The sequence below is a fragment of the Lactuca serriola genome, chromosome 3 (assembly GCF_051521515.1).
Source record: "Lactuca serriola cultivar US96UC23 chromosome 3, Lser_US96UC23_V15, whole genome shotgun sequence".
Classification (NCBI taxonomy): Eukaryota; Viridiplantae; Streptophyta; class Magnoliopsida; order Asterales; family Asteraceae; genus Lactuca; species Lactuca serriola.
In genome coordinates this window covers 10354312-10426400 of record NC_136410.1, presented here as the reverse complement: position 1 = coordinate 10426400, position 72089 = coordinate 10354312, and the positions used below count along the sequence as shown (strand labels likewise).

At 35.4% G+C, this 72089-nt stretch overlaps 4 protein-coding genes across 5 annotated transcripts; 3 read left to right on the top strand and 1 right to left on the bottom strand.

The window, feature by feature from the left end:
- Positions 1 to 13551: 13551 nt before the first annotated feature.
- On the top strand, positions 13552 to 16626 carry LOC145095018 (uncharacterized). Its single transcript, XM_079032962.1, has 6 exons — positions 13552 to 14452; positions 14630 to 14835; positions 14917 to 15015; positions 15197 to 16057; positions 16176 to 16232; positions 16366 to 16626. The coding sequence occupies exons 1-6, from the start codon at positions 13552 to 13554 to the stop codon at positions 16624 to 16626; spliced, it is 2385 nt and encodes a 794-aa protein (XP_078889088.1).
- Positions 16627 to 39242: 22616 nt separating this feature from the next.
- Positions 39243 to 51648, top strand: ATR (Ataxia telangiectasia-mutated and RAD3-like protein). The gene is made up of 15 exons (XM_079029191.1): positions 39243 to 39430; positions 40388 to 40532; positions 40744 to 40856; positions 41306 to 41634; positions 41755 to 41879; positions 42501 to 42645; positions 42995 to 43528; positions 43600 to 43675; positions 43901 to 44213; positions 44628 to 45857; positions 45998 to 49310; positions 49398 to 49940; positions 50008 to 50634; positions 50715 to 50909; positions 51105 to 51648. Exons 1-15 carry the CDS (start codon positions 39274 to 39276, stop codon positions 51270 to 51272), a joined length of 8013 nt encoding a protein of 2670 aa, XP_078885317.1. The 5' UTR covers positions 39243 to 39273; the 3' UTR covers positions 51273 to 51648.
- Positions 51649 to 53453: 1805 nt separating this feature from the next.
- On the top strand, positions 53454 to 55997 carry LOC145091458 (GMP synthase (glutamine-hydrolyzing), putative / glutamine amidotransferase). Its single transcript, XM_079029190.1, has 6 exons — positions 53454 to 54164; positions 54326 to 54576; positions 54662 to 55037; positions 55175 to 55306; positions 55398 to 55573; positions 55708 to 55997. The coding sequence occupies exons 1-6, from the start codon at positions 53616 to 53618 to the stop codon at positions 55829 to 55831; spliced, it is 1608 nt and encodes a 535-aa protein (XP_078885316.1). The 5' UTR covers positions 53454 to 53615; the 3' UTR covers positions 55832 to 55997.
- A 275-nt stretch (positions 55998 to 56272) lies between these two features.
- EGL3 (basic helix-loop-helix (bHLH) DNA-binding superfamily protein) lies at positions 56273 to 61011 on the bottom strand. Of its 2 annotated transcripts, none has more exons than XM_079029189.1 (8): positions 60559 to 61011; positions 60021 to 60306; positions 59819 to 59915; positions 57925 to 57939; positions 57780 to 57836; positions 57073 to 57699; positions 56562 to 56966; positions 56273 to 56465 (listed from the first exon to the last, which is right to left on the bottom strand). In XM_079029189.1, exons 2-8 carry the CDS (start codon positions 60221 to 60223, stop codon positions 56382 to 56384), a joined length of 1488 nt encoding a protein of 495 aa, XP_078885315.1. In that variant the 5' UTR covers positions 60224 to 60306; positions 60559 to 61011; the 3' UTR covers positions 56273 to 56381. The 2 variants fall into 2 exon arrangements, with proteins under 2 accessions (XP_078885315.1, XP_078885314.1); XM_079029188.1 differs by having other exon boundaries at positions 60021 to 60293.
- Between the last annotated feature and the right edge of the window lie 11078 nt (positions 61012 to 72089).

Below are 72089 nucleotides of genomic sequence, written 5' to 3'. Positions count from 1 at the left end.
AGATGTATCTTGTATTTTGAATTCTATTATAAGTATTGTAATAATGATATAGACTCACGAATGAACTGACTCCTTTGGAATTCTCCGTACTGGAAAGAGTAAATAGAATCTCCTAACTATTCCTATAATAGTTACTAATGTTTCAGGTATATGATTGATGAATGGAAGGATGCCCTTATTACCCAAGGGAAAATGAACTGGTCGATGGAAACCTTTATGTATATACTTGTATACATGATATATAACTAATATTTAAACGACCTTCGGACAAATAACCGATACCCACCAGACCACATCCCAACGAGGAAAAGGAAATAGGGCGAACTAGTTGTTCTAAGTCCTTTAAATATTATTTATATAACTATACAAATATATGCATGCATTTAATGAAATAAAAGCATAACAAAAACTTGGGTAAAACTTTTGGAAAACTTTATAAGCAAGAATTTATGACACGATATCAGTTTATAAAACAAGCTTTTGAAAACGATTTGACAAAATAGTTTAAGTGAAGAAAACCTTTGGAAAACCTTTAACAAGGAATTACGACTTGATGTCTCTTTCGTAAACAAGCTTTGAAAAAAACTTTGGATAAAATTTTAATAATCTAAAAAAAGGATATTCATGCTTCAACAAGATTCGAAAACATGATTTGGAAATCTTGTGCTGGATAAAGCAGTTTAATATGCAAAAATCTATTTTGCTATATAGTTATTAATCACATGTGATTTATCTAATAACTGTACAGTTCAACTTGTATTCCCCCTATAAAAGCAGTTAAAATCATTTAAAAGGTTGTTTCAAGGGTACGAACTCACCTGACGTGGTGACTCGGATGGACGGACGAGATAGGATGCTATGTGTCAATTGAGGTCTTGAACACACACCTGGATCCTATTTAGCAAGTAATGATACATTTAAGTATACAATTAGTCATTTAATAACTAATTAAGCAAGTAAAGATCCTCTAATGCATGAAAACACCTTGATTCAAGTGCTAGGAGTGTTAAGGGTTGCTTCTAAGGAGAGTGTAGTCTCACTTTGGAGTTTACTCCTCAGATGGTAGTGCCTAGGGGTGTTTACGGTTTTGGAACCATATCCCACACAAGTTTACAGCCGTAAACTCATGGGAATGGTGCATTTGTGTGCTTTTAGGCTGCATGCATCACAAATGAAGGTTCTAGAGATGATTCAAGGGCTATGGAAGTGATTAGGGCTCAAAAATGGACACTTTATGGAGTTTACGATTTCTGAACCACTCCTTGGGGAGTTTACAGCCGTAAACACATGAGTTTACGGTCGTAAAATCATGTTAGTCCATTTTTTTTTGTGCTTTGGTGGTTCTAGGCTATGTAGGCAAGGTTCTAGTCACTTAAACAAGCATTGGAAGGTGTTAAGGGCACTTAAAACCCCTTTAGAAGGTGTTTACGGTTTTGGGAGATCCCCAAACCGTAAACTCATGTTTACCCTCTTAAATTCATGTTTTGGGGTTCTTAGATCATTCATGCAAGCCCCTAGGCCATTAGCTAAGCATTGGAAAGGTTTTTTGAGGGTTTTTGGGCATCAAAACCCTCTTTCAAGGTGTTTACGGTTTTGGGATGTTCCCAAACCGTAAACTCTTGTTCTTGGGGTTTTTGGATGATTAAGACACGAATTTGCAAGTGTGATAAGCTAAACAACAAGCTAAGAAGGTTAACTTACCGTTTTGAAGCTTGAAGGGACGATTTTTGACCAAAACCCGATTTGTAGAGAGAGAAAGTAGAGAGAGAAGGTTCCTAAAGTGTGAAAAGGTTGGGATGAAACGCACTCAACCCTTATATAGGGTCGAGTTTATGACCTGGTTGGGGGTCCACCCAACACCAACCGCAAACGGGGTTTTTCGCGACTTCCATTAAACACGACAAGTTTTAAATTATACCTCCTTATTTTTGTTTCGCTTGACAAATATTATTTAAAATATTCTCACAGGCTTAAATCCGGCCAAAAATATTTTGGGATAAATTTGGCTAATTTTTGAAGTGCTTAAATACGGAGATAAAACAAACGAAAATTTTGGGTTGTCACAATATTGGGTATACATGATCATAATAATGTAGATGTTCACGGCTTGCAATCATTGCAGGGGTCGCGTTTGGTTCCCAGAATCTTTTGACAGGGAGAGCATTTAGTATGGGATCTAGCCATCACATTATATCTCAATACTCATTTTAAGGCAATTAGTACAATAGTAGTCACTTTATACAAATACTACAATAGTTACACTTTACAGACGACAAATACAAAAGGATACAATTCCAGTTATTATATTATTTTCCTTATTACCTTTAATTTGTGTCACATTCACATAATCAATGAGGTAGATTAGATTCGAATAATAATAGTTGTACAAGGAAAAACCTTCACTTATGTAGAGGTTCAAACTTTCAAAACAATCGGGTCTTGGTAGAAGGCTACTTTCAAAACAGTCGGGTCTTGGTAGAAGGCTACTTTCAAAACAGTCGGGTCTTGGTAGAAGGCTACTTTCAAAATAGTCGGGTCTTGGTAGAAGGCTACTTTCAAAACAATTGGGTCTTGGTAGAAGGCTACTTTCAAAACAGTCGGGTCTTGGTAGAAGACTACTTTCAAAACAGTCGAGTCTTGGTAGAAGACTACTTTTTATACTAGTAGGAAATATGGGATTTTCAAGGCTTTTCAAACATTTACAATTACTTACAAACATTTTCATACTTATACAAACTTTTCTTCAAACAATTACAAGTCTTTTCTTTACAGTTTTACAAATCAAAGACACATAAATACTTATGAATTCACCAACTTTATCGCTGATACTCGCCTTCAAAATAACTTGTATTCTCAGGTCACAAATAGACAGGTACGACGACCAGGTTTTGTGAAGACGGAGCAGTCAAGACTTGTCTTTTATTTTGATTATTCATTATGTTGTTTTATACTATGAAAGAACATATTTGTAATTAAAATTATACTATTAATGCAATGGATGATGGTGTTGCTTGTTTACTACTTTGCATTGTTGTGATAGTTTACATGACGTCCTCCACCCCAGAACGTTTCCGCTGTTCTCGGTTTTGGGGTGTGACAGATTGGTATCAAAGCATTGTTTATAGTGAATTAAGTATATCAACCCATAAAAGATATACTAACTATAAATATAACGGGATTAAAAATACTCTGACCAAGAGTTTATACTTTTAAATAATAAAATATTTAACTAAGTATACATACCTGCATTCATACTAAAATCCGTGTCACAATGACAAGAACAAAAGTATTACGATTGTTGAATATCACAAGTAAGCTCGGGGATGTATGGTCAGTCTTGGGAGTGGCATAGCTTGATCAACTATGCTGGTCCGAGGAGTGATTAGCATATGCCCAAGAATGGTTGTGATGTGGCAACAAGTCTAAAAACTTACCAACACTACCACAATGAGAATTCTATAACAGAACATAAGTCTAAAAATACTATATGAGTATTTTGTGTTACTATAATTACTTATTTGAGAACTAAAAATATATTAATTACTAGTTCGATAGTTGTTAAGTGGATACGCTAAGGTTATATGTAACTAGGATGTCATAAGACTTAGAATTTGTGAATTTTTGCTTTACCCCTGTTCCTTGTGAATTTGGAGTTAAGGTCACTTATTCAAAGGCCTATCCTGTTTTGATTACATATAATTGGTATGCACTTTACAAATAGTGATGTAACTAATGAAGATTATCTTATAATTATCTAGTTAGTTCGTCTAAATAATTATTTCTTTACCCCAATTATCGCGTAGATAACATGGCTGGATTCCATCCCCATGACAACCCGTACCTTCCGAACGAAGGAAATGTTGGATGGTTTGGAGAAGAACCATAGGATGATCATCCAATCCCTTTGAATGATCACCATGCTGAAGACCTTTTGGATGATGCTAACTTCGAGCCCGAAGTTGAGAACCTACCCTCGGTAGCTCCCATCCCGAGCTCTTCCCTCCACTACCTGAAGTACCTGAAACCAAAACTGAAAACTGTAAGCACGAAGCTTAGTGAGTTCCCCAATCTACCTCATGCCATACATAACCACATACCGCAAACATTGGGCCTAATTCACTGCATCGGGCCTTGCCCGACATCGGAAGAATCTGGCATCAGGCCCCGCCTAACATTAAGCCTCGCTCGGTATACAGATCTGTTTCTACTAGGCCCCGCCTGTCTCTGGGCCTCGCCTGCTATACACATACAAACATATAACATACCAGCACATAAAGAAATCATACTCCACTGTACTCCTGCTCTAAGGCTTCACCTAACTTGGGCCCCACCCATGGTCTACTATTGATGAGCTATGGAACCCCGTCCACACTCCTACCGTCAGTGAGATACATGCCCCCGCCCACACTCACTACTCTCGGGCCTCGCCCATACTCTGCTAATATTGAGATATGGAACCCCATCCATACTCAGCTAACGATGAGATATAGGACCTTTCCCACACTCACTTCCCTACCAAACACATACAAGCATCACAAATACAACAAGTATAATCTAATCATGCACATATAAATCTTCCCCGGGCTTGCCCCGACATCAAACCTTGGTCCGGAACCTATCCTACCGACACATGCGAGAATCACAAAGACCTCTAGCATACTAACTTTCCTCAGGCCTCGCCCGGCATCGAATCGTGATCCGGAACATATAACATACAGTGCCTAGGGCTAACCCCCGGGTCTTCCTACCATACACAAACATAATGGGCGGGACATTGTGGCCTTAGACCCATGCACAAAGTGAGGAAACTCACCTCGCATTGTTGAAATCCCGCAGATAATCCTCTGGCTACTAACTGGCAGTTCCCCGAAATGTTGCTCCTCCGGCTCCCCTAGCTATCAGTACCAAGATAACACTTAGTCCAAAAACCATTAATCCTCATTAGGGTAAAATGACAATTTTACGCCTGATCTAATTTGGTCCATGACCTAGGCCCAAATCCATCACATGAAGGGCCCAATTCCATATAGACTTTCCAAACCCATGTTTTGAAAACCGGACCGGACCGGCCGGTTCGACCGGTTCAACCGGGAACCGGTCGCGGATCCGGTTCTTTAATGCTAAAAAACCGGTATTCATGTGAACCAGTGAAAACCGGTAAAAACCGGTCCGGTTGAACCGGTAAAACCGGTCAAAACCGAAAATTTTAAAAAATATTTATTTTTTTTCATTTTTTTATTTTTTATATAATTAAATATAATTATGACATCATCCGGTTTTTCCGGTTTTTGAGACCGGTCCGACCGGTTGAACCACCTGAACCATCGAACCGGTAAGACGACCGGTTCGGTCTCCGGTCCGGTTTTCAAAACCTTGTTCCAAACCCACTTATGGCCCAATTTTCTAAATTAGGCCCAACTTCTCAAATGGGCCTTCCATCAAGCTCAACATATAAAATAATCCATTAACAATCCAATAGGATAGTCCATTAAGGCCCATAATCAACTAATCCAAGGAAATGGCCCATGTCACACCTCGAACCAGACGGCGTAAACGTCCAGGGGCTCGTGTGACTTTGAATTGAAATATCATCACAATGAATATATATGAAACATAACATCATCATTATCACACATGTAATATAACAACATTCATTGTTTACATCGAGTATTGTATTCGAATATTACATGCCAAATTAGTCAGGGTATGATAAAACAAAATATAACTAAGTATCCATTAGTTTGTTTCGCTCAGCCTGCTTCAACGGTTTACTGAGAATACAAGTTAATTTAAAAATGTCAACATAAAAATGTTAGTGAGTTCATAAGTATATTTGAGAAAATGATTTGTATAACTTAGGCCTATCAAAAAAACCCGAAACCCGTTCTACCCACCGACCCATTCCGAATTCGGCTAGAATGGGTCGGGTATAACGGGTAACTGGTATGAACATTCGGGTAATAGGTTAACCCGATAATAATATAGGTCGGGTTTTAGGTATGAATATTTATTTTCGGGTATACCCGAATTCGTTTTTTAAATAATACCAAATATACAATGCAATCACGTATGCACACTTCAAATAAAACAAAACTCTTCGTTTCCTTCTTATGAACGATGGATCGACAGTCAACGCAAACTTGCAAAGGGAATACGACGTTGAAGCTGAAGTCCTGAACCGTCATAACAATTCTCAGTTTCTCTCTATCGCACATAATGGAATTAAAAAAGTACATAACATATTATAATGATTTGTATTGTTATTATAGATGTACTTGTTAATTGTATTGAGTATTTTCCTACCCAATTCTTTATTAAACCAACCAACATGTAAAAAAAATATCAATAAATGTCATTTAAGAAATTTTCGGGTATACCCGATAATTATCCGACCCGAACTCAAACTCGAATACCCGAAACCCGAATTACAATAAAGGTCGGGTATCGGGTATTATTTTCTTAAGGAAATACCCGTTCTACCCGAAACCTGAAAAATTTACCCGTTCGACACCCCTAGTATAACTTTGTAATCACAAAAAAATCTTATATTTTTCTTAAAATAGTTTGGTATGTTTATGTCCGATCTTGTATTAATGCATGTGTGTTATTGTTTAATAGAATGCCAAAAGTGATTTAAGAGAATGTAAATAGAATGCCCCCAGACAACCCGATGTTGCCCGTAAAAGAAGAATAGAGAATGTTGTCGTACCAACACCGAGGTTGAGTACCAGTGTGAGTAAGTTTCCGAGTAATCCAACATAAAAGAAATAGTCTTCCGTAAACTTCATAACGTTAATTCCTCTAAGTGAACCATCGTAACCATACTAAATAATGACAATTTCGCTTGTCTTGGCATTTGTGAATGCCGACTGAAAAATAGAATAAGGTTATAGTCACCCTAGACCGATGTAGTCTAACTGTAGCGAACAGCTCAGGTGTGGGGTGTCATCCCCATATAGATCTATACACAAAACCCCGCTCTCCTTCCAAGAGACTCTGATTATATCTACAGGCTACGATCGAGCACTTAATAGGTGTCAACCGACAAATCTCACTAGATCCTTAATCGAATTTGGGACGAAGCATCGATGGCTAAAAGACATGCATTGGAGGTGGTTGACCGTACAATGAAAGATATCACTGGGGTGATGCTCCCATTTGGTGGAAAGATAATGGTTTTGGGAGGTGATTTCAGACAAGTGTTGACGGTCGTTAGACGTGGAACACGAGCACAGACTGTGGATTCTAGCATACGAATGTCGCCTCTTTGGTCTTCGATTATCAAGTTGCGGTTAACTATAAATATGAGAGCACTAACCGATCCATGGTTCTCATAATTTCTATTACGTGTCGGTGATGGAGTTGAAGAAACGGTGCACGGAAACTTTATTCGCATCCCTGCTGATATGGTAATTCCCTTCGCTAAAAAAGAAAAGTCATTGCATGCTTCGATTGATGCAATCTTTCCATCATTTGAAATTAATAGATCTGAACCAGATTATATTATTTTGCGTGCAATATTATCCACAAGAAATGATAATGTCGATGAGATTGATGATTATTTGATCGGCCGATTCCATGGAGAAGAGAGAATTTACTACAATTTTGATGAAGCCGTGGACGATATAAATAACTTTTATCCTGTGGAATTCTTGAACACGCTTAGTTTTAGTGGTTTGCCCCCTCATTACTTAAGATTGAAAGTTGGATGCCCGATAATACTGTTACGCAATCTCGACCCGTCAAATGGAGTATGTAACGGCACCCGATTGATATGTAAAAGTTTTTAGCACTATGTCATCGATGTCGAAATAGTTGTTGGTCAACATGTTGGAAAGATGGTATTTTTGCCAAGGATTCCTCTAAGTCAGTCTGAAGATGACATGTTCCCGTTCAAGCTGAAGAGAAAGCAATTTCCAATTCGATTATGTTTAGCAATGACAATAAATAAAGCTCAAGGACAAACAATTCCAAATGTATGAATTTATCTTCTAAAATCGGTTTTCTCTCATGGCCAACTTTATGTGGCATTATCCAGAGGGATATCACGTACCACTACAAAAGTATTGGTGAAACCCGATGAACAGTTCAACGGCTGTGAAGTCTATACGTCAAATGGCGTACATAAATAAGTGTTGCATGATCAATAACGACCAACCAATCATGTGTTCATATTCATTTTTAAAGAATCCCAACTTTTCATTTTTAATTATTTATGATTTCGTTCTGGTAGCATGACTCTTATTGATAATTGTTTGTGTAGTAAACTATTTGCGCAAAAACACTAATCCTATATACAAACTAATTTCTGAAATAAAGAAAAATTGCACCCGACGCTTGTCGCAGGTAGACGGCTAGTATATATAATGAAAGTACAACGATTAAAACAAAAAATGGGTGTTATAATAATCAACCAACACAAAGTACATTACTATTATTTAAATTTAAATCTTCATATTGATGCCACAATAAACAACCTTATCTATGGTTCTAATTTATATTAGATAACTAGGGTGTAAAGGTCTTCATCTATTTTTTTTGTATTCACCCAAGAGTAAGTCATTGGTGTCGACTATCATCCTTTGGCCATAAGTAATCCACCAATTATGTTGTTCATTCATAACTTTATCATTTGAATGAATAATATCTTCTTGTTCCAATGGTAAGGGTAATTTTGGAATTTTTGTATGCATGACCACACTAAATTTGCACTCTTCACATAACCAATCTTGTTTGGGTACTTTATCTATAATGTTCTTCATACAATATGTGTATTCAACACCATCCTTACATCTGCTACATATAACAAGTAAACGCTCATAACCTACATCTCCACATATATCACACAGTCACATCACACAACTGGTCATCAACAACCTCAACATCCATTATAATGTTGATCTAACCTGCAAAAAAACAAAAAATTTGTACCTAGAAAATACATGGTGTTTTAAAAATACAAATGAAAGTATTATATATCGTCTTTTGACTTACGTTATATTACATAAACAAAAATCACACACACACACACCATTATATTAAATATAGCTTTTTGTATTATATTATATTAGATAAAGTTCTATACAATATTATGTTATATTAAGATTTTTTTATTTACCTGATTGGACCTGAAATTTATTATTTTATGCAGGAATATAAGCTGGATTGCTAGTTTCTGCGAGATCTGTAAACACAAAACACATACAACATTATATTACACTACAAGAAAAATACCCTTTTACGACGCTCATTGATTTATGTTATGCAAGAGAGAGTGACGTTAAAAAAGTGTCATCTCTTCAAAAAATTTAAGTATATATGTCGCGCTTTATTGAGTGCCCTTAGAGTTAGTGTCTAATGTAAAAAACTTAAAAACACGGAGGGCACTTAATGTAAAATGTGCGCCGTCTCAATGAATGTCGCATTATAATTTTAGTGAAAGGCGTGCGTCTCTTCACAATAATCGAGGTTACTAATAAAATATCTAACACTCACTATTCATCAGTCACTTCACTCTTTACGATTCGATCGACTTGAGACCTCGACTCGCCTCCCCTTGCAGACAACGTCTCCTCCTCCGATCGTTACGTTACTTCTCCTCTGGCTGATTTCGCCTCACCGACGACCGTGGGATCAACTGACATAATTGGAGACTGCTCAAATTTACGTGCCCTAGGTCCGATTAAGGTTTTCCTGTTGAACCGATTTAGGCCAAGTGAACTTCCCGGTTGGCCAGAGAACCCTGTAACAGAAGAGAAAGAGCAGAAGAAAGTCGACACAAGGGGAAGAAGCGCCTGGTAGCCATGAATCTGATGCTAAGTTGAACACATTCAAGGGTTTCTCACCTACTAAAGCTTCTCAAGTCGAACACAAGGTAAAATCTCAAGCTTCTCGAGTTATATGTAATGTTTTTATCCCCTTCTTTCATCTTGCGAACATTTTCTCTGCTTTTTATCCCAAACTTTCACCTTGTCCTCAAGGTGAAGAAAGGATTGGCTAACCGTGTATGTATAATGTCAGTGGCCTAAGAAAAGAGACGAAAAATCCCTCAAAATTCTCTTTATCAAACTCCCCTGTGAGATGTTTCTCTTCAGGTTCTTCGAACCCTGGTCTGGTAGAACATAATTTGTTTGTTTTCTGATTGTACATATGAAATTATGAAATCGTGTGGTATCTTTCATTTCGATTGGGGGTATGTATGGACGATTTGTAATAGGGATTGAGATTATGAAATCATGGGTGAAGCATTCATTAAACCCTAAATGTAGATGTCTGAGTCGAGATTTATTTTTGAATTGTTGAGAAATTCTACAATGACACTTGATCTTCTCAAGAATTATTGGATACAGTTAGAAAAAAGTTATAAGTTGTTTGACTTAATTAGTCAAAAAGCATCTTATTCTGGAGCCAAAAGACTTGTAAAGCATATTAAACATTGAAAGTGTATGTATTTATGAAATCAGACACTGATTCATTTTGCATTTTGATCGTCACACAACCTCTTCATTTGTAACGCACTAAATTACTACTTCCTTTATCATATAAAATTCAAACACTTACTTCCTTTATCATAGAAACTACCCTTCATATACGCTACTTCCAAACATACATACATACATAATACATAGCCACACACATGTTCAATTCTTTTGGTCTCTCACACCTTTCTAAAACCAAAATATATACAGCAACTTATCTTACTATCTTGTTTTATGAATATTAGAATATACACCACTTTACAATGTTTATTTACAGCCAAGGGTCAGATTCAAAAACCACATTAAAACATGGGTTCTTAAATAATTATAATTTGTATAAACATGAGCATGCCTAACAAGTCAAGCCTATCTTCAAGTTCTTTTTTGTACACTTGTATCAAACCACTGCCATCTGTAACTTGAAGCTTCTCATTTAACATTGTCTTGTATTCATCATCTCTATCTTCTAAAGCACGCATTAGTTCAACCTGTTCAATACAAACACCACATCATTTGTTGGTAATCACCATAAATTTATGATGTTGTGTCTTTTCCTAATGGGGCCCACATCATTAGAGCATATTAAATATTGAAAGTGTATGTATTTATGCTTCTAACTATTTTTGCTCGTAGGACTATTGGCAAGAGGATTAAAAGTGCATTGATCTGGGTGGTAACTACAACTATTGTATGTGGCTTGGTGTTGTGCATCTTATACGGTTAGTATTTCCTCCGCTTATTAATTTATTCCTACAAGAAACATTTTCACTTATGATCAAATGCAATTAGGAGTAGAAGCTACTTTTAGTCATTTAGAAGGTTGATCTCCCTGGTTTCCCATGCAAGTAGGTATGATGGGCACTGCCAAAAAAATTAGCTTACATGGCAAAAATTACTATTTTAGCTTTGCATTTTGTATACTTATAATAGGATTGATGAATGAGATGTTTCTAGGCTTTGACATAATCTAACTGTGGTTAGTTTCATGGTCACACTAAAGCATAAATGGGCATGATTTATGAGTTCACAACATTGCTTGCTTTATGAAAACGTGATTTTTAGTTACTTTAATGAAGTCTTTTCAAGAAACTTACAACATTCGAGTTTTAGAAAGCTCTTAGGCGATTTTAACAACTAAAAAGTCTTTTTAATTGGATTTATGAGTGATTTAATGTGAATTTTTGAAGATCGGGTACTTTTATCTCGTATATAGAAAGAGCAGCTGAGAGCAAAAAGCTATTTTTTACAGTAACATCAATGTATGCATCAGTTATCACAGTACCATGATTTTTTACCCCTATATTAGAATGAATACGATTCCATTTGGCTGTTTCTCTTGAATATATATGCATGCCAGTCTCTTGTCCCACCAATGTTCAAATCCTTAGAGCCAGAAGCAACAAACGCATGCTTCAAAGTATAATATCCAAGCTTGCATTATGTGAACCTTCCTTCACACATAACTTGCTGAATGCTAATGTTCGTTAATTTTTTTCATAATTGTGCATTGCAATATGCATATAGTTACAATGAGTTACAATTTTTTTGTTACTTGCTGCAGGCTCAAAGGGTGATAAAGCAACAATTTCTGCTATAAATTACACCGATATTCCACATACTCAGGTAAGAAAAGGTATTTATTTTTAATCTATCTATTTTTTAGGGTACATAAGTTTTTTATTTTTCATTTTCTAAGATAGATTCTATTATATTATTTTGATTAAAAATTCATTTTTGTGAATATTCGTTTAAAATATCCAAGCCTTTTTAACTTAACATTAAAAATAATCAAAAGCCTAACATATATTGTACATACTCTACAAGCAATACATATAACATATAGCTCAACAAAATGAGATTAAAAAGAATGTCATCCAAAAAGCTTCTTGCTACTCTACAAGCAATACATATAACAATTGTACCTCTTCTTTTCTAACAAATCCATCATGTTCACCCTTTAACAGGATTCATACACATCAATTCAATCATATTATAACAAAAACAGTAATTAATCTATAACTAAAGTTATTATAGATAATAAAAACAACCTTGAGAAACAGAGAGTTTACCTGTGACTATGAGTTACCTTGATTAGGTTGCAGTTGTGCTCCTTCTTTTCTAGCAGATCTTTTATAGATCTTAGGTACTCACTCTTTCACAGGATTCATACAAATCAATTCAATCATCTCTATATAATAATAAAATGATAATTAATCGATGTGTGATGAAAATTTTACTAACCTCAATCTGCCACATTAAATCAGGAATGGAAACAAGTAGAAACATCAACTCATTAACCAACAAAGACAGAAGAGAAAGAAAGAAAGAAAAAAGAACAAATAACAACCATACCTTTAGAAAGTTCTTATGCGGTATTAATCACAATTAACATCAAACATAAATATTTATACATTTTTAGAATGTAACTGTCAACTGACAGTTAATACCTAATTATGGCAGTTACTTTCTATCTAACTAACACAACTTTCACTAATTCCCATTCTTAAAAATACGTGAAACCAAATATCAAATGCATGTATTTATATTTGTAAGATTGGGCTTGGAGCAATCTATATTTATTAAAGAAAATATTACAGTTAGATAAATACATATTGAAAAATAAAGCTAATTTTAAACAGATTGACCACCCAAGGGTAAAAAGGTCACACATAAATTATGAAGTAACGGGTTTGCATGTGGTTTTGTGTTGGACACCTGTTTAGCCCATTTCTAACTTTCAAATTTCTGCAAAAGATCATATTCAAGATTTTAAAAGTATTTCTAATTTTCAAATTTCTGTAAAAGTTCATAAAATTTTATAACAAACACATGAAAATATTCAAACAAGCTGAAAAAGTAACTGGATGCTGAAAAAGTAATTGATAACCTATACAGTTTTGGTCCCTGCTTCAGTTTTGTCACTGTACAGTTTTGGCCCCTGCACAATTTTTTTGTCCCTGTATAGTTTTGGCCCCTGTACAGTTTTGTTTTTGCATAGTTTTTGTCCCTAAACATGTGTAATCATTATTGCTTTAAATGGTAAATAATTATGTAAGTTGGCAACAAATGTTTAATGGATAAATCATGGATTTCCTCTAGTAGATTATCAAATGCATATGATGAAGGTGTGAATGCTTTTCCAGAGTTTGCACAAACTAATAATCCAAAGTTAGATGTTATTCCATGCCCTTGTGTAAATTGCATCAATTTGTGTCACCACTCAATTGACAATGTCCGTTATCATTTGTTTGCCCACGGCTTCGATGAGAATTATAACATTTGGTCTTTCCATGGAGAAAAACAACCCAATAGTGATTCTAGATGCCCTAACAATTCCATTCCTCCTTATGCTATTTATACAAAGGATATGCTACATGATGCCTTCAAATATGTAGACGATGAACCTGATTCGTTGAAATCACTTCTTGAAGAGTGTGATAAGCCACTTTATGTAGGGTCAAAGTATAATGCACTTAGTGGATTATTGAAATTCCAACATTTGAAGGGTCAATTTGGATGGTTTGATGCTAGTTTTGATGCTTTGTTGTCTGTCCTAAAAGATATCTTACCATCAAACAATACCATCCCTAGCTCGATATATGAGTCCAAGAAGTTGCTAAAAGGAGTAGGTCTACAATATGAGAAGATTCATGCATGTGAAAATGATTGTGTTCTATTCTGGAAAGCACATAAAGATGCTTCTCAATGTCCAACTTGTGGCATTTCTCGTTGGAAGAAGAATTCCAAAAACGTACCTTCAAAAGTTTTGTGGTATTTTCCTATCATCCCTAGATTTAGAAGAATGTTTTCAATACCACAAATTGCACATGACTTAACTTGGCATGCACAAGGTCGGGTCAATAAGGGGAAGCTTACTCATCCTCGCGATACCCCTTCTTGGAAGCTTGATGATTACACGTGGAAAGAATTCGGACAAGAAAAACGAAATCTTAGATTAGCCTTGTCTGCTGATGGTATCAATCCACACAAGTCATTAAGTTCCAAGCATAGTTGTTGGCCGGTTATCCTAATAACATATAATCTACCCCCTTATTTGTGTATGTCAAGAAAATTCATGATGTTGACTTTGTTGATATCCGGGCCAAACCAACCTGGTAACAATATTGATGTCTAATTGGCACCATTGATAGAAGATCTAAAGCTCTTGTGGGAAACTGGCGTTGAGACTTTTGATTCTCATAAGAAAGAATACTTCAATTTAAGAGCAATATTACTTTGGACTATAAGTGATTTTCCCGCATATGGTAATCTTTCGGGGTGTGTTACCAAAGGTTATTATGCTTGTCCAATATTTTCAAAGAATACTTGTTCACAATGGTTGCCAAAGTCCAAAAAAGTATGCTTCCTTGGGCATAGAATATTCCTACCACTTGAACATCCTTTTCACAAAAGAAAAAAACATCTCAACAATCAACAGGAGCACGGTTTTATGCCACAACCATCATCAGGTGAAGATATTTATGACTATCTGGCGGGATTTGAGACTACATGGGGTAAGAAGATAAAGCCAAAGAAGGTAGTATCAAAGAAGGTAGGATCAAAGAAGATAAAGTTAAAGAAGATAAAGTCAAGGAAGGGAGCGTCAAAGAAGGAAACGCCAAATAAGGAAAAGACAAAGAAGAAAAAAGAAAGTATCGACGAGAGATCTAAATTTTGGCATAAAAATTCAATTTTTTAAACTTGAATATTGGAAGAAGTTGCCTGTTTGCCATCAGTTAGATCTCATGCACATAGAAAAAAATGTGACCGAGAGTGTTTATGGGACAGCGTTGAATTTGCCTCACAAGACAAATGATGGATTAAAAGCACGACAAGATCTTGAAGCGTTGGGCATCAAGACTGAATTACGACCTGAACCAAAAGGGGATCGACGTTGGCTTCCGCCTGCCAAGTACACATTGAATTCCGCAGAGAAACATCTATTTTATGAAACCCTATCTAACATAAAAGTTCCTTATGGGTATTGCTCTAATTTCAAGAATCTCGTGTCGGATGATGTTTCAAAGATGAATGGTTTGAAGTCTAATGATTGTCATGTACTAATGCAACAACTTCTCCCTTTTGCAATCAAAGGGGTGTTAGATGTGAAGGTGCGGAGAACAATCCTAAGCCTGTGTCATTTTTTCAATGAGTTGTGTAGTAAAGTTGTTAATGTTAGTAAGCTAGGCAAGTTGCAAAGTGACATCGTATTAACATTATGTTTGTTAGAGAAGTACTTTCCTCCTTCATTTTTCAATGTCATGACTCACTTGATGGTGCATTTAGTTAAAGAGGTGAGGTTGTGTGGCCCGGTTCATTTTAGGTGGATGTATCCATTTGAGAGATACATGAAAACACTTAAAGGGTATGTAAGAAATCATCATCGACCCGGGGGTTGCATTGCAGAGTGTTATGTGGCAGAGGAGGCCTTAGAATTTTGTTCAGACTACTTAAAAAACAAGAAATCAATTGGCAATCCTCATGAACGTGTTAATGAAAGAATCCGCAGTGGCAAGCCTTTATCAAAGGCTACAATTGATGTTGTAGATGCTCAGTTACTTGATCAAGCTCATCTTTATGTATTATGAAACACTGCTGTTGTGGAGCCGTATATAGAGTAAGAATTACATGAAACTGTATACTCTTATACCATTATCTGTCATATAAAACATTCTTCTAACTTGTAATACACTTCAGGCAACATATGTTGGAATTGAAGGATCTGAACCCCCGTCATGCTCGCAAGAGTACATGGTTGCAGAGCCAACATAGTCGGACATTTATTAGTTGGTTTAATAAAGAGGTTTGTTTTTAAAATAAGATTGTTAGAATTACAATATTTTTAATTATTTTTTTGAATTACATTAATTAGATATTTTTCTATTAGGTTGGAAAACGTTTGGCTAACGGGGAAGATATTTGTGATGATGTTCGTTGGTTGGCCAAAGGGCCTAATTTTGCTGTTACTAAATATATCGGTTTTGCTATAAATGAGTATCATTTTCATACAACATCTCGAGATGAGTATAGAACAACTCAATGCAGTGGAGTATCTTTAGTTGCACATACTATGCAGATTGCTAGTGCAAAAGACTCCAATCCTGTGTATGGTGTTGTTACTTACTTCGGCCGTATAAAGGAGATATGAGATCTTAATTATCGCATGTTTAGTATTCCTGTATTCATGTGTGATTGGGTTGATAGTCGTGGAGTAAAAAAAGATGATTTAGGATTCACGGTAGTTAACTTTGATAGGCTTGGTCAGAAGTCTGAACCCTTCGTATTAGCTAGTCAGGTCAAACAGGTTTTTTATGTTCAAGATCAACAAGATGAGAATTTGCATGTTGTTGGATTCACACCTCATAGGATGTACAAGTATGGATCAAATGGTGAAACTGATGATATGTTGGAATTTGATGTTACTTTTGATTTAACACAAGACTCCGCTTTATTATACCTTGATGATGATTTTTTGTGTACGCGTTCGGATGCGCGAGGGCATATTAGTTTAAATATTTTTTTTGCAGAATAATAAAGTTTTTGGTATGTTTTTATTTCAGATTTTGAATGTGATTAATTTTTTTCCAACTGCAACAAATAACAACGTACTTAATTTAATTTGAATCTTGTTGAAACAGGTTGTGTTTTTGTGACATGGAATCAGATTCAGCTTCTGATCACGATGAGGACTCCAAACAAAGAGGTCCGACAACAAATACAAAAGCTAATAAAGTGAAGCTTGTAATAACTTACAATAAAAAAGGTGTCCCTGTTGGAAAGGAAGCCACAAAACTATCAACTTTTGAGGGTTTGGTTGCAAGAACAATGGTTCCCATAACCTATGACTCGTGGCTAGAAGTTAGTGAGGAAGTAAGGGAAGGGTTATGGCAATATGTTTTGGTAAGTCTCTGTTTTCTTCCTTTTATTACCTTTGTTCATATCTGTTTTTGTCCATGTTTTTGTCCCTGTTCATATTTGTTTTTGAACCAACCTTTTTTTATGTTTCAGGAAAAGTTTATAGTTGACCCAAAGAGCCGGAAGCAAACTCTCCAATCGATCAGGAAGAAGTGGAGAAACTTCAAACATTATCTATATGCCAAGTTCGTTAAGAACCGAAGTAAAGATCCCAAGGCAAATCTATTCAAACCTCCGAAAGATTATCCGTTTATAAAGAAAGAAGATTGGAAAGTTTTTGTATCCCATAGAGTTACAAAGAAGTGGGAGGTTTGTTAAACTTTTCTTATATGCATTTGTAGTTGCAATTTTAATGTTTGTAGTTACAATTTTAATGTTTCTAATGCAGGAGAAAAGTATGAAAGCTAAAAATACCCGTGCACATCATAAATACAATCATCGTTTGAGCAGAAAAGGATATGATGGACTCATTAATGACATTGTATGATTCCCACTGAATATTGATTATTTTATTTGTATATATTTATGTTAATTGATTTTGTTATTCTTGATAATTTAGATGCAAGAAACCGGCAAGACGGAAGAGGAGATTGATAGGACAGTGTTGTGGAAAAAAGCAAGAGAGTTGAAGACAGGAGGATACGATACAGATGTGAAGATGATTGTTGATAAAATTGTAAGTTTCATTAATTCCCAAATATATAAAAAAAATAACATTTGTCCCATTTTATTTTTCTAACATTTGTCCCATTTTATTTTACAGGATGAGCTTCAGAAATCGGGAAGCTTTGGAGAGGTTACATGTGGAACACATGATGTGCTTACAGAGGCCTTGGGTACTCAAGAACAATGTGGGCGTGTACGAGGGATGGGTAAATTTATAACGCCACAACAATACTTTTATTTACCCAAGAATGTCAAGTATTACTTGGAGATTGAGAACGAGAGGGTGGATAAACGAATCAACAAACTTGAAGATGACTTGGAGAAACTAAAAAGAGGTGTACTTAATGTTTCTGAAGTTGCAAGTTGCCAAATAGGGGGCGTCATTGAAGATTTTGAAAAACAACCACATGATGAATCACTTGTAAGTCCTTGAAGACAATTATGAAAAATATATTTAAAGAATTTTCTTTTTTTTCATGTATTCTTGCGGTTGAATTTGCTGCAAATGTAGTTGCTAAAGGAATCATAATGAAGTATAGTGCATCGGGTATTTTGAAATATATTTGCATTATTATTATTTATATATTTTCATTTTTTAGAAGATTGGATCTTAATTACTTTTTATGTTTATGCAACAGATGAAAACATTGAAGTTATGATTGAAACAATTTTGCAAGGAGAAGCTTTAATACCCTTTCCACTTGAAGAGGAGTTCATTGTGAAGGTCAAAGATGCATTCGGACACCTACTAAGCTGGCCAAGACACTTAGTTATTCGATGCTCTGACCTGGTAATACTATTTGAACATATTTGCCCTTGGTTATCTTAATTTTTCTGATATTTGAGTGAGTTCTTTTTCAGCTTAAATTCAGTAAATGATTCCTGTTTCATTCTGTATTTTTGATTGCATTTGTAGGGAAAAGTGGTGGCGAAATCTGTGAAAAAGCATGCAACACCAGTGAAGAAAGCTGCAACACCAGTGAATGAAGATGTAACAACAGTGAAGGAAGATGCAACACCTCCAAAAGAAGAAATAGGAAGTAATAAGAAAGAAAAGCGGACAGGAAAAATGGTTGATGGAGAAAAACAACCATGTGATATGGAAGAAGGGAGTGATGTGGAATAAGTGATTGGAATAGAAAAGAAGATTAAAAAGGAGAAACAAAGTGTGACCGTGCAAAGAAGGTGGACCAGAGCACAGATGAAGACAAGGATAAGGATTGAGAACAATAGTATTTTGAAAATGACTGCAATGATGGTTGATGGACAAGTTACAAAGGTTGATTCTATAAGAGTGTAGAGTGAGAACGATCTTTTTGGGTACGATAGTTACACGTACTTAACTTGGGATGATTTTGAAGCAGTTCTTACAATGGATGAGCTGACCGGTGCTGTTATTGTGTCTTATATGATGTAAGTGCAAGAAATTTAATTTAAATAACAATGTGTCTTAAAACAAAATTTGTTTAATGAATTTAGTGTTTGTATGATAACAGGGTGTTGTTTAACAAATTGAAGTATGGCTCCCCAGAAAGAGACCATGGAATTTGCTTTGTGAACCCAACAGTAATCTCACCAAGTACGCGTAAAGGGAAATCTAAGAATATTGACGATGCAAGCAGAGGTTTAGCAGATCGGTTGTCTAAAAGAAAGGGCAATGACATCATCTTTATGCCCTACAATCCCGGGTATTGTTATTTGACATTTTATTTTTAAAATGACTGCAATTATGTTATTTGACATTTTATTTTGTTTGTGGTTTTTGTAGAAGACATTGGGTATTGGGTGTACTAGACATGAAATCGGATACTTGTTATTATCATGATTCCTTGAGCTCTGGCAATTTCAATATGCAGTTGAAGCAAATTTTTGATTCGTAAGTAATATAAATTATCAAAACACTTGATGTGAGTACAATAAACACATATTTGTTAATGTTTATTTTATAGGGCAATTGTTCTGTACACTACACAAAGTGGATCCAACAAAAGGGTTAAACTAAATTGGGTTAATGTTACGGTCAACACTTAATTCCTTATTGAAATTGTAGTTTTAACTTTATTTTTTGGATCAATAGAAATGATCATTTTATATGTAATTGTGTAGTGTCCAGTTCAGCCCGGATCTACCGAATGCGGCTACTACATGCTAAGGTTCATGAAGGAGATAGTGGAAGAAGGAATTGAAGTGTTGGTCAAAGACAATGTAAGGATATAGCATTCTACTTTCATTACTATAATTTATGGCATCCTTACTGTTACAGAATATGTGCTTTCATTCATTTGAAAGTACAATGCTATATTAAGAAAGAATAATTTACATTTTATGCTTAGTTGTTAAATATAGCAACTTACTATTACAGAATATGTTAATATGCTATTTTTTTATTAATAAAAACAATATGCAAATGTTTTCACAGATCGGGGATGGCAAAGTTGAGTACACAATTGCTGATATCGATGAGATACGTGAAGAATGGTCAATGTTTGTTACAGGCTTCATTTATCGATGATATCGTTGGAATAGTGTCTAAGGCTGCAACTATATTAGGCAAGTATTTGACCCGATTGTGCATGGTCGTTTTGGGTTGCCTTCACCATAGCAACTTGATAGGATGACTTATTATGAGAGAATAAATATTGTTAATAATATAAGGAATAATAATATTGTTATTTGATTAATATAAGTCATAAATTAATTAGTATTAATTTGGTGACTTAGAGAGATTAATTAAATAAGAGGGTATAAACTGTCAATTGTTTGATAGTTACACTTTAGACTGTAAATCCTTAAGGGATAAGGGTTGGACGGATTCTAGGGCTTGGGATAGCTCAAAATCGTCCAAGGCTTATCTATGGTAAGGATATGGATTGCTTTAAGGAAAGATTATCCAGCTAGGGTTTAAAGGTGAAACCCTAGGAGTCTACAAGTATAAATAGACCCCTGGAGCAAGGGGAATCGACATCTCTTCTAAAGAAAAGAAACCCTGGCCGAATCTTCCCTCTCCTCTCTCTCTCTCAAATCATCCTCCTTGCTAGTTGGTGTTTGTAAGCCATTAGAGGAGTGACAATTGTGACTCTAGAGCTCCAAGACAACAAGATCAAACAAGAGATTCAAAGGTAAACTTCTAGATCTGATTTTGTATTGTTCTTATACCTAATTAGTCATTAGAAGTCTTGGATTCAAAGCATGTTTAATTAGAAAGCCTAGATCCAAGCATTATGGTTTTGCATGCGCACATAGGAAAGTTCTTATGGCTAAAACCCAACAGATATGTATGGTCTTTTGACAATGTATCCGCAAAACAATGTTATGGTTAACAGTGAAATGCTAGGTATGGTCTTTTGACATGCGTAATGCTAGGTAGTCTTTTGAGACACATGTACAATTTTTTGCTAACTTCTAGTAATGTTACTTAAGGTAACTTGACATGTAGTTACAACTTAGGTAATTCAACATATATGTAAAGTTGTTTGACGTTTAGATGAAAAGGAATGTTTTGGTATATTATGTGTATTCACGTTGTAAATGTGTGTTGTAAATGCACGTCGTAAAAACTTCGTAAAGGCGAGAAGTAAAAACGAGAGACGTAAGGTTACGACACGTGAATGCATGTCGTCTGTCTTTATGACATGGCCTTCCTTGACAAGCATTGTGTATCATAAGCGCGCGTCGTCTGTCTTTATGACATGGCCTTCCTTGACACGCATTGCGTATCATAAGCGCGCATCGTCTGTCTTTATGACATGACCTTCCTTGACGCGCATTGCGTATCATAAGCGCGCGTCGTAAATGCGCGTCGTCTATCTTTATGACATGTCCTTCCTTGACACACATTTGCGCGTCGTCTGAGCCTTTTACGACGCGCAATGAGCGTCGTAAAAGGCCTTTTTTCTAGTAGTGTTAGATACAATTAAAGTTTTGTACAATGTTATGTTATATTAAGATTTTTTTATTTATCTAATTGGACCTGAAATTTATTATTTTATGCAGGAATATAAGTTGGATTGCTAGTTTCTCCAGGATCTGTAAACACGAAACACACACACAACATTACACTTTCTTTATTTACATTATATTAGATAATTTTTTTTACAATATAAGTTGGATTGCTAGTTGATAAAGTATTTTGTGTTTTTTTTTATGTAGGAATAGAAGATGATATGATGATTGTCGCTGGTTGATTGAGTGGTGTAGTATTGGCTGACTCACCATGTATTGTTGGATGTTGTATTGTTGGCTGTTTCGTGTCCTGTAGACACAAAAAAAAAACAATCAAAGATACTGAATTTATGTGTATAATTTGCAATTTTCTTATGTTGTATTAAAGAGGGAGATATAGATTGAGTTTGTGTATGTATGTAAACACACACATACACATACACACAAGCCTTTAATCATGTTTCATTTTTTGTTTTGCAGGAATAGAGATATATTTGATAAATTAGAGTTTTAGATGCTTGATATAAATAGGTAGGTAGAGATATAAAAAAAAATTAACAAATTTTTTATTTCAAATTTTTATTGTCACGTTTATAATATTTTTCTATGAATTAGGTTTTGAATTTTTCATTCATGACTGAGTTAAAAAAATGAATTGAGTAAATGTTGACCAGATAAGCCATGATACTCTTTCTAATACATAAATTCATTGTACAAATCGCATAATGTCTTATACCTCTTAAATTTTAGCCTTTGACCAAATATCTATAATAAGGTATAATATATATATATATATATATATATATATATATATATATTCAGAAAAAAACTTACAAGTTTTATACACTTATTTATTGACCGTACTATCATTTCCAAGTGATTTGCAACTCGTATGAGTATTATTCGGATTTATATGATATTGTTTGGATTTTGATTGCTGAGAAACTTTTACTTGAGCTACAACTACATCATATTGTTTATTCACTTGTGAAGTTTTTATGGGATTCATCATAAAATGACAATGTACTTTGACTGGTATAATATTTACCCCCAAGTTGACTTTTGATGTTGATTTTGTTGAATTGTGATGGTACGAGTTTATACATTGGTGTATGAACCACGATGTTCATTCATACAACGTCCATAACGTCTAACCCTGAGATTGTACCCACTAAGCTCTCCATAGCCTAACCTACTTGTTGATAAATTGTTGCAGGTTAATAAATATTGTTAGAAGCCTAGGACACTAATAAGCTTTAGATATTTAGAAGACCTTGGTTTGCATTATTTTTTTTATATCCATTGTGACAATCCATTATTTTCAATCTTGTAAAAGTCAAATAAAGTCAACCAAAGTCAACAAAGGTCAACCATATCTAATAAAAACCAACTTTGTTGTTTTGTTAATTTATTATAATTAAATTAATAAATTTTAATTTACATAAACCTTTGTTATAAATTGTTGAGAAAATGGGAAGTAAAAACACTCCAACCGAGAACCTCGCAACATCAAGCCTCAGATCGAAAACCCTATTCAGACTGAAAACTCCTTTTGGCCGAAAACCCTCGCTTGGTCACTATCTCGGACCGCAAACTGTTTCCGACCGACAACCCTCGGTCATATCCACTTGGCTCGTAAACCCATGCAAGTGTCACTTCATGTTATATCTTCCTATAAATAGTCTGGACCAAAAACAATCTATCACTTTTACACCTTCCAACCGAAAACTCACCCTTTTTTCTCAAAGAACACAAACCGAAAACATTATTTCTCTAGCAAGTATCATCCAAATATCATTTGAATCTTCATAGGATCATACCAAGTTATTCAAGTGTTCTTTATTCCATCAAGCAATCATCATCCAAACTCCTTAAAACCTAACCGAAAACACCTTGATCCTCTTGGTTTCACCAAGAACACCAAGAAAACACTTGAATCATCATCTGACTGAAAACGCAAAGGCTGATCGAAAACTCCCAACAACCTTGCGATTTACTTCTAACACTCCCTATTGTGAGTAAATCTTACATCTTAGACTATTTCATTAAATTAATTGCCATTATATTCGCTAATTATATACATATATATTACGTGAAAATGCAATTAGGACTCGGTTTTGTTACGGGATCTAACTGTGGAATTAACTCTTCCATTTCGAATCTTCACTAGAATACTCACATAAGGTGAGTTCATACCCCTATGTTTTACTTTTTTAAAAATGTTTTCAGGGGGAGAATACAAATAGAACACAAAATATTGGTGTTAACACTCACATGCAATTACAAACCCTTTTTAAGATACTAATGCTTTTATAAACTTATTAAACTATTTTTTTTAAATGTTTTCGAACTCTTAAATTGTTCTTTTTATCACATCATATTCATATATATATATATATATATATATATCCTTATGTATAGTTAGGATTTAACAGACTTAGGACTATTACTTTTACCTTGACTCATGTTCCTTGTTTGGTTGTGGGCTCAGGGTAGGATCACCTGTTCGACTGTTAGTCAAACCTAAATTATACATGCCAAGTATATATATGAGTATTAAACTTATTTCAATAACATTGTCAATCAGTTCAATACAAACATAACTTTAGGAAACTATAATAGGTATAGTTTTGAGATCTATTCACACTATTACTAGTTCAAAAATACATTACATGAATCAATACTTAAGTACAAACTACTTTTCATTGCAGGTACATTATTCATTTACAAGAACAAGAAAAACATATACATATTGTACGTAAACGAGTTAATACTAGAATGTGAGATACTACTTCATGGTGCTTAGTAATATCCTTGCTAAGTTATGTTTTATAACCAGAGTCTCCTGGAGGGAGAGCGTGAATTTGTGTATAGATCTATACGGGACTAACAATCCCGCACCTTGGTTGTTAGCTACAGTTAGGACCGGCAGGTCTATGGGTGGCATGTCATAACTTTTTGACGCCTGAAGAACGTCGTGTAGAATACTAGCCAACTAAGTATGGTTATAATCTCATTCGCATTAAGCATTAACTAAACATTTCGGTTTACAAAGCAAACATTACTTCAGTGGTTTTATTTTAAATAATAAGTTACCTGCCATTATTTTCCAAGTACTAATACACTATGGAGTTCATACAAGTGTGGTACATTATTTTCTATCAAAGAAAACATATATTTATGGGAAACACACACACTCACACTATTTTCATAGTACAATAACATACAAAACATTTTGGTTTTAAGGCCTAAGACTGTTTTCATTTAAATAGAGAAAATATGGGATTTTTTGGGGAACATCCTATCATTTTCATGGAACAAATACAAACATCAAACACTAAAATGCTTATGAACTCACAAACTTAAATGTTGATACTCTCTTTTCAAAATAACTTGTATTCTCAGAGAACCATCAGACACGTACACTCATGCCCGTTTTTGAGACGTTGGAGTTTACTCAAGGCTCATCTTTTATATTGCTTTACATTTTTGGTGCCATACATTAAACTCAAAGAACACATATGTATTATCTATATTTTATATACAATGGATGTTGTTGCTTCTTTTATTATTGTGCAATTGTTATGATACAGTACATGACATCCTTGTCTCCCGAACGTTTCCGCCATTCCGGTTTGGAGGTGTGACATCCATTGTAGCACTCTCACATGAATTGTTGTATTAAACAACTAAAACTAAATGTTTTAAAAAAATTAATTGAGAACGTTATTCGTGTTTGAACTCTGTAAAGTTTTTGAATTAAACTTTGGAAATCAATTTTTCTTAAACTAAAACTCCGAGATTATTTTGAAAGATTTAATTAAATACCAATTCAAACAAGCCCATGTGAAGGGTGTTACAAAACCACTTTTGGCTGTACTGCGCAGAACAAACAAAACACTTGACCGCGCGACGCAACACTGGACCCTCATCTTCAATCCACTCCTCACATTACTTTAAGTTATATTATTCAACATAAATTTGTTTTAATTTTTTCAACAATATGCTTATTATTTTAATAATATTATGAAGGATATTATAAACAATTCAAGTATATTTTACATAATTTCAAAACCGTTTGGTAAATTTCATATCTCTCTCCCTCTCTCTCTCTCTCTCTATATATATATATATATATATATATATATATATATATATATATATATATATAGGTTCAAATGTTTCCAATAGATATTGTGTGCCTAAATTGTCACACCCCGAAAACCAAAGGCGGAAACGTTCCCGGGGTTGACTCCACGTTGAGTATCAAATCCAATGTACATAGTAATCACAGTAAACAACCATTACATTACATATATATGAAAGTTTACAATTGGTTCAAAAGTAAATTGTACAAAGGTTATACATATATCATATGAAAAAAAAAGAGACGAGTCTTCGGAGCACTCCGTCTTCACCAAAAGATATCGTTGGGTACCTGTCTAACTTGGACCTGAGAATACAAGCAGTTTGAGAATCAGCATAAAGCTGGTGAGTTCATAAGCGGTTTTGTTTTGTGAAAATGTATCAATTTCCTTTAGTTTTCCGAAAAGGTTTGTTATTCAAGAAAATCCCATATTTTCTTATGTTAATTAGTTTCGTTAACTTTCATTACAGTTCAGTTATGTGATATACGTTAACCCCAGGAAAATCTCATATTTTCCTGAATACAAGATTGATTAAATAACATAGTGTATAGTTTAATATACAAAACTATAATTTAGATGAACTGTATATAGAAAGTATTTTGAAAACCTTGGGACTAACATCCCGAACCAGTTATAAGATAATTCGATAAAGACCATGGGATCACTATCCCAAAAATAGATATAAGATAGCTTGATAAACCATGGGATAACCATCCCGAAACTAGATATATGATAGATTGATAAAATCATGGGATTATCATCCCGTATAAGATTTAGTTTTAAAACCATGGGATTACCATCCCGAACAAGATATAGACACAAGATCATGGGATTATCATCCCGAACGAGATATAGACATAAAACCATGGGATTATCATCCCGAACGAGATATAGATACAAGACCATGGGATTATCATCCCGAACAAGATTTAGATTCTAAACAAATCCTAGCTGTGAATAAGTTTATTTTAATACGTATTGTGAGTCGGGTAACCATATTGATACGACAACGAGACCTCCTTGACGTTAGTCAGACGTCGGACGATATACAGAATTTGTCACCCCAAGCGTGCCCGCCTAACTGTAGCTAGCAGTTAAGGTGTGGGATTGTCAGTCCCGAATAGATCTATTCACAAATTCCTCGCTCTCCCTCCAGGAGACTCTGGTTACACTTCCGGAGAGGATTTACATGATCATCCATAAAGGGTAGTGACTATCTCACAAGCTAGTATTAAACTTTTCACAGGATTCTCATACGATAACAAACATACAAAGATTTTAAGACATGATACAGTGAAAATAGATACATACAATGAAACTATCTGGAAATACATTCAAATGATACGGAGATAAACTGAATCAGACATAGTTTATCTAAAAACTTTATACAGATATCAGTACATGATATAAAGAGAAATATAGAACCCCAAATTATTCCCATAATAATTTGATTAGTTTGGTTATTTTCATAACTAAAATCCATTTAGTTGAAATTGATAAATCATTTCTTATGCTCAACATAATACATAAGGAGTAAAAGAGTTTATAAGTTGCCATATATTATTTGAAATACATTAATGTTATAATTCGAAAACAGTTATAGTTTTGCTTGTATTCCCCCCTGAAAACATTGAAAAACACGAAAAAATGGTAGGGGTATGAACTCACCAGACGAGAAATGTGACGATTTGGATGCTAAGAGTTGATCCGGGGCTTGTAAATACACGAGGTTCCTAATTATAATGTAAAGATACACATTTGTATCTAATTAGGATTTAGTTTATTTATATGTTAGGGACACTTGCTTCAAGTCGCGAAAACACTCCGATATGAGTGTTTGGAGGGACCCGGGTGGCGTTTAGGGACGTGAAATGACACTAGGGACTTGGGACCTGAGTTTACTCCCCATGAGTAAACTAATATAAGAGTTTTTGGTCTAAAACACCCATTCCCCATGAGTTTACGGCCGTAAACTCATGGTGGGTGTGGTTTATGGTGCTAAATGACTTCATACACTTAGGGAATAATTTCTAGACTTGGTTTAAGGACTTGGAATGATTTCAAAGCATCAAATAGACCTTCTTATGGGAGTTTACGGCCTAGCATGGCTTCCTGGCCGTAAACTCCTATTTTCTCATGAAAATGGTGTTAAATGGTTCCAAAACAAATCACATGTGATTAATAGAATTATTCCAAGGCCTAACATGAGTTTGTATGGGACATTTGAGGGTTTTATGGAGTTTACGGCCCATGAGACCCCTCTCATGGCCGTAAACTCTTCTATAGGGTGCTACAAGGTGTTTCAAGGTCTAAAACTTGCATAGAAGGGCTTCTAAAATTCATCTAAAGGCTTTAGGGGTGTTTAGTTAGCATTCTAACACCATGAATCATGGAGTTTACGGCCCAAGAAAAAGCCTTGGCCGTAAACTCTTAAAAATCCCACAAATAATGTGTTTGAGGCCCTTAAACTATTTTTGGTTGATCCTATGATTTATTCCAAGGCTTTTGGTGGTGTTGGATGGCTTTCTAACACCTTAGAATTGAATTTATGCCAAGTTTTGAGGAGTTTACGGCCCAAGCACATGCCTTGGCCGTAAACTCACATAAGTCTCTCAAAAGTCATGTTTCAAGTGTCCAAATGCTAAAACCAATGTTCTATAATTCATATCTAAGCCATATTAGTGATTTGGAAGGGTTTAAGGGCATGAAAAACCCCATTTACATGAGTTTACGGCCCAAGCTTATGCCTTGGCCGTAAACTCCTTCAAATGACTCAAAATCAAAGTTTTAAATGTTCTAAGTCCATATCTTGAAGTCCCTTAGCCATATCTAAAGTCCAAATGAGTTTAGGAAGGAGTTTAAGGGCTTAAAACCCTTCAAATTGGTGTTTACGGCCTAGGCAGCCTCCTGGGCCGTAAACTCACATATGATGTCCTATTTCATGATTAAATGTCAAATTTGGAAGCCAAATATGCTATAGATTAAGGCTAGGAAGGTACCATAAGGATTTGAAGCCTTAAAATTGAGTTTTGGACCCTTAATCTTTGGATTTAGGAGAGAGGTTAGAGAGAGAGTAGAGAGAGAAGGAAAAAGCTTCAAATGAAAGGATTAACACGTTTATATAGTTCCTAAAACTTGGACACGGTGGAATTCTACCCGATACCGGCCTTAAACGATGCTTTAGGTCGCACCCGATTGAGTTTCCGTCACCCGGCGAGGATATTTCTAAAACTTATGAAATAAATGTTTTGGGATAAATTCATGAGTTCCTAAATGATTTGGACCCTCATTGAATGATAATAAACATATAATTTCAGTTAACTAAACCCAAAAACGATATCGGGACATTTCGATCTCCGACGAGTTATACGGGTAGAATGGGTTTTCGGCGATGAACAACTTCGGGTTGTTACATTATCCCCCCGTTAGAGGGAATTTCGTCCCGAAATTCAAAGAATAAGATACAGGTCATGGATTGGAATGAAACACGAATGGATTTGTTGCTTCGGATCTTCACTTTCTCAAGTGGAATCAGGTCTCTACTGGGCGTTCTAACGAATTCTCATTATCGGGACATGCCTTGGTTTCGTACTTTGACTCTCTCTCAATCTACGATATCAATCTGTTTTCTCATGGAAGTTCCAACCTTGGACGGCTTCGGTTTCTTCAAGGAATCACTAGGGTTTCGTTGGGCAGACACTTCTAAGGATTCGAGACATGATGGTCTAGATAGATGTTATCAAGCTCTAAGGGCATCCAAAACTTGAAGGTTGCAGAATCGATCTCTACGAAGATCTCGAAAGGTCTGATGTGAGACTAAACTAGACGCTCGAAAGAAACTCCCGGGAATCCTTCGGGATAGACATTTAGAGGAAAGAGCTGCTAACTTCCCGTTTCTCAATAATCACAGAAACGAGGGATGCGTGGTAATTCACATTAGGAAAACTTTTGAGTTTTAAGGCATAGAATGATACGAAAGTTTGATGCCGAAGATCACGAGAACAGGGTCGAGGAAAAATCTAGACGAGCGACCCTTTCAAAAGTAAAGATAACAACATGAATGAGACTCAGTCATTTCATGTTAAACATAGCATCAAAGTATTTTCATAGAAAGTTTTCCCCTTTTTAATCGAGTGGAGCAAAGAAAGTCCTCCGGACTGAGGATTTAATCTATAGGTACGAAGTTAATGTTCTCTATTTCACTGATTAGTCGTCTCGACGGTACACATTTCGATTACATACGAAGGATTGAGTTTAGAAAACGTTCGAATAGATAGATAACAGGTTTCCCTTTTGCAACCAAAATCGAAAAGAGTTGCAAGTATAAGAATTATCAAAGAGAGATATACCTGTGGCAGCAGAGGGATTTGTGGTTGTAGCTGTCTTGGGACAATTTCTTTTGAAGTGCCCAGCTTCACCACAATTGTAGCAGGCCGGACTGATTCCCACTCCGGATGATTGGTTTGTTGGCTTGGCTGGTTTTCTGCAGGTTCGCGCAAGATGACCCTTATTGCCACAGTTGTCGCAGATCCTTTCGCGTCATGGACCAAGAATGCGGTGGTGGTAGTTGCACTTACCACACCAAGGAAGGGTACCAGTGTATCCACTGGCGGGAGTTTGGGCTGTGGAACCTACAGCTGAAACAGCAACAGGGGCAGTAGCAGCATGGACTGCTACCGTTTGCTGTTTCTTAGAAGACCCTTGCGCACTTTGGGCCTTCCGCTTATTCCAGGATTTCTTTTTACTTCCGCCTCCGCTAGTGACTGGCTCGGGGGTAGTAGCTTCCTCATCAGAGTTCTCTTCGTGATCTATCAGGATATTCGCAAGACATTTAGCACTGTCATATGTGTCTGGCTTCGCAGCTAAGACATTTCCTTTTGTTGGCTGGGTCAACCCCCAGATGAATCTCTCTATCTTTTTACTTTCCGGGGTAACCATTCCCAGACAAAGTAACGCCAGATCGTCAAATCTTGAGGTATAAGCAGCTATGTCGGAACCCTTCATCTTAAGGTTCCAAAGTTCGTGTTCTAGCTTTTGAAGTTCGCCCCGAGGGCAATATTCTGCGAGAAGAAACTCCTTCATAGCTTCCCAACCCATAGCATTGGCTACAGGTAAAGTTAAGGATTTGACTCGGCCATTCCACCAAGTCAAGGCTTTGTCTAGGAAAGTACAGGCATCAAACTTGACTCTATCAGACTCCGAACAGACACATATTTCAAAGATTGATTCGATTCTCTCGAACCATCAGGTTAAAGCAATGACACCCCCTGTGCCATCGAAGAATGTCGGTTTTGCGTTCATGAAGTCTTTATAGGAACCCCCTTTTTGGTGTCCCTGGCTATCATCTGGGTTTTGGGTTTCACCTCCCGAACCCCTCGAGTTCAGTTGAGGTAAGAGAGCTGATATGGTAGCGGAAATGGTTGCCTGAAGTGTTTCCAAATCGATTTGAATAGGAGGTGGTGGCGGAGGAGGATTGCTGTTGTTCGTTGAGCTGGGTCTCTTTCTTGGAGGCATCTTGATCTAAAAAGATCAGGAAATAGAGGATCATAAGTCCTCTGAATTGAATCAAGAGATATGGGACAGGAGATATCTCATCAAGGCAAATATAGCATCATACTAAGCGATAAAGCAGAAAGGAGTTATCAGGATAGAACATTTTATCGCTAGAGGAATGATCAAGGAATAACGCGTATACGAGGATTTCTACAAAGGATCGACTCAAGAAATACTCCCATAGTATTTCATGGTTCGCTGCAGCGTCGATTTGTTGTTTGGGATATTAGGTAAGTTTTAGGTATGCCGCATACTACAGTCACTCCCAAGCACATGTTGGCCGTGTCTCGAATGAATATAGTTGGCCAGACTATATTGACCCTAGACACGACTACATAACTGCCCAGGTTTAACCGCAGCGTACAACACCCATTTACTTATGTTTTGTTCTACTTATAGTTACGGATTTCGACGGCTCAGCATACTTAAATACTTTTGAAAATACTTATATTTTGTAGGATACTTTTAGTTCAGAGCACTTAGGCCCCTTAATGTTTATAGTTTTATACCATGTAAGGTTTGGTATACTCTGTTCACTATAAACAAGGGCTCTGATACCAATCTGTCACACCCCGAAAACCAAAGGTGGAAACGTTCCCGGGGTTGACTCCACGTTGAGTATCAAATCCAATGTACATAGTAATCACAGTAAACAACCATTACATTACATATATATATATATATATATATATATATATATATATATATATATATATATATATATATGAAAGTTTACAATTGGTTCAAAAGTAAATTGTACAAAAGTTATACATATATCATATGAAAAAAAAAGAGACGAGTCTTCGGAGCACTCCGTCTTCACCAAAAGATATCGCTGGGTACCTGTCTAACTTGGACCTGAGAATACAAGCAGTTTGAGAATCAACATAAAGCTGGTGAGTTCATAAGCGGTTTTGTTTTGTGAAAATGTATCGATTTCCTTTAGTTTTCCGAAAAGATTTGTTATTCAAGAAAATCCCATATTTTCTTATGTTAATTAGCTTCGTTAACTTTCATTACAGTTCAGTTATGTGATATACGTTAACCCCAGGAAAATCCCATATTTTCCTAAATACAAGATTGATTAAATAACATAGTGTATAGTTTAATATACAAAACTATAATTTAGATGAACTGTATATAGAAAGTATTTTGAAAACCTTGGGACTAACATCCCGAACCAGTTATAAGATAATTCGATAAAGACCATGGGATCACTATCCCGAAAATAGATATAAGATAGCTTGATAAACCATGGGATAACCATCCCGAAACTAGATATATGATAGATTGATAAAATCATGGGATTATCATCCCGCATAAGATTTAGTTTCAAAACCATGGGATTACCATCCCGAACAAGATATAGACACAAGATCATGGGATTATCATCCCGAACGAGATATAGACATAAAACCATGGGATTATCATCCCGAACGAGATATAGATACAAGACCATGGGATTATCATCCCGAACAAGATTTAGATTCTAAACAAATCCTAGCTGTGAATAAGTTTATTTTAATACGTATTGTGAGTCGGGTAACCATACTGATACGACAACGAGACCTCCTTGACGTTAGTCAGACATCGGACGATATACAAAATTTGTCACCCCAAGCGTGCCCGCCTAACTGTAGCTAGCAGTTAAGGTGTGGGATTGTCAGTCCCGAATAGATCTATTCACAAATTCCTCGCTCTCCCTCCAGGAGACTCTGGTTACACTTCCGGAGAGGATTTACATGATCATCCATAAAGGGTAGTGACTATCTCACAAGCTAGTATTAAACTTTTCACAGGATTCTCATACGATAACAAACATACAAAGATTTTAAGACATGATACAGTGAAAATAGATACATACAATGAAACTATCTGGCAATATATTCAAATGATACAGAGATAAACTGAATCAGACATAGTTTATCTAAAAACTTTATACAGATATCAGTACATGATATAAAGAGAAATATAGAACCCCAAATTATTCCCATAATAATTTGATTAGTTTGGTTATTTTCATAACTAAAATCCATTTAGTTGAAATTGATAAATCATTTCTTATGCTCAACATAATACATAAGGAGTAAAAGAGTTTATAAGTTGCCAGATATTATTTGAAATACATTAATGTTATAATTCGAAAACAGTTATAGTTTTGCTTGTATTCCCCCCTGAAAACATTGAAAAACACAGAAAAATGGTAGGGGTATGAACTCACCAGACGAGAAATGTGACGATTTGGATGCTAAGAGTTGATCCGGGGCTTGTAAATACACGAGGTTCCTAATTATAATGTAAAGATACACATTTGTATCTAATTAGGATTTAGTTTATTTATATGTTAGGGACACTTGCTTCAAGTCGCGAAAACACTCCGATATGAGTGTTTGGAGGGACCCGGGTGGCGTTTAGGGACGTGAAATGACACTAGGGACTTGGGACCTGAGTTTACTCCCCATGAGTAAACTAATATAAGAGTTTTTGGTCTAAAACACCCATTCCCCATGAGTTTACGGCCGTAAACTCATGGTGGGTGTGGTTTATGGTGCTAAATGACTTCATACACTTAGGGAATAATTTCTAGACTTGGTTTAAGGACTTGGAATGATTTCAAAGCATCAAATAGACCTTCTTATGGGAGTTTACGGCCTAGCATGGCTTCCTGGCCGTAAACTCCTATTTTCTCATGAAAATGGTGTTAAATGGTTCCAAAACAAATCACATGTGATTAATAGAATTATTCCAAGGCCTAACATGAGTTTGTATGGGACATTTGAGGGTTTTATGGAGTTTACGGCCCATGAGACCCCTCTCATGGCCGTAAACTCTTCTATAGGGTGCTACAAGGTGTTTCAAGGTCTAAAACTTGCATAGAAGGGCTTCTAAAATTCATCTAAAGGCTTTAGGGGTGTTTAGTTAGCATTCTAACACCATGAATCATGGAGTTTACGGCCCAAGGACAAGCCTTGGCCGTAAACTCTTAAAAATCCCACAAATAATGTGTTTGAGGCCCTTAAACTATTTTTGGTTGATCCTATGATTTATTCCAAGGCTTTTGGTGGTGTTGGATGGCTTTCTAACACCTTAGAATTGAATTTATGCAAAGTTTTGAGGAGTTTACGGCCCAAGCACATGCCTTGGCCGTAAACTCACATAATTCTCTCAAAAGTCATGTTTCAAGTGTCCAAATGCTAAAACCAATGTTCTATAATTCATATCTAAGCCATATTAGTGATTTGGAAGGGTTTAAGGGCATGAAAAACCCCATTTACATGAGTTTACGGCCCAAGCTTATGCCTTGGCCGTAAACTCCTTCAAATGACTCAAAATCAAAGTTTTAAATGTTCTAAGTCCATATCTTGAAGTCCCTTAGCCATATCTAAAGTCCAAATGAGTTTAGGAAGGAGTTTAAGGGCTTAAAACCCTTCAAATTGGTGTTTACGGCCTAGGCAGCCTCCTGGGCCATAAACTCACATATGATGTCCTATTTCATGATTAAATGTCAAATTTGGAAGCCAAATATGCTATAGATTAAGGCTAGGAAGGTACCTTAAGGATTTGAAGCCTTAAAATTGAGTTTTGGACCCTTAATCTTTGGATTTAGGAGAGAGGTTAGAGAGAGAGTAGAGAGAGAAGGAAAAAGCTTCAAATGAAAGGCTTAACACGTTTATATAGTTCCTAAAACTTGGACACGGTGGAATTCTACCCGATACCGGCCTTAAACGATGCTTTAGGTCGCACCCGATTGAGTTTCCGTCACCCGGCGAGGATATTTCTAAAACTTATGAAATAAATGTTTTGGGCTAAATTCATGAGTTCCTAAATGATTTGGACCCTCATTGAATGATAATAAACATATAATTTCAGTTAACTAAACCCAAAAACGATATCGGGACATTTCGATCTCCGACGAGTTATACGGGTAGAATGGGTTTTCGGCGATGATCAACTTCGGGTTGTTACATAAATGCACCAATAAAAATTCAAGAAATAATAAATAATTAAATAAATCATTAAATGGTATTTTGGACATTTTGTACTTTTAATTAAGAAAATCATTTAATTGAAATCCTAAAATTATGGAAATAAAGTAAATATATTTGTGTTGGATTAGTGTCTAAGCCCGTAACTATATTTGGTATGTACTTGACCCGGTTGTGCATGGTCCTTTTGGGTTGCCTTCACCAAAGCAACTTGACAATGCAATTCGATGAGAGAGAGGATAATATGATTTATTAATATATTATAAGAATAATATATTAAAGGATAAATCATATTTATTTAGTTAGTATTAGTCATAAATTAATTTGGTGACTAAAAGAGATTAATTAAATAAAGGGGCGTAAACTGTCAAATGTATGATAGTTGAGTTTTGGGCTGGGAAACCTAATGGACTAAGGGGGAACGAAATTATGATGAAGGGTTATCATATTTTTGTCCAAGACCCTATTCCAAAAGGTTCCTTGGGCTGCTTGGTGACTAGGCTGTCCATTAGGGTTTAGACTGAAACCTTAGCAGCCTACAGTATAAATAAGACCCCTAGCCTTCAATTTTTGGCCACTTGCTTCCCAAGAGAAACCCTAGGCCGAAATTAAGCATCCTCCCTCTTCTCTCATAGTTGCCTTCTTGCTTGTGGTGTTTGTAAGCCATTAGAGGAGTTACAATTGTGACTCTATGCTCCAAGAAAGAAGATTCAAGCTTCCATTGAAGAGGTAAACATCTAGATCTAATTATATATGTTAAATTATGAAATATGTATGCTAGTTTAGGGTTTGTAAGTTTTGGATTCATTGCATGTACAATAGAGAAACCTAGATCCAAACATTAGGGTTTGTATGAGAATATAGGATTGTTCTTATGCATAAAACCCATCAATTTGACATAGTCCTTCACCTTGTTTCCTACCATCATTTCCGTCTACTATTATCAATCTAAACCATTTCAATCAGCCTTCATCTTCCAGATTTTCGCTTCAGTTTGAACACCGATGGATGTTTGATTAGAGATAGCTTCAACACGAATCTTGAAGAGGAACGGGTTCGTTTTGGAGATAGGGGTATAAAACGAATAATGTGAAACCAATTAAACCCCAATCATGGTGAGGTTTGATTCTTATCTCCTTCGTAGCCGACATTCTATTCAATACATCGGTTGAACAATTTGATTTTCAATTGCTTTTCAAGTTTCTATTAATTCTCAGGTTCAATTTTTCTTGCATCTTTAGCTTGTACTCAATAATTAACTTGAACATGTTAGGCTTGATGTAATTTCCCAAATAAAGTTAACCCGATTCCAAATCTTTTATAATAAAATGTTTGTCAACTTATTTATGTTGCTGATCTTGCATATTGTAGGTATACTTTTAGAATTTGGTCTTCAAAATTCTGCCTTTAAAGTGTTTGTGAAAAGTCCTCAACGAATGAGAGTGACAATGCAAACTTTTATACCTTTTTGTGAAAGGAGCAGAGAAAACTTGAAGTAAACCCACGATTGCATCCGACAATGGGAAGATGTTGACATATCTTTTACCGATGCACATGTAAGTCTTTGTTATTATTCATTGATTCTTTTTCTACATAGAATGTTGTGAATGGAGTAACATATGATTGATTTGTATGATATTTGTGAATAGTCTGTTAATAAACACGCCATGTAGGGGTGTTTTTCTTTCTTCATTGGAGAATAAGGTTGTAACATGTTTTTGAAGTCTGTAGATATAGCTTGCTCAAGGCTTGTTTTCATGTTAGTATGAATGTCATTCAGTTTGGATTTAGAATGTAAAAAACAATAAACATGTGTAAAATAGCGATTCTGATAGAATATTCAAAACCATTATGCAAGAATAGTTTATTCTGTAAGAATATTTATTGTTGTATTATGATAGAATTGTAGTTAATTGTTTATATGTTTAATGTGCAGTTGTTACAAATATATCACTACAAAATATTTTGCAATGAATTTGTGACAAAAATGGCTTGAAGACCTGATGGGAAAGGCTTGAAGAATGAATTAAAGAATGATCACACCCATACAATGTAATTAAGAATGTTGTTATTTTTTAGAAATTACACTTGTTATTTTTTCAGAATGTTGTTATTATTCAATGAATCACAATCATATAATGTAATTATTTGGTATATTGTTAGTTCAAGAATCGATTTTGTGTATTTTTTCGGAATGTATTTAGTAGTTTATGATTGACATTCTGTTATTCTGACAGAATAAAATCGAAAATATATTTACTAGTTCATGGTTGATATTCTATCATTTTGACAGAATAAAATTGAAAAATATATTTACTAGTTTATGGTTGACATTTTATCATTCTGACAGAATAAAATCGGATTTTTAAATTTGAATTAATTTAAAATATTCAGATTTTTTAAAATAAAAGAACTAACTATCACTAAAAATTCAAAAATTTCCTTTTTTAATATAGGTTAATTGACTAAAATGCCCTTATGCTGAAAATAGTGTGATTATATGGTACATGTTATCCTATTCTAATATCATAGACCCTCAGATCATGACCTTTGATTCTATTACATCCGGTGGTCCAGATCTGTGCATTCTGGCACATAATAGTTAGTAGAAACAATATAACCTCTCTCTCTCTCTCTCTCTCTCTCTTTATATATATATATATATATATATATATTGTTATGCTGTCTATAACTAAATATTAATTAATTATAAAGTTAATCATTAAAAATTATGAAATCTATTGAAGCAAACCGAAAAAATAACTATCGTCTTGAAATTTTTAAAAAAATTAACATATTGTTCGCTAAATTAATAATTTTATTTAACAATTATTATGTTTAATGATTTTATATAAACGTATTTAAAAATTAAACTATCACAATGATATTTATATCAAATCTACTCTAATAAATGAAGATTTTTTGACACATGTCCTCTTCTCCTTCATTTAGACACATGACATTTTCTATAATTTTTAAATTTTTTATTTTCTACTTGTCATTTTATTGTATTTTTCATTTTATTAAATTAAAATTCCACATTTAATATGTAAGGTAATATACATGTAAGATATTTATTAGAAATGATTTATATATGTAATGTATTCAATACATTAAAGCCCTATTAATTTTAATAATTCAAAATTTTTCTAATTTTTTATATAAATTCAAACTTTTCATATTTTTAAAATTTCATATTTAATTTTTTTAAAAATAAACTCATGTAATACATATGTCTCATATCTAATTTATATATAATTAAAACTAAATAAACTATTGATTTAAAATTATTTTTAACTATTATGGTAAATTTAGATAAACTATTGATTTAACTATGGTAAATTTCAGCAAGTAAGGTTGCAAATATAATATGTACAATTTTAGCTGTTGAAAAAACAAACACCCCCGTCCACGTGATGAGCCGCTCAGCTAGAATTGGTTGGAAAAAAAAACATCCCCTTTGTATTATTGAATCCAACAAACCTTATATGGATCCGGGTCGGTCTAATTTTCACCCGCAAATTCGAAGTCAAAATGCCCTCCATCTGCGAGGGAAAAGCCCAGACAGAAGGAACAAGGAAGCCAATGGCGAACTTGTCAAGCGTAGTTTACGAACTCCGTGAGCGAATAGTAGCATCATCCTCAACTCCTCCCAACAAATCAGATGACGCCTCTTTAGAGCTCCGATTTCGTGCCGTTATCCCCAATCTACTCCACGCCTACGTCGTCCCGTCTTCTTCCGGTAACCTTTTTGGAGCTTGATTACTCAAAAATAAATGACTAGTTTCTTTAAGAATCATTACCATTTTGTATCTTTAAACTTATAGTTTCTTTGGTAAACGGCTAGTTACTTGATAAAAATAGGAAATAAAAATAGACTTCAGTAACACAAACTATCAAGCACAACAGGTTTTGCCACGTTTTAGTTAATGCGACTGTGATTTAATTTACATTCTTGCAAATAATGTGATTCTTGTTGATTCTTTATAAACCAAGTGTAAGTACATTAACTGGAAACGCCAATCACTCTATTTCTGAGAAAAGCGAATACCTTATATCCAATAGGGACAACTTTGTTTTGGCACTTTACTAAAATTTATCTTTTGTAGCAATTGTTCTTAAAATAGAGTTAGTTTATGTGCATACTTGTTCCTCAAAATTTTTTTAAGTTTTCCTGTTGCCATTACCCTGCCTTGATTAGCTTGATGTATATTCGTATATTTTTTGTAGTTTCTGTTGTCAGTTATACTAGTGTTTATTTTTGATGCTAAGTCATAAATCCAGAGCCTGAAATTTTCTTATCTTGTTAGGATTTGCAGAAACACATAAAGTTCACATGAAAATTTGATGGAATATGTAATGATAATCTGTTGAATTTGTAGCAGCATTCATAAGTATATTTATATTTTCTGCTGTCCATGGCATTTAAACACCCTACATTACATGTGAAATGTCAAATCGCCAAATGATAGATGTGTTTTATTCATTTTCAGTAAACATTATTATTTGTACTGTTGACAGGAGTGTGTTTACTTACTACAGTTGGTGCTAAAGCTATACATTTTGACTGGTCAAACCTAGTACTTTCAGTGTTCAAAATTCATAGTTATTCTAAACATAGAGCATGCCAAGCAATTACTTTTGCATGAGTATCCTCTTTAAGTATTCATTCTTGTTTTTTCATACTTTGTTTTTGCAGCTAACGAGAGGGAGGTGATTGCTGTATTGAAATTATTGACTCATACAGTCAAGTATTTTCCTGGAGTTTTCTTCCATGGAAAGGCCAGCGCAATTTTACCTGTAGTTTTTCGTATATTACCTTTTTTCGCGGAACCCTCATTTTGGTGAGTTATTGGTACTTAACATCAACTTCTAGAAATCCTTTATGATCTCCTCATGCTTTATGGAAGCTCTTTTGTTAATCAAAATATCATTATCTCAGTTGTTCTTTGTGCTAATGAAAGTATCATTCTCTCTTATGCTATGATTATTGTTATTGTTATATTTCTTGTCCTTTTATCCTCATTGAACTTTCATGCTTGTGTTACTTTTCAGCTCACGCCATGGAATAATTTTTGAAACATTAGGATCCCTATTATCCTTGCTCCGTACAGGAGACCGAGATGCATATCGTCAGTTTTTTGAAGATGCCATGGGTGCGGTTGAAGGTAGAAACCACAGACATACAAATTACAAAACTCTCATTATTGCTTCATCTGGATGTTTCACACTTTCACTAAAGCTGTGTTTGTTACACGAGATTGGACTGGACTGGATAAGCTCTCTAGGGCTGTTTTCAATGGGCATTAACGTCTTTTGCTCAGATGAGTGATTGAGAGTGAGTCTGTCCCATCTTGTTCCTCCATTTTGGGTTGGACAAAAACTGAAGTTTTTGTCTCCAAGGGCATCCTTCATGTGTAACAAACACAGCCTGATTGGACAATTGTCCCATGTTCATAGTATTTCATTCCTCTTCTCTTTAATCGGTTAGAACTTTTGTGAGGAGTGGTAGTTGGACTGATAAGCAAAGATCATAGCCAGCCATGAAAGTCTGAATCTTTTCTTCATTCAGTAGATCTGCTAGTTTGAACATTTCATGTTTTTTATGTCTGAATAGATCTCCCAGCTATAGCTTCAATAGCCAACAACACAATTAAACAAGATCAGGAAGTGTATCTGAGGTGTTTCTATGAGTCCCTTTCTGGAATGTCCAATGACTCTGCTCTCCTCAGTGAACTCCCAGCATGCATTAAACCAACCGATGGTTTTGGTATTATAATCAACCTCACAGGAGTTGCCAGGTGGCAACCTTTTGCTACTTGGATCATTAAAATTTCTTGTAAATGCTTAACTGAAGGAGCTTTAAATGTGGAAGGGCTTATAAATGTGCCATTTGTTTTGGCTGCCTGTAAGCTACTGTGCTATGGAGATGCTGCTCTGCAAATGGTTAGTTTGACTTTATTTGATGTTCAGTCTACTTTAAACTTGGCTAACCTCAAGATTAATCATTTTCTTTCTGTTCTCATTATACTTTGTACTGTTTTCTAATAAACAAATATCATGAAGGCTTGCTTTGACTTGGTGCGCATCTTGGGAGCAGTAGTAAATGATGAAATCATTCCTAGTGAAAACATGATTCTTTCAATATCGACCATACTGAGTGAAGCCAAGGATGGACTTTCTGTGTTCAGGTAATTATATATCTGGCTCAAGCTATTTTGTTCTCTACCATTTACACTGTTTACTTGATTTACATATCATATTACACTCTTGGGATGGGGTGGTGTAGGCTAGCTTAGGGGTTGGCAGAAGACTAACCAATCCATTTTGCAGAAATGATATCTGCTATTGCTTACCTTACAACATTGACTATTCAGCATTTAAATCATTGTTTTATACGGAAAAGAACAAATTATAGATAGTAAGTAGTGAACATAAGTTTGTAGACAAAGGGTTGATGATCAAGTTGTAACATTCACCTAGTTCGGTGAATGAACAAACTAGTGGGCTATCATTTTCTCAAATATCTATAAAGATGAGACAGCAGGATTTAGCATTTTAACAAAAGTGTCATCATCTTGTTATTAGGAGGCTAAGTAGAAAGATGAGTTAGCAGGATTTAGCATTTTTGTTATCCAAAAGCTTTATCTGTAACTGTAAGGTAGTAGTCCCACATAAATGTTTAGAGTCAACTCATTTAGCCCATTTCACTTCTGAAATTCATTTGTGGGTCCTACCTTCACATCATGGAAATGGTATTGAGAAATGAAGTGAAACGGATCAAATGAGTTAGTAACAAGTATATTTTGCAGGGATATATCTTATGATTCTTCCTTGGGTGGATGCCTTGAAGCATTATACTCCAGTTCTGCTGCTGATGTTATTAAGCTGACAGCCACTGATATCGTCAGTGTATTTCATCAGTCAATGCAGAAGACTGCAAGTCTGGAGCTCAAGGTGTGCTTAATAACTCTCTGCATCTGATATCATGGTTACTGTAACACAACATTCACTTACATAGTTACATATATGTTGGGTTTAAGTTTAACAGAGTTGCTGACTTAGGTCCTGTTTGTTTTTTACCCATTTTGGATAAATGAAGTTTAAAATATATCTGAGAAAATGACAGCACACTCGAGACATGGAAGGAATAATAAATAAATGAGCGCAAAACTGTGAAAAATAAGACTTAATTGGGAAAGATGACTTTCTATTAATTGATACCTTAATTGGGTGTTATCAGTAACTTCCACCTTAGATGTGCAATGCAATATTGATTGATACCTTTTCTCTTTTCTGTTTTCAGGAGGCGTTGTGTGGTGCATATATTCGAATTGCTAAAGTATGCCCCCCTCACATCTGGAAGCCTGAATTACTAATTTATCTCCTTTGTTCTCCAAAACCTTATTATGGGTTGGTTGAATGCTTTCAAGTGGTTGTATCTATTCTTGATCCTAATCTTGTTGGAGGGACAACTAACAGGGAAGATTATTCGGATGCCAGTGGATATGAACCAGTGAGAGTTGGAGATAAAAGACCACTTCATCTCCCAAATGCTTTGAAGAATAAGCGACAGAAGGTAGATGAATCTGAGAATCTCAAGATTGATTACCCATCTTGTGAAGGGAAAAAGGAATATGCTAAATATATAGGTTCCTCACTTCTTTCGCTTATTGAATGCTTGGAACCTCCTGGTGGAAAGGCTAATGTGTTAGAACCAGAAATTTCTTTGACTGCTCTTAGCATGCTCTGCATTGTTTTCAGCAAATACCCTTGGGCAAAATTGCTACTTCGAATTTCTCATCAGATGCTTAATTGGATTCCTTGGATTTCTGAGCAGGTATGGAATTATTTCTTGTAAGCTACAAAACCAGTTGTTGCCATGATCTAAGTGAGGGTTATTTCTTGCAGGCAAATCAAGAAAATTTAGGTGGACTTGATTTATCTATCTATCTTGAAGCACTTCACAGTATACTGCTTAAACACAGTAAGGCCTTTTTTTTTTTTTTCCATTACATGCAGATAAATGATGTTTGAAGACTATTTGAGAAAATGACAGTGCGCTTGGGGAAATGGAAGAAAAAAAATGAATGGGAGCAAATTTTGTAATTTAGTTTTTAAATATTTATGATTAGATCACTTCTATGGAGTTCTCCACCTTGACACTCTACCATGATTATAATATCTGAAAATATGCCTCTTGTTGCTGTAGGATTTCTTCCTGTAAAGGATGAACTTTTCAGCGATAATGGCAATGTTGCAAACCTAATGCAGTCAGTGTTGAAGATTCCATGGAATTATTTTCCTATGGCAGCTGACCCCTGTCTGCCATGGAAGACAAAAAGTTTCTGCCTCCAGATTCTTCCCATGCTGGGATCTTTGTCACAAAGTGTGAGTGATCTAGATGTTTTGGACTTGGGTCTTCAGGATGAAGCGGAAGAAGTTAGAAGTGAAGCCATTATTGCTATGCCATTGATTGGCATGTGCAGATTTGGTACATTGACACCGATTTTTAAGAGACTTGGGTAAGCAAACTTTACATATCTTATGCATTATTAATGATTATGATTTATGACTCATACATATGTGTAACACCCCAATAACATCATCAACTTAAATCCATGGTGGAAGTTACTGATAACCCACAACTTATGGGCTCACATTTCTCACTTTCTATCCATGTGGGACGGGTTGTTTCACTATGCATTTTTCCACTCATAAGAAACAAACAGAAACAGCAAACACGATTCATGTTCTGTCTAGTCCAGCCATGCATAATAAGCTGGGCCTTAATAACCTCTTTTAAGGTTGTAATATATCACCATTAGCCTCATTATGTAATGCAATTTTTTTTTCTGTATGAACGAAAGAAATATGTCATTCCTCTTCTTCTTTTACTCCCTTTCTTCATCTGGAGTTTATTTACATGTTTTTGGCAGGTTGTTGTCAGAAGAACAGAGTGAAAAGGTTAAGAAATCAATTGCCATTTCCATTGGGTATTTGGGATGTCTCTATGGATCTTGTGATGGCATTGCAAGTTCATCTAGAAAAAGTTTGAAATTATTCTTAAAATGGGAGAATAGTAAACACAGTTGGACGGGTGATAAGCTATTGCAAGGATTTTGGTGCTCTATGTGTGACAAAAGCGTCCTTCACAACCATGAAACAGTTTCAATAATATCCAGTCTCCATAATATCGAAAATTTATCACCTAAGTTGGGTTGTGATTACAGAGATCTTCTCCACCTCCTTTTCAGTCTCCTTTATGATGAATCCGAAGAGGTTCAACTTTCCTGTGTGTCGATAATTGGACGGGTCCTTGTTCATATGAGTTCAGATATTTTACATGAAAATAAAATGAAGTGGTTAAAATGTATTGATTATCTTTTGCTTCATAAATGGAAGTCTGTGAGAGAAGCATTCAACAGACAGATTGGTTGTTTCCTTGAGCATCGTATATTGACTGATTTGTTTATGGACGGACAACTTTTCTTGGACAAAATTAGACGTGGTTATGAAGTGGCCAGTGATCCAGAACTATTTGAAACCCTTCTTGAAGCAACATCAAGTATCATGGTTGCATCAGATATCCATGGTCAACTCTTCTTATCTTCTCTTATGCTATTGCTTGATCAGCTTGACAGTAAATATGTTACAGTGAAAATTTCTGCATCGAAATGTATACACAGTTCCTGTTTCTTTCATCTTAAAGGAGGTTTGGAGCAAATTCTTGCTAAATTCGTTCATATACGAAATGAAGTATATAATTATTTATCGTTACGGCTTGCAAGATCCCCAAAAATGGTGGAAGAATTTGCAGGAGGTCTTCTTGATGTTAAAGTGGAAGAACTTGTTAAAAAAATGGTGCCGGTTGTTCTTCCGAAGCTTGTGATTGGTCAACAGGATAATGATAAAGCGGTGGTTACGTTAAAGGATTTGGCAAATTGTTTGAATATGGATATGGTGCACCTTATAGTCGACTGGATACCCAAAGTTCTTGCTTTTGCTCTTTATCAAGCTGATGGGCACAAATTAGACTGTGCTTTGCAGTTCTATTGTGATCATACTGGCTCTACCAAGAAAGAGATTTTTGCAGCTGCTTTACCTGCACTTTTGGATGAACTCATCTGCTCAGTGGATGTGGATGATTCAGTTGATACCAGCATAAGGTAGATGTCCTCCCATCTGATTCTGATTTTGAATTTTTGAGTTTAAATTACCTGCAATATAATGTTATTTGATTATTACTATCATGTCAAAGCTACAAGTTTCAGTCCCCTGAATTTTGAATTTTGTGGTTTACATACAGGTTATCAAGGGTGCCTGAGATGATAAAAGAAATTGCAAAAATCTTGACAGGCAACGAGGATCTTCCAGGATTTTTAAGGAACCATTTTGTTGGTCTTCTCAACAGTATTGACAGGAAGATGCTCCATGCAGGCGATATTTCACTTCAAATTCAAGCAACGAAACGTATAGAAATGCTGATCAACATGATGGGTTCCCACCTTAACACGTATGTACCAAAACTCATGGTTCTTCTGATGCATGCAATCAATAAGGAACCACTGCAGAGTGATGGTCTTGCTGTCTTGCATTGTTTCATCAAACAATTAACAAAGGTATCCCCTTCCAGCACTAAACATGTCATCTCTCAGGTTTTCGCCTCGCTTATCCCCTTAATCGAGAAACATAAAGAACAATCTTCTCCTCATATGATCAAAATCGTGAAAATCTTTGAAGAGCTTGTATTTGAGAATAAGTCCGTCCTAAAGCAACATATCTGTGAATTTCCACCTCTCCCCAACATCCCCCCCCTTGCAGAAGTAAACAGAGTAATCGAGGAAGTCCGTGGAGTCATGACTTTGAAGGATCAATTGAGAAATATTGTGGACGGATTGAACCATGAAAACATAAATGTTAGATATATGGTCGCTTGTGAGCTAAGTAAGTTGCTAAAATTGAGGAGAGAGGAAGTCACGGTTATGGTCAATGGGGAAGGGGATTCTGATATGGATGTTTTGAGCTCTTTGATTACATCTTTACTTAGAGGGTGTGCAGAAGAATCAAGAACTGTAGTTGGACAACGGTTGAAGTTGGTTTGTGCTGATTGTCTCGGATTGCTGGGCGCCGTGGACCCCGCCAAGGTGAAAGGTTTTTCAAATCAACGGTTTAAAATCGCATGTTCGGATGACGATTTGATTTTCGAGTTGATCCACAAGCATTTGGCCCGGGCTTTTCGAGCAGCACCGGATACCACAATTCAGGACTCGGCTGCTCTGGCTATACAGGAGCTATTGAAGATTGCTGGTTGTGAGGCATCTCTTGATGAGAATGTTTCTGTTTCAAATGGAAATGTGTCTGGAAGGGGTCAGAGATTATGGGGTAGATTTTCTAATTATGTTAAAGAGATAATAGCTCCTTGCTTAACCTCAAGGTTTCAGCTTCCAAATGTGTCTGATTCTGCATCTTCTGGTCCGATTTATCAACCCTCTTTGTCGTTTCGGAGATGGATCTCCAACTGGGTGAAAAAACTTACTGTTCATGCGACCGGATCACGTGCAATGATCTTTAACGCGTGTCGAGGTATTGTACGCCATGAAGTGCAGACAGCAACTTATCTGCTACCATACTTGGTGCTAAATGCTGTCTTACATGGTACCCAGGAAGCCCGCCATGGCATAACAGAAGAAATTCTTTCGGTTCTTAATGCAGCTGCTTCAGAAAGCAGCACGATTCCTGTTCCGGGGATCAGTTCTGGTCAAAGTGAAGTTTGTATTCAAGCTGTTTTTAATCTCCTGGATAATCTTGGACAATGGGTTGATGATATCGAACAAGAGCTTGCTCTATCTCAGTCTTTAAAGTCGTCCGTATCAAAGCAAAAGATGAAGGATCATACTATGACTGCAACTGCAAGTTCTTCATTGGATCCAGACCAGTTGTCTCAGTGTAAAAACGTTTCCGAGCTTTTGTCTGCGATTCCAAAAGTAACCTTGGCTAAGGCCTCGTTTAGGTGTCAGGCTTATGCTCGGTCTTTGTTGTACTTCGAGTGTCATGTTCGCGAGAAGTCCGGATCGTTCAATCCGTCGGCTGAGAAGAGCGGTGTTTTCGAGGATGAAGATGTGTCATTTCTGATGGAGATTTATAGTGGTTTGGATGAACCAGATGGTTTGTCTGGTTTAGCATCTTTACGTAAATCAAAAAGCTTCCAAGATCAGCTTTTAATAAATAAAAAAGCCGGAAACTGGGCCGAAGTTTTGACTTCCTGCGAACAGGCTTTGCAGATGGAACCCACTTCCGTTCAGAGGCATTCAGACGTTCTGAATTGTTTGATTAACATGTGCCATCTCCAGGCAGTGGTTACTCATGTCGATGGGTTGATATGCAGGATTCCTCAATACAAAAAAACATGGTGTATGCAAGGAGTTCAGGCTGCTTGGAGGCTTGGTAGATGGGACCTGACCGATGAGTATTTAGATGGAGCTGAAGAAGAAGGTTTACTTTGTAGCAGCTCAGAGAGCAACGCCTCCTTTGACATGGATGTTGCAAAGATCCTCCGAGCAATGAGAATGAAAGATCAGTTTTCGGTTGGTGAGAAAATCGCATTATCAAAACAAGCTCTGATAGCTCCGTTAGCTGCTGCTGGCATGGATTCATACACCCGAGCATACCCGTTTGTTGTAAAGCTTCACGTGTTGCAGGAGCTCGAGGATTTCCATTCCATCCTTAACGGGGAATCTTTCTTGGAAAAGTCATGTGTCAGTGAACCCGAGTTTGTAAAAGTGGCCGAAAACTGGGAAAACCGTCTCAGGCTCACCCAACCGTCTCTCTGGACACGCGAACCGCTATTGGCTTTCCGGCGACTGGTTTTTGGTGCTAGCGGTCTTGGTGGCCAAGTGGGAAGCTTCTGGATACAATATGCAAAGCTGTGTCGTTCGGCTGGTCACTACGAGACGGCTAATCGAGCCATTTTGGAAGCCAAGGCATCGGGTGCGGCTAATGTCCACATGGAAAAGGCTAAGCTTTTGTGGAGCACCAGGCGATCAGATGGTGCTATCGCGGAGTTACAACATTCGCTTATGAACATGCCTGTTGAAGTCATTGGGTCGGCTGCAATGTCATCCATCACCAGCCTTTCCTTGGTCCCTCTCAACCAACCGTCTTTACCTTGCAATACTCAAGCATCAAATGAGAATCGCGATGTTGCCAAAACTCTTTTGCTGTATTCCAGGTGGATTCATTATACAGGACTGAAGCAGAAGGAAGATGTGATTGGTCTTTTCTCAAGGGTGAGGGAACTGCAGCCCAAGTGGGAGAAAGGGTATTTTTATGCCGCGAAATACTGTGATGAGGTGCTTGTTGATGCAAGGAAACGACAAGAAGACAATTCCGAGGTGGGTCAACGGATGGTTTCTTCGAGTTCCACAACTTCAAATTCTGAGAAGCCTTGGTGGTATTTTCTTCCTGATGTCCTGTTATTTTATGCCAAGGGTCTTCATAGAGGCCATAAGAATCTCTTTCAAGCTCTTCCAAGGTTGTTGACACTATGGTTTGAGTTTGGTAGCATTTATCAGAGGAAAGGTGCTTCGTCCAATAAAGATATGAAATTAGTTCATGGGAAGGTAGTTTCTTTCTTTTTGGTATCATCATTTTCAGTAATTATGTGATAAAAGAAACAAGTGGATCCTTACTCTTTTCTCCACTGGCAGGTGATGGGCATTATGCGCGGGTGTTTAAAGGATCTGCCTACATATCAATGGCTGACAGTTCTGCCTCAACTGGTTTCCAGAATCTGCCACCAAAATGAAGAAATAGTGAGAGTGGTGAAACACATCATCACCTCTGTTCTCCGGCAATACACACAGCAAGCCCTTTGGGTTATGGCGGCAGTTTCAAAATCAACAGTTTCTTCAAGGCGGGAAGCAGCTGCAGAGATTCTAAACAACGCACGAAAAGGATTCCATTCCAACTCTTTGTTTGCTCAGTTTGCCAGTCTAATTGATCATTTAATCAGGCTTTGTTTTCATGCAAGTCAGTCCAAGTCAGCAACAATCAACATTTCTACCGAGTTTAGTGCCCTGAAAAGGATGATGCCTTTGGAAATCATAATGCCTACTCAAGGAGCAATTAATGTTAGTCTTCCCACTTATGATGCAAGTACGACAGGCTTCTTTTCTGCTACAGATCTTCCTACTATAACAGGAATAGCAGATGAAGCTGAGGTCCTTTCATCACTTCAACGACCAAAAAAGGTAAACTTGTTTGTAACATTACATATCTCTATGCTTCAAATTGCAATATTTATTGTTCTTTGTACAGATTATTCTAGTGGGCAGTGATGGAATTAAACGCCCATTCCTGTGCAAACCGAAAGACGACCTTAGGAAAGATGCACGTATGATGGAGTTCAATGCAATGATAAACCGTTTATTATCCAAGTGTCCAGAAAGCCGCAGAAGGAAGCTGTATGTGCGAACATTTGCTGTGGTTCCATTAACAGAGGATTGTGGGATGGTAGAATGGGTGCCCCACACGCGTGGGCTTCGACATATTCTCCAAGACATATATATTAGCTCAGGGAAGTTTGATCGACTGAAAACAAACCCTCAAATTAAGCGTATTTACGATCAATGCCAAGCTGGTAAAATAGGTGAAGATGAAATGCTGAAGAACAGAATACTTCCCATGTTCCCTCCAGCTTTCCACAAGTGGTTTTTGAACACTTTTTCTGAACCAGCAGCTTGGTTTAGGGCTCGTGTTGCTTATGCACACACTACTGCTGTTTGGTCAATGGTTGGGCATATAGTCGGTCTTGGAGATCGTCATGGAGAAAATATTCTTTTTGATTCAACCACGGGTGACTGTGTTCATGTTGATTTCAGTTGCTTATTTGACAGAGGTTTGCTGCTCGAGAAGCCCGAACTTGTACCTTTCAGGTTAACCCAGGTCAGAACACATCTTTTTTAGCTCTTGATACATTTTTTTTTATTGAGTTGTTTCGGAAAGTAACCTTATTGTGTTTGCAGAATATGATTGACGGGCTGGGGATTACAGGGTATGAAGGCACCTTCTTGAAGGTTTGTGAGATTACACTTTCAGTACTAAGGGAACACAGAGAAACATTGATGAGTGTTCTCGAAACTTTCATCCATGATCCTCTTGTTGAGTGGACGAAAACTCATAAGTCTAGTGGAGTAGAAGTTCAGAACCCTCATGCACAGGTTGGTTGCATCTTCCTTATTTCTTTCTGTTATAAATAAAACCAGTTTTGCTTTTGCTTTTGCTTAAAATTAAAAAAGGGTTACAGTTTAATATGAAAAAAAGTTGAAAGTAGAATGCTATGGTGTGATAGAAAGAAGAAATGAAAGTAGATTGGTATTTTTTTTTGTGATTTAGAGTATTATTTGAAATTTCAGCGAGCGATAAGCAATATTGAAGCACGTTTGCAAGGAATTGTTGTTGGTGTGGGAGCAGCACCATCTTTGCCTCTGGCTGTAGAAGGACAGGCTCGTCGCTTAATTGCTGAAGCAGTTTCACACAAAAACCTTGGAAAAATGTATATCTGGTGGATGCCTTGGTTTTAATAATATTCACTATCTTCTGGAAAGTTGAACATAGATACATATCAATTATCAAAGCTCAATCATCAACGCTATTTGCTCTGCTGTGGATCCTGTCCTGGTATGACTAATAGTCAAGGGATAAATGCAGAAAATGGCAATGCAATTTTGTTTATTTGTTTGTTATAGCATCCTACTTTAAAAAGAGTTTGAAATTACAATGCTATATAATTGGGTAGATTTTTCAATGTACAAAGTCTTAACAAGAAAAACTTGAAAAACAGAATGTTGTAATAGAAAGAAATGAAGATCAGATGCTAAAATAAACATCAGCTAAATCAAAGTATCATGTACGTAAAAAAAAATGATGTTTGACAAGCATTTACATATTTGAACAAAACCGGTGCATAGAATTCTGTAAATGTGTATGCTTATTTATGAGATAACATTTTACCTTTTACAAATTTATGCAACAAACTGGTTTTATATATGAAATATGCAATCTCGTTTTATTGTAGACCAAAATATGCAACATTATAGCTAAGAACCAGTTACATCATGATGTGGCACCAATTAAATGCTTATTTATGCAAACAAAGTTTCCTTCTTGTGCCAATTTAGGCAACACGTTTCACTATTTTACTCATTTTGTTAAACATGTTACAGGTAAAATGATGCATATTTTCTAAATGTGTTCGACTATCATTTACAATTTTGGAAAGGGGTAAATGTTCGTTTATGCAAATAATGTCTTACATTTTTGTTAATTTATGCGACAAGGGTGGTTCTTTGACGGAATATGCTATACCATGTTTCATACTAGGAGCAAAATATGTGACATTGTAAATCGGTCGGTTACCTCATGATGTGGAACCCATTAAATGTTTGTTTATGCAACAATTTTTTAATTGTTAACAATTCATGCAACTGACACAAAATGTGTTAACCATGTTCTATGCATTTAAGCATTTTACTTGTAAAATGTTGCATATTTTATTTTTTTTGTTCTACATTGACACGTATTTTTTTTTATTTTATTATTATTAGTATTTTTTTTTCTTTCTAAAAACCACTTTGTTGCATAAAATGGAAGAAAGATGAAATGTGTTGTATAAAGAATATTTTTAACTTTTTTGGAAAAACAAAATCATGCATACAATTTTGTAAAAGCTAGTTATAAATGGTCAATGCAGCTTTGATATTTTCATGGTCTATAAAACTGGTTTACAGAGAAAAAGTATATTGTTTCACTATTTAACTTTAATTTGAGGTTGATGTCTTATGCTCAATGAAATCGGTTACCTTAGGATTTTGTACATGTTTAATGCCTATTTGTGCAATGTGTTTCATTTTTAACCAATCTATGCAACAACGTTTAATATTACATACATGACAATCATATATTCATTTTTTTTCTATATATATACATATACCATGAAGGACTACATTGTGGGAAATGTTGGATTAAATCATATGTTTCCTATTCCACTATGTTTTTTTGGCAATGTTAGCTTATAGGTTGTGTTATTATGTAGTTTGATGAAGATATTGTTTCTTTACTTATGGTGGTGCTTATGTCAATGGGCATACATAGATTCAAACATATTTTGGGCCTAAGAAGAAAAACAAAAATTGAATCACTCAAACATTTAAAATTTTCCATAAATAAACGAAATACTTTATATGAACGAAACACCTTTATAAATAACAATAATCATTTATTCTTTAATATAATCTACTATAATAAATGAATATTTATTTTGCCATATATCAATCTCTTATGAGTTTTGACACTTGTCATTTTGTAATATTTTTGAAATAAATAATATCCACATGTCAATTTTGTTTTTTGTTTTTTTTTAAATTTTAAAATTAAAAAACCACATAATATAAAGTATAAATGTAATAAACGTGATAGTAAAATGCAATTAATATGTTTTCTTATTTCTTATTTTAAAAAATGGTTATTATTTACACTTTAATTAATTTTTTTAATCAATCCGTATAATATATGACTTTTATACCTAGTAAGTTATATACGATAGAAAATTCACTAATTCATAAATTGCTTTTTGATATTTTTAAGAAGATGGAAAATTATTAATAATGGTATTAAGATCTTATGCAATCTCTCTTTATTAGAAGGATAATGTAAGGGAGCATTAAGTTGAAATGAAAAAAGTCATAATAGTTTGAGACAAATGAATGGAATTTTGGGCTGATTTTCATTACAGACCCAAAGTCTCTTTATTCCTTCCCGCCAAGTCGCCAACCTCCATAAAACCCTAGCTAGCCTCATTTATCTCTTAAACCCCTTACCCCCATTTCTCAGTTACAACTTATTACATCAATTTCTTTTTATCTCTAATGGAATCCCAAACCGTAAAATCGAACATAGTTCTGATCCTAGATTACGGTTCCCAGTACACCCATCTCATTACTCGTCGAATCCGGAGCCTATCCATCTTCTCCCTCTGCATTTCCGGCACTTCCTCACTCAAATCCATCACCGATTTAAACCCATCTGTAATAATCCTCTCCGGTGGCCCTCATTCGGTCCACTCCCCCGATGCACCTTCTTTCCCAGATGGGTTTGTGGAATATGTTGAAAAAAACGGTGTTTTTGTGTTGGGGATTTGCTATGGTTTGCAGTTGATTGTACAGAAATTGGGTGGGGAGGTTGCCATTGGAGAGAAGCAGGAGTATGGTAGAATGGTGATTGAGGTTGTAAAAGATTGTGGCGGGTTGTTCGGGGGTAAGAATATTGGTGATAAACAGGTCGTTTGGATGAGCCATGGCGATGAGGCTGTGAAGCTGCCTCATGGATTCGAGGTGGTTGCGAGGAGCGAGCAAGGAGCGGTGGCGGCGGTGGAGAATCCCAACAAGAGGTTTTATGGTCTCCAGTACCATCCAGAGGTAAATTAAGTTGGATTTGGGTTGATTAAAGGATAAAATAAAATAATCTGCATGTCATATCACTCCTTATTTTTGTCGATTTCTTAAGTATTATACCAAGACTCTCTCTCTTTTTTTTTTTTTTTTTTTTTTTTTTTTTTTTTTTTTTTAAATTTATGAAGGTAACACATTCACCAGAGGGAATGGAAACATTGCGACATTTTCTTCTCAATATTTGTGGAGTTGAAGCTGGTTGGAAAATGAAAGATGTAATGGAGGAAGAAATAAAAGTGATAAGAAGTATGGTCGGGCCTCAAGATCATGTTATATGTGCATTATCCGGAGGTGTAGATTCAACTGTTGCAGCCACTCTTGTCCACAAAGCAATTGGCGACAGGCTGCACTGTGTTTTTGTTGATAACGGTTTGCTAAGGTCAGATTTTGATCTTCCCTCACGTTTATTCTTCATCAAGATTCATATCCCTTTTGTCAAACTGTTGAATATGTTTGTTTTATAGATACAAGGAACAAGAACGTGTGATGGAAACATTTGAAAGAGATCTTCATCTACCTGTTACCTGTGTTGATGCATCTGTGCAATTTCTCAGTGAGTTGAAAGGTGTTACGGATCCTGAGAAGAAGAGGAAAATCATCGGGAAGGAATTCATTGTAATCTTTGATGCTTTTGCTAATGGTTTACAGAAAAAATTTGGAAGGAAACCTACTTACTTGGTTCAAGGAACTTTGTATCCAGATGTAATTGAATCTTGCCCACCTCCTGGTAGTGGAAGGACCCACTCCCACACAATTAAGAGCCATCATAATGTTGGAGGGCTCCCTAAAGATATGAAATTGAAGCTCATTGAACCACTTAAGCTTCTATTTAAGGATGAGGTTGAATTTTCTTATTTATCTACTTGTGTTTTCAAGTATACATTTTTTGAATACATAAAGTCATAAACAACTATCTAACAGAGACCTTCCCATTAAGTTTAAACTATTTACAAATTTACCCTTGATTTATCTTGAAGGTTCGTGAATTGGGTAAGATTTTGGATGTTCCGGTATCGTTTTTGAAGCGCCACCCTTTCCCGGGACCAGGGCTTGCTGTGAGGATTCCTGGTGATGTCACTCAAGGAAATGCTTTGGATATTCTTTGCCAAGTAAGATTTGAACAAGTCAATCAATTGATAACATAAAAGATCCTTAAATCTGATCTCTTTTGTGTTTTTTTTTTTTGGCATAAAAATCCAGGTGGATGAAATCTTTATCCAAGCAATCAAAGATGCTGGGATTTATGATGAAATATGGCAAGCATTTGCTGTGTTTTTGCCTGTAAAAACAACTGGTGTTCAAGGAGATCAAAGAACCCATTCTAATGCAGTTGCACTTAGAGCTGTTACAAGTCAAGATGGCATGACAGCAGACTGGTGAGCAATCAACCGTTTTTAAAACAAATTCATTCATTCCCTTATTATAAATTGGGTATTTTAGTCATTTAACACATGGATAAGCATTTTCTCGAAAAGCTTCTGTTTATTGGTTCATATGTTTGAAACTTCAGGTATTACTTTGAGCATAAGTTCCTAGATGATGTTTCAAGAAAGATTTGCAACAGTGTTCGTGGTGTCAACCGAGTTTGTCTAGACATTACATCCAAGCCTCCATCCACAATTGAATGGGAATGAGAATGATTCAATCTTTCAACAATTCCTACACTAGACTAGACTTGTTTATGCAGCAAGCATCTAGATTATTGTTATAGGTAATGAATTTTCAATTTTCAATTTTGTATGGAGTACAAGTCATATTTCATCCAATAAAATGATGGTATGCTGTGTTATTCTTTTTCCATATCAACCTATCTTAGAATTATTTGGTTTGATCACTTGCTTGTCTTAACCCTTATGTTTTTTTGGGCTTTGGTTTGTAAGATATTTGGGTTGTCAATATCAAAGTGGACAATGTTGGATTTGGATGTATCTGGTTGATTTGAAAGCACTAATACAACACTTGTTAATGTCATCACCATAAATAATATATATATATATATATATATATATATATATATATATATATATATATATATATATATTTGACTACTATGTAGTAATTAGTAAGTACACATGTATAATAACTAATGGTATATAATGTTTGTGTAGTAGTACAAATACTAAAATACTTGTTAATGTACAAAAATAATATTTATATATATAGAGTCACTCACGTATATGTCTACTAGAAACTTGAACAGCTCCTACCAATTACTCTCTGTAGTGCCTGCCTGATCATCTTTGCGGTGGATGCAGTACAACTCTTTAACTACAAAGTACAAGTGCACCAAGCATTAGATGAAGATGATGACAATATGAAAATCATTGCAGTTGCAGTGTATTGAAGATGTCACATATAACATACCTTAGATTCAATGGTCAATGTGAGAATCCCATCAACATTGGAAGAATGAACGGAATAGGATTCCAAGTTTAGGCTGCTGATTGCATAAAACACTTGTACCATCATATTTTCTCGCCATCTGCACCGAATCTCAATCGTGACCTCCTTCTCTATTGCGCTCACTGTAATACAATCTGATGAACAACTTTCTTCTTCTTCTTCTTCTACCTGTAAATCTTCAACATCACAACAAGCTTTTCTTTTGTTTCCGTAATAATTATCACATGTTCTTTCTTGCATTTGAATCATGTCGTGCTGCTGGGATTTCTTGTTTTTTCTATCTTCATTGGATTCCAACACTTTCACCCTTCTCTCCAGAGTTTGTAAGTAATCGATAGTATCATCAAGCAGAGACACTTTGTCAACCTAATTAAATACATAACAATAACAATACTTTGTGTTAAAAGTTGTTTAACTTGTAAGTGGTGAAATGACAATACAGCCCATGAATATGATGATGTCTGAAAGTTACCTTGCCTCTACAAGGGACCATGGAGCTGAGAAGAGAAAACCGATGGTTGAGGTTCTTTGTATCATCCTCATGCTCATGCATTTTGGGGACCTCAAAAAGCACCTTCTTCAGTAACATTTGTGAACAACTTCCCTTTCGATTCCTTTCCAATTCCATTCCATTGTGATTTTTCCAACTCATGAAAGCCGATTCATTATAACTGCAGCTTCTTGAATGAGGTCCCAAAATCAATCTTTGGGTGTTGTTGAATATCTTTGAAAGAACAGACTGATATCGACTATCATCTTCAGTCCACAGATTACTTGGACCACTGACTAAGTTTTGAGATATACAATCACTTGAACTACTGGAATTATTATTATTATTATTATTATTATTATTATTATTATTATGGTAGACACTAATTTCTTCTCCTTCCTCTTCATCGTCTACAAACTGCCAGCTCTGTTCTTGGGATTGAAAACAGTGATGATTCAAACTGTTTTTGGGTGAATTATGAGTAGCCTTTGTAACTAGGGTTTGATCATATTCAAGCTCAAGCTCTAAAGGGATTTCAACAACCTTTTGAGTTGCAGGATCACTGATAAAAGCTTTAATCTGCTTAATGATGTCCTCATCTTCTAAAACCTTGAACAACATTTAGAACAACATCATTAACCGAGCAATCTAAAAAGAAGAGAGAAAGAAAGAAACCCGAAATGTTATACCATCGCAGTTATGCCAAACTCAACCACACCTTCTAAATATGGAATGCATACCACAGTCTACTTGTCAAAAAATGAAACAAAAACATGAATCATGGTTTCTATATATACAAATGATGCCTGCTTCATAGTTCAAGAAAATGGCTACCTGAATCGATGCACTCTGAGGAAAAAGGTAGCAATGGAAAACAAGGGAGATATGTTAGATCGGATTAAAAACAAAACAATAATATAATATAATGTAAAACTTCTATTTTTATATTAAAATTGATACGAAATCACAATTTTCAAGAGAATATATATATATATATATATATATATATATATATATATATATATATATATATATATATAGGGTTGGGTTCAACAAAGGAACTATTTTAAGGGAAAATACCGTAAATAGTCAAAAAATGGGGGGTATTTTCAAAAAATAGACATAAAAATAGACTTTTCCGGATATAGACATGCATTCCGCGGAGGTAGCTCCGCAGAATGGAAAAATCGTAAATAAATCAATGCATTTAAAAAAAAAACACTAAAGATCCATTCCGCGGAGCTACTTCCGAGGAATGAACTCATTCCACGGAGGTAGCTCCGAGGAAAGGATCTTAAGTGTTTTTTTTTTTTTTTTTTTTTTTTTTTTTTTTTTTTTTTTCCGCATCGATTCTTCGGGGTTTATACTCATTCTCCAAACTAATTATTTTTAAGAAATGATTATCATACTATTATAATTTTTACTTGAAAATAATTAGTTGGGGAATTAATATAAACCCCGAAGAATCAATATGAAAAAAAAAACCCTCAAGATCCATTCCGCGGAGGGTCCTCCGCGGAATGTATGTCTATAGCTGGAAAAATCAAATTTTGTGACTAAATTTAGAAATTCACCCCCATTTTTTTCTATTTGTGGTATTTTCCCCTATTTTAAGCCTTAGAACCAATGAACAAATCTTTTCTCAACTTTTAGAGCAAATTTTTCATCAATATATATATATATATATATATATATATATATATATATATATATATATATATATATATATAGGGTTAGGTTCATGTGAGAACAATATTTATTGTGAGAACGTGAGAACACTACTTTATATTACTATTCTGTTATGAATTTTGTATATACAACGTTATGACATTATTTATCAACAAATATACGAACAATCACACATTAATATTCACATTAAAATTTAGTATGTACAACTTTATGACATTATTCATCATCGAATATATGAAGAGTCACATATTTAACATTCACATTAGAATTTACTAAATTACTACATATATATATATATATATATATATATATATATATATATATATATATATATATATATATATATATATTATAGTAGAATGGCAATATAAAATTGAATATATTCATATTGTAATTACCACAATACTATACATATTAAATTCAAACAAGAATAATAACATACAAATGGTGTTCTCACAATAAATACTGTTCTCAAATGAACTTAATTCTATATATATATATATATATATATATATATATATATATATATATATATATATGCAAAAAATTATTATTTTTCAAGTTTTAGATCTTATTATTTATCGAAAAAAAATTAAAAATATAGAAATTTATAACTTTTTATTCTTTCCATTGATATCAAATTTTATAACTTTTTTTATCTGTTTAGATTCACATTATAAAACTGCACTATAAATAATTAATTTTGTAAAAATTCACTGTATGAATCTACACCAATTCACAATATGAATCAACACAGATTTATAGTGTGAATCTACACAGATTTCACAAGGTTAATGAATCTGTACGGATTCAAGATGTAAATCTGAACAAATTCATAGTGTGAATCAGAACATATCAAATTTTTTTTATCAAATTTGATATCAATGGATTGAGGATAAAAAGTTATGAATATCTTTATTTTTAGTTTTTTTTTTGATGAAAAATTTGCTAAAAGTTAAAGATTGGTTCTAGGGTTTAAAATGGTTACTTGTTGAACCCAACCCTATATATATAAAATGTGTAGCTCAAAATTGCTTACTTTTGCAAGAAGAGAGCGACTGAAAACTTGGCTATCTGCAAAGTGAGCATTGCATAACCAAGTGCTGCTATTCTTTGCCAATGTTCTTCCTGGCAATCTAAATTAGATCGAATCGTTATGGTCTCATCTTTCTTGATTTTGACTTTTGAAAGTCAATAAACAAAGATAACATTGAAGAAAATAGGGGAAATTATGAGCTTACCCTTGACCATTAGTAAACTCAAATGTCATGCAAACCAAGAAATACCATTCGGTGTCTGTAAGATCTTCTGGGGATAATGCAGCTGAGGGCCTTCTTGTTTGTGGTTCACGTTCACCACCTGCTGAAACCGAAAGTACTTCGTAAAGTTGTCTTAATTGCTCTGTTCTTTGAAATCCCAATTCATCCTCGTCATCGTCCTTCATTTCTTCTGCTTGTAATGTTTTCCTTGTCTTGATGTCTCCATTGTAGTACCCATCACACCATGTCAATACCCTAAATCAAACTTCTATTCACATATCAATATGTTTCCCCAAAATTACCATAAACAAATCATATGGTTACCACATAAAATCAGTAGTGAAGAAAGAAATTGGTGTCTGGTGATAATATATATATATATATATATATATATATATATATATATATATATATATATATATATATATATATATATTCGTGGATAGTTGTTCACTTAATTTCTTCATTATCACTTGTTTATTAAATATAATATTAATCAAGAACTTGTCTAAAGAGGTACCCTGGTTCTGCTGTGGAAATGGACCAGAAGATGGCATAGCTCCATTGGATGCTTTTGACAGCCATAGCTAATTTTTGCCTCAAGTTTTCCATTGCAGTCAATACTTTTCTATAGCTCACTTTTCACCAAAATGCCCCAATGAAGCTACCATGAACATACTTCAAAAAAAAAAAAAAAACAGAAGGCCACAAATTATCATGGTGTCTAGTGTAGGATAATCAAGAAAATAGTGCAAAAATTATCTTGGAGACAGCTTCAAAATAAATCAGTCGTCTTTATTAAAGAAAAAACAATAGAGGGTTGTGTGGTTCAAGAAAAAATATGAATCCTAATTGGGTCATGTGGGCAGCTTCCATTAATGGTGGAATGAAGGAAGATAAAATAGAACGAAGAAAACGACAAGTGTGTGTATGTGTGTTTGACAGAGGGAGGAGAAGAAGGAAGAAGAATTGAGTCACCTGCAAAGGAAACAAGAGGCCGCTATCCAGTAGTCTTATATCGAAGCAAGTCAAATTTTGACTTCTGATTTTTTTTTCCTTACAAATCAACTTGTCTTAATTTGAAAACTAATTTGTACAAGTTTAAAAACATTTTAATGTTTCGTATAACTTATCGTATTTCTTGTACTCAAATAAAGATAAAGTTGAAAGTTGAAACGCAACAATTATTAATTTATAAGAAGTAAAATAGTTATTTTATCAATCATTTTTAGTAATCTCTCTATCATCAATATAGAATGAAATGGTAAATAAGTAACATTTTGCTACCAAAAATACTATAACTTTAGTGACAGTTTGCACATTAAATGCATTTTTAATAACATCAGTGTAACATTTCAGGAAAATGGGAAGACAAATAAATATATACAACTATACATCATAATGTTTGATATAATCTTTTTAGTTACATAATTAAAACAATATACATTAACTACGTATTTATATTTTATGTAATATAAATCAAGTAACTTTCATCTAGTTTTAATCAAACAAATCAGCAGAAGCAATCAAAATTTATTAAAATAACGGAAACAAGGAATTAAAATTTATTAAAATAATGGGCTTGTTCCGTAAAATTAACTGGTAGCTTGTAGCATTTTGTTAAACGTTACATGAAGTAACATTTGGATTTGAAACGTTTTGTTTAAACTAAACGCTAAAAACTTGTAGTGTCGAACGATGCTTTCAGTTCAAAATGGAAAATTTTGTCAAATGCCAAAACTAGAAGCTCTCAAACGCTTCGTACAAACACGCCCAATGTCAGTTATTTTAGTAAATTGGCTTGTATAATATGATCAATTTTGAAAAGGAATGAATGCCATTAGTATGTTAACTTTTTAAACTACATAATTTGGAAAAACAAAACAACATATATAAGCAAATATATTGCCCTAAAACATTCAAAGAATATAATTGATTTAATAATCTCCAACTTTAACATCATTTTTCCACCACACGTACTAGATAAAAATGTGTAGATAATGATTAATCTCCAACCAAACATTATTTTTTATACCACTTTTTTAAACTTATGTACATTTCTAAAATACACTCATATTATTTATTAATTTTTTACAAATTTATCATAAGTCTTTTGTTAAGACAACTTTATAAATTAATTATCAAATATATATAACCAAACAAGTAATTTGTATATAATTAATTCAAATTAATTGATATATAAAACAAACATTTTAATAAATTAAAAAAATATTTATAACACATTTAAATAAAATATTAAAATCTTAAATATATTAGAGGCAGATATTACATTTAACATTTAACATAACAATATAGTAAATTAATTAAACTTGAAATAAATTAAATAAACTAGATACTATAAACTCAAACTTAGAGGACCAAAAATAATAAATAAAAGTTTAACAGCAAATTCAGTTTTAACAAATTGTATTGACACTAAGATTTTGATCTGATTCTATTCATAACACAAAATTTGGTATAAAAATGATGTTGGGTCGCAAAAGATATGCTTTTTAAAAATAATAATAAAATAGGCTAATTATATCTATCATTTAAAAAAAAGTAAAAAAATTAGCTTAATCAACAAAATATCTATCTCACAATTAAATTACACATCATACTCTTATGTCTGTGCCACATCATTAGAGAGTACACGCTCAACATATGAAAACCGAAAAGTTACATGCGGTGGAGCTACTATTCATACACCCTTTTATTTACAAGCGATGAAGCTACTATTCATACATCAATTTATTTATTGTACACCTCTTTGATATGAAAAAAAAAAAAGCAAATCGTAGGGTCTGCGATTAGTAATAAAAGTGAATAAAATCACAACTATTAAACAAGCCCAAATAAAATGGTTTTTGTACAAGTAGAATCATCCAATGTTCCAAAGTATATTATATATATTATTACTTTTACAAGAAACTAGTTAGTTATATCTGAAAACCAAATATGAACTTTAGAAAAGTTTATCAGCTATTGTTAGCATTAATCCATAAATCTACGATGTGAGCTAGATCTCTAATATAAGTTTCTAGGAATTCTATCCACCAGAAAAGGCAAATCTAGAAGCCCGAGAAGAATATGAATCTACATGGGACAATGGATACCTAAAAGACCACAGTTATATGTGGACAATTGATAGAGGTTTGAGTCATTCAATTATATGATTTTAATGATATAATATGGTTCACCAATTAAATTTGGATATATATGAAAGAAGTACCAATTAAGAGATAATCTTGAAAGAAGTTGGTATATTTAAAGAGGTAAATGGTCCATATATTAGAGGGTGGTTGGGGTAGTGGTGGTTTAGGTGGATATATGACGACAATGCTCTTTCACCTTTACTTGAAGCAACAAAGTATAGTATATATGACAAGATGAAAGAGTTATATTAGGATGTTAATGCAATTATGTGCTTTGTAATTTGTACTCTACACATGACTAGTAATACTATACCTTTTAACCTGGACACAAACTACTTTTGATGCCATAGGAAATTTGTTTATTGTGACAGACTAAGATAAACTAGTTGAAAATACGCTTAGTAGTTTTAAGAAAGTTAATTGTGATAATTATTTAGAAAAATAGGGAAATCAATAATCATGTCATCGGGTGAATTCTTGTTACAGTTGTATACATGTAATAAAATTTAACTGGAACCATGTTGTAGTTAAATCATATATTGTTTACGTTGAATCAATTTTTAATTATGAGTTACTGGCAGAGTTAGAGAGAATTCTAATATTATTTTTATATATATAGTTCTTTGTAATTTTTATAATTCATGTAATTTTGTTTATCTTTTATAAATATAGAAGTACTATATTCGATAAAATACAAATGATGCATTTAAGTTTTATTATCTTAATTTAAGTAATCCGTTTTTATAGTTTACAACAATGTTTTAAAAACCGGTTTGAACCAGTCGCTCTAACCGGGAATCAGGAAAAGGAACGGTTCAACTATCACCGGTTTTATGTTTATTTTTGAACCAGATCGAACCGGCCGGTTTTTACAAAAATATGGTTAAACCGATTCAATTAAACTGGTTGAACCGGTTAAATTGAATAAAAACACATGAAATTGAAATTTTTTTTTGAATAAAAGCACATGATAAATGTTATGAAGTTTTTTGATGCATTTATATTCATATAGGACTTTATTTTCTTTAATGCACATGGATTGATGTAAAACTTATGGTTATGAGTTATTTTAATGTATTTAGAATGATCTACAACTTGTTTTCATGTGTATTTTAGTATTTGAACTTATGGACATCATATTCTTGATTTGTGTATGTAGGTATGCGTACCAAAATACAAAAAAAATATGAAAATTATAAAAACCGGTTTACTCAGCGGTCGAACCGGTTGAACCGGAAACCGCTCAAAATAACGGTTCAACTAAAAAACCGGTTTTTAAAACATGGGTTTACAATCTGGATATCGAAGTAATTCGTTTGTTTATAATATTTGTACAATCCTTTGATAACTTCATTTGTGTTTTATAAATATTTGGAATTCCGTTTCTCAAATCCTAGTAATTAATAATATAAACTTATAAACGACCAAGTTTTGTGATTTTTTTTAAAGTTAATTATTCAGTTTTGTTTGTAATGTGTAAATGAAATAATCTATTTGTTTAATATTTTGAAATTTGTAAAATTTAAGAGTAAATTACACGAATGGTCCCTACGGTTTAGGATAATTTGCGCGTTTGGTCCCTAACATATTTTTTTAACTCGGAAGGTCCTTACTGTTTAGTTTTGTTACGCGTTTGGTCACTGTCTTACCTAAAAAGACTATTTTGCTCTTGATTTTTTAATTTATTTAAATAAACACACTCCCAACCCCACCCCCTCACCTTACCTTACCTATCCCACCATTTTTTCCTATTTAAATAATAGTCTTTTTAGGTAAGATAGAGACCAAACGCGTAACAAAAACAAACAGCAAGGACCAAGCGTGTAACAAAAACAAATAGTAGGGACCTTCCGAGTTAAAATAATAAGTTAGAGACCAAACGCGTAAATTACCCCAAACCATAGGGACCATTAGTATAATTTACTCAAAATTTAAATAAATATAATGCATATTTAAAGGAATGGCCCAAAAGGATGGACTGTTTTATGTCTCCTTGGTTCCTTGGCCTTTTATGGGTTCTATTTTTGAACTTACGGCCCGACTTTGACCGTTTAAGAAGCTTGTTATCAGGTAAGTTGCTTTTCTGAACTCTGATGACCAAGTTTGTTTTCTTCTTTTGATTAGGATTTACGTAGAGCAAGTTATGACCAATAGTTGGAGCTGAAAAATTGGTTAAAACTGATCGTGCACTTTTGATTAGGGTTTATGCTGTGGAAATGTTACCAACAATTGAGCTAAACAAGTGTTTGTGAGTTTCTTAATTTTATTTTTTAAAGGATTGGATGCTTTGATTTTTCTTGCTACTTCAAAGGGAGCTAAACAACTATTGAGCTTTCGTAGATGAACAAAAAAACAGAGGGGAAAATAAAGAAAACCAACAGATCAATAAGTCATATTGCCTTTAAGAGTCTATTTATTCAAATTCCAGCCTTTAAGAGTCTATTTATTCAAATTCCAAAAAGATTTTAAGTAGAAAAGTGAGAAATTTTTTGATAAAATCATAATGTTTATTTATTTATTTTTTAATAGAAAAATCTTGATTATTTAATTTTACATGATAGTTTGTTATTTTCTATTAAAATAAAAATAAAGAATTTTTCATTAATTTGGCAAAATATTAAATAATCGAGATTTTTTCTTTTAAAAAAACATGACTTTATCAAAAAAAATTCCAAAATGAGAATTTTCTGAATAAAACTCATTCCAACATAATAAAGTTCATTGCTATGCCGTGATAGGGTTATATATAATCTTTTATTAAGGAGACATAAGGGAACCGAAAACATGAAAGAACTTAACGTTAGGTTTTCTTTTGTTAAGAACTTCATAAAGGGTTATAGATAATCTTTTATTAAGGAGAGATCGATTCTGAGTAAAACAGGCTGTGCCGATAGCTTCTGCCCAGAAGTAAAGTGGCAAGTTCGCAAATGATAGTGTGGTCGTCGCAGCTTCGCATAGAGAACGATTTCGTCTTTCAACAACCCTGTTCTACTGAGGAGTGTAAGGAGCCGAGAAGTTGTGAGAAACTCCCTTTTCAGTCAGGAATTCTTCAAACACATGGTTTTTGAACTTCGAAACATTATCGCTGCAAACATTCCGAACTAGCTTTCGTAGTTGAAGCTCAATCTGCTTGATAAAGTCCTTAAGCTTGGAAGGAGCTTCAGATTTCCGTTTAAGAAAATAAACCCATGTAAATCTGGAAAAATCATCAACAATAACTAAAATGTACTAGTTACCACCAATGCTCTCGATGGCTGATGGACCATAAAGATCTATATGTAAAAGGTCAAGTGGCTCGATCACTTTGGTGTTTATTATTGTTGAATGACTCTTCCTGCTCTGCTTCCCAAGTTCGCAGGTTGCACAGAGATGTTCTTTCTCAAACTTTAAAAGTGGCAACCCTCGCACATGATCACCAAGCACGAGTTTGTTGATATCCTTGAAGTTTAGGTGTGAGAGCCTTCGATGCCAGAGCCAACTATCATCCGAAGATACTTTCGTAAGAAGGCATATGGCCGGCTTTCATTTGATAGGATTCAGATTCAACAGATACATCTTGTCTTTTCTCTTGGAGTTTAGAAGCACTATTTTGGTCTTCTTTTCTACGATCTCAGATCCCTCATCGTCAAATGACACTTTTAATATGATACCTGCAACCAATTGAGATACACTAATTAGGTTATGTTGCAGGCCCTCAACATAGGCTACCTTTCGAATGGAAAATTCCCCATTCGTAATCGTGTCGTATCCCTTGATTTCTTCGAGTGATTTATTTCCGAACTTGACTCGTCCTCCATCCTTCAACGATTTAAATTTCCTTAATTCTTCCTTCCTTCCTGTCATGTGACGCGAGCAGCCACTATCAATATACCATTCGGTGTCAAATTGCTAGTCACAAATCACCTACAAAATTTAAAGAGTTTTGGGAACCCAAATTTGTTTGGGTCCATGTGAGGTTTTCATAGTAACAGGAAAAGTTGTTGATTCATCAACCAAGTAAAATCGTTTTTCCAAGGTAGAACTATCTCTTTTTGTGATTTTGAAAACGACAATCCTATTATCTTTAGGATTCTTTTCTTGGAAAAAGGAATTTCTTTGTTTATATGCAATTTGTTTTTTGGCAATCTTTTTCTCAAACTTCTTTTCCTTCCCTTTTAAGTGTGTCTCGGATTTCTTGATGGGAGTTTTAGGTTCCGAAACAACCTTTTCTTTGCCCTTAACATCTTTCGATGTGTTGGGAGATTTTGAAACATTAGGATTTGGAGAAAAATTAGGTTTGACCTTTTCAAAAGAGTTTGTTGGTTTTAAAAGTGATGGTTTTTGAAAAAAAATTTGGTTTTGAGGTTTGTGAAGATGATGACTGGGGTTTTGAAAATCTTTTAGGATTCGCATTTGATGAGATATTCGCATTCGGAATTTCAAATCTTTCTTGATTGACAAAGTTGGAATTTTTGGATCTCTAGAAATGCTTTCTTTCTTTTAGATTTTTATGATATTTAGCATTTCGTTGACGTTTTTGAGCAACAAATTTCTCAGCAGACTTATGAATACTATCCCTAGGTTTCGCTTTTCTAACAGGGCCTGTTCGGATGACGTATCTGTTGGAACATTTTTTTGTTCCACTCAGACTTCCTTTCTCGTAACTTAAGTTGACCTTGTTCAGTGGTTCTGCCACATATCTTCCTTTCGTTTTCCAAGGGGTCATCTCCAAAAGACCTTTGGTTTCATCGGCATTATCAATGGGAACAGACCAAAAGAATTCATCGCATCCATCGACATTGTCTTCTTCTACAAGGGACGATAATTCCAAAGTCTGATTTTTGTTCAGTCTAGAAGTTGCGAAAACCTGATTCGGAACACTTTGAAACTTTGGAAAAACTGTTGCTTTTTCTTTTAAAATTTTTGAACCACTATTTTTAGAAATATGAACATACTCAACAGAGTTTTCAGAAATCAGATTTTTGTTTGGTTCAGTTTCACTTTTTACAAATTCAGAACAGTCAATCTCATCCTCCATTGAGGTTTCACTCATGTCACTTTCATCATCAAATTCTGATACATTTTCAACATTAAGAGTATTTTCTGAACTTAATTTGGTGCATAATGAGTCAAATTTCTGTACAGTATCTGATTTAATCTGCTCTTTATCTTTTTCACTTAAAATTTGTTTCAACATATCTTTATGTTCTTTGGACTGAATATAAGCTTCAATTTTGTCTAGTCCAACTTTGTAAGATTCGGAGACATCGTCAGAAGAAATGATAGATTTGCATTTGTAGCAGTTCGCATCAATTTCGTCCTCTTTCAATTCGAGAAAGCGCAAAATCATTTTATGTATATTCTTCCCTATTTCATAGTCAATATACAACTGAGTAATATTAAAATAAAGGCGTTTAACAATCAAACAGAAAATGTTTCGTTGTTTCAAAAGCCCAAAATTTTCTCATTGCAAGTGAATCAAATCATCTCTAGACCTAGACAAATATAACTCTAACTTCTCAATCCACATCCGCCTCTCTTCACTCTTTGATGTTACCCTGCTGATTTGATCAGTTATGTTAGTATTACTTAAACGGGTTCTTTTTAGACTATCACTAAAAATAGAGACTATAAATTTTAAATCATCTAATTTAGTTTCATACCAAGAGACAAGAATATTTAGATATTTGAGAATAGAATGTACCTTGCTGATTACTCTATCACATTCGTTGATCTTCTCTGAGACAGGTTTCACAGCAAAGCAGTTGTCTGAAGTCTTGCCGCCATCAGTGGCGTATCCTCTTAGCTGTAACATCCGGATTCCCAGGTATTAAATTTAGTTCCTTTATTTTTGGGCTTTGTGGGGAGACTCGGCGAGTTGGCGTCCAAACTCACCGAGTATGGTCGCGGATTCGTATGCCAGTTCACAGCTGGACTCGGCGACTTCATGAGGGACTCAGCGAGTCCACACTATTTAATGAAACCCTAATTTCCAGGGTTTGAGACCTATTTAAAGGCCTTTAGGGCAGTCATTTGCGGCCACCAACCCCCAGAGAGAAACCCTAAGAGATCTAGAGCGTTTGTGAGGAAGGAGAGGCCATTGTTGATCCTTTTGTGGGTGTTTTTGCAAGAAAGAAGTGGCCAAGGCAAGAGGAGGCTGAAGGAGGTGCGATTTTGGTGGTTTTTGAGCTCATAGAGACTGTATTGAGGTATTATTCTCGGACCTTCTTCAGTTTTGGTGTTGATCTTTTGTTCTTAGGGTTTTCTAACCCTTTTAGAGGTTGATTAAGTAGAGCATTTGGTCCCTTCTCGAGTTTGTGTTCTGGATCCGGACCCAAAGAGGTTCAGAGGCCTTAACCATTGGAGCTTTATGAGTCATTTTGGGAGTCATGAGCTTGGGATGTCATTCTTGGGGCTAAATCACCATTTTGGATCATTTAGATGTTATATGAGTGCCAAGGTCCGAACTTTACGTGATTATCAGGGTTGGGGAGGCCAGATCTATGATTCTATGGAACAGATCTGACCTCAGGAGCTGTATAGAGTTTGTGCATGGCATGAACTCGCCGAGTCCGAAGGACAGACTCGGCGAGTAGTATGAAGGTTGCCCGTTAATCACTCAGTGAGTGGACTTGTCGAGTTGGGGAGTAACTCGGTGAGTCAGGGAGAGTCAGGGGAGACTGAGTTCAAGTGGAACTCGCCGAGTTGTTCTTGAGACTCGGTGAGTTGAGTCAGGATGGCCCCACGATTCATGCCAGGTGGAACTCGTCGAGTCAGGGGAAGAACTCGACGTGTCAAGAGGGGGACTAAGAGAGTCAGTGGACACGTGTAGACTCGCCGAGTTGCCCTAGTGCACTCGCCGAGTCGGGTCAAAGTTGACCGTTGACCTTGTTGACTTTTAGGGTTGAGTACAGTTGTAATTATGGGAGTATTTACTTTATGTGATTAGGCGGAGGCTAGATCACATTTCTTCCGAGTCAGATACTTACCGAGACATCGAGGTGAGTCTTCTCACTATACTTTACCTAGAGTGGTATATTGTGTGGACCAGAGGGTCTATGTGCTATGTATGAGATTACGTGCTATGTGTTATGTGTATGTTGTATGATGTTATAGACTGGACCGAAGGGTCCAACGATACAGACCGGTCCGGAGGGCCCAACGAGCTATGACCGGACCAGAGGGTCCAACGAGCTACGGGACTGGAGGGTCCCGCTGAGACACATCGACCGGAAGGTCGTATTATAGCCTTGAGTGGCGTATTTGTTGTATGCGGTATTTTGGGGAGCTCACTAGGCATTTATGCTTATAGTGGTTGTGTTATGTGTTTCAGGTACTAGTGATGAGCAGGTGTCGTCTGAGCAGGCTCGTATGAGCCGTTATCTAAGTGTGTCGTCTGAGCAGGCTCGTATGAGCCGTTATCTAAGTGTGTTGAGGAGAGATATTCGGGAGTTCGTGGCGAACTCGACTTACCGGACATTTGTTGAGCTTCAGAAAAATGCCTGGAAGAGGGAGATTGAGTTGGAGACTCAGGCCAGGGAGGAGGCCGAGTGACAGAGGGTGGATCGGCGGCCGACTCAGTCTCAGCTAGCTGCCAAGCGGGCTAGACCCGCTGATTCGAGATCTGGGGGCGCGAAGGGCTGCACTTGTGGGAAGTGCGGTAAGAGTCACGAGGGGTCGTGCAGGGCTGGGGTGTGCTACATGTGTGGAAAGGAGGGCCATATCGCGAGGGATTGCCCCAAGGGATTTTCGGTTTGCTTTCATTGCAAACAGACCGACCATCGGAAGGCCAAGTGCCCGCAGCTTCTTCAGGGATCAGCACAGGGATATGTGCCTGCTGCTAGGGCTACCGAGGTTCGGCCGGTGAAGGCCGAGGCCCCGAAGGCTCGTGGGAGGGCATTTCAGTTGACCGTGGAGGAGGTCCGTGCGGCGCCCGATATTGTGGCTGGTATGTATTCTCTTTTCATCTTTTTTTGAGTTGAGTTTTTATGCTTATATGATGATATGCGTAGGTACTTTTCTTGTGAGTTCTGTGCCTGCGTTGGTATTATTTGACTCGGGTGCGAGTAAGTCGTTTGTTTCCGTAGCATTTAGTCAGCATATTAGTATCTGTCGAGAGGCGTTGGATCAGCCTCTGCGAGTTTCCATAGCTGATGAGCGAGCAGTGTATGCTTCGGATGTGATTCGAGGATGTGTCCTTGAGATCTTCGGTGTGGAGTTTCCGATAGATCTGGTTCCGTTCGCGATGGGGGACGTGTATGTTATAGTGGGTATGGATTGGTTGAGCCGATATGGAGCTGTGATAGACTGTGAGCGTCAATTCGAGACCCTAGTGGGGGAGTTCTTACGGTGTACAGCGAGGGTACACGTGCGGGGTCAGCATTTTGTTCGGCCGCCAGAGCGAGACAGAGTCTACAACAGGGTCGTAGAGGATTTGTGGCATATGTGATGGATGCGAGGGTTGTTTCAGAGAGACCGAAGTCGGTTGATGAGGTTCCGATAGTGCGCGAGTTCCCGGATGTGTTTCCAGAGGAGTTGTCGGGTGTGCCTCCGGAGAGGCAAGTAGAGTTCGGTATTGAGTTGGTTCCGGGAGCTGCGCCTATCGCTAAGGCGCCTTATCGCCTTGCGCCTCCGGAGATGCAGGAGTTATCCTCGCAGCTTCAAGAGCTGCTGTGGAAGGGGTTTATCAGGCCGAGCAGTTCGCCATGGGGGCGCCTATTCTTTTTGTCAAGAAGAAGGATGGTTCGCTCCGGATGTGCATTGATTATCGTGAGCTGAATAAGCTAACGGTCAAGAACCGTTACCCATTGCCAAGGATCGATGATTTGTTTGATCAGTTGCAGGAACCATCTTGGTTCTCCAAGATCGATTTGAGGTCTGGGTATCATCAGTTGAGGGTGCGGGAGGAGGACGTCCA

What these genes read in the sequence shown, in the direction of transcription:
- LOC145095018 (XM_079032962.1), top strand. Translation starts at nt 13,552, where the DNA reads ATGGATAAATCATGGATTTCCTCTAGTAGATTATCAAATGCATATGAT. An exon ending in TTGATCAAGCTCATCTTTAT is followed by an intron (nt 16,058 to 16,175) that starts GTATTATGAAAC and finishes AATACACTTCAG; the next exon opens with GCAACATATGTTGGAATTGA. An exon ending in CATGCTCGCAAGAGTACATG is followed by an intron (nt 16,233 to 16,365) that starts GTTGCAGAGCCA and finishes TTTTTCTATTAG; the next exon opens with GTTGGAAAACGTTTGGCTAA.
- ATR (XM_079029191.1), top strand. Translation starts at nt 39,274, where the DNA reads ATGGCGAACTTGTCAAGCGTAGTTTACGAACTCCGTGAGCGAATAGTA. An exon ending in CTGCAAGTCTGGAGCTCAAG is followed by an intron (nt 42,646 to 42,994) that starts GTGTGCTTAATA and finishes TTCTGTTTTCAG; the next exon opens with GAGGCGTTGTGTGGTGCATA. An exon ending in TACCTTTCAGGTTAACCCAG is followed by an intron (nt 50,635 to 50,714) that starts GTCAGAACACAT and finishes TTGTGTTTGCAG; the next exon opens with AATATGATTGACGGGCTGGG.
- LOC145091458 (XM_079029190.1), top strand. Translation starts at nt 53,616, where the DNA reads ATGGAATCCCAAACCGTAAAATCGAACATAGTTCTGATCCTAGATTAC. An exon ending in GTCTCCAGTACCATCCAGAG is followed by an intron (nt 54,165 to 54,325) that starts GTAAATTAAGTT and finishes AAATTTATGAAG; the next exon opens with GTAACACATTCACCAGAGGG. An exon ending in AGCTTCTATTTAAGGATGAG is followed by an intron (nt 55,038 to 55,174) that starts GTTGAATTTTCT and finishes TTTATCTTGAAG; the next exon opens with GTTCGTGAATTGGGTAAGAT.
- EGL3 (XM_079029188.1), bottom strand. Translation starts at nt 60,650, where the DNA reads ATGGAAAACTTGAGGCAAAAATTAGCTATGGCTGTCAAAAGCATCCAA. An exon ending in ATTTCCACAGCAGAACCAGG is followed by an intron (nt 60,294 to 60,558) that starts GTACCTCTTTAG and finishes AGTTTGATTTAG; the next exon opens with GGTATTGACATGGTGTGATG. An exon ending in GAGTTTACTAATGGTCAAGG is followed by an intron (nt 59,916 to 60,020) that starts GTAAGCTCATAA and finishes GATCTAATTTAG; the next exon opens with ATTGCCAGGAAGAACATTGG.